The sequence below is a fragment of the Melanotaenia boesemani genome, chromosome 19 (assembly GCF_017639745.1).
Source record: "Melanotaenia boesemani isolate fMelBoe1 chromosome 19, fMelBoe1.pri, whole genome shotgun sequence".
Classification (NCBI taxonomy): domain Eukaryota; kingdom Metazoa; phylum Chordata; class Actinopteri; order Atheriniformes; family Melanotaeniidae; genus Melanotaenia; species Melanotaenia boesemani.
Window position 1 is genome coordinate 27,968,735 of NC_055700.1, and position 54,253 is coordinate 28,022,987.

Sequence of the window (54,253 nt, forward strand, 5' to 3'; positions counted from 1 at the left end):
ACTCTACACTCAGCCCACCAGGTCCACCTGTTCAACGTCCTGTTAACACAAATATCAGATTAGCCAACAACATGACAGCAATTCAATACATTTAGTCATGTAGACATGAAGTTGAAACTGAGCATCAGAGTGGGGATTAAAGTGACTTTGGTTGGTGGTCTGAGTGTTTCAGAAACTGCTGATCAAAATCAAAGTTTCAGACAACGAGTGAAATAATGATATAAATTAATGTTTTTTAATGATTTTTAACTTAGACCAGACTGCAATAATCAAACTATAAACAGTCTAGTTTACATCATGTTTATAGAAAATAAATGATTTATTGCATATTTAAGACCATAAAATGCTGTTAGATCATGACCAAGCATGCCAATTTAATGGTTTAAAAATTAATATTTTATATGTATAAACTGGTTGGATGCTGATCTAAAAATGGAAAAACGTAATACTTTTTAAAATGTTCATGGCTCATTTCTTTATGAGCACGTTTTATGCTGAAGGGTGGTTAAAAGGAATATTTTAAAGTGTGACTGAAGGTTAAAAAGACAAAAAAAAACAAAAACAAACAAACAAACAAAAACTACCACATCAGAATTTCTTTTCTGGAACTAATGTTTCTATTTTTATTCATTTAAATGTGTAAAACATCATATTTCCTGTGAAAATTAAGTGTTGACCATTGGAAAACAGTTTTGAGTTAACTTGATGGCAGTGGACAGATGGATTCATATCGACCCTCTGGCTCCATGTTGGATGAAAATAATGTGTATAAAAAAGGATATTCATGATTCATGTAGCAGAATAACAAGTCAACAGCTTTATTAATGTTCACGTCCAAAGTAAAAACATTACCAATACCCAAAGTAAGCAAACTTCAGCAGCTGTTTGATCAATCACAGAATCAGGAGGAGAGAGGGACTGTGGTTACACTTCCTGTTTGATTAATTAAACTAAATTAAAACGACTGGCTTCAGGATGTCTGAAACAACTCATCACAGCATGAAAACAGCTGCTGTGTTTCCAGACTGCCGTTCTGAGGGAATGTTGAGACACTTGTGAGAATAACGGCGGCAAACATGATGAAGAAAATTTCAATCCTGAGAATGTTGTTTGTTGTTTTGTGTTGAACCAGGACAACAAACGTACGAGTCTGGCAGCGTCATGAAAGTTCAACCCTTTCTCCTTTTGTTTTCATGATCAATGAGATTTAAAAAGTTTTCTAAGGTTTCAGTAAAAAAGCAGAAATACTGATAAAATCTAAAAAGCAGTTAAAAGTTTTTCTGTTATGATGGGAAACAACTTGATTTTCATTTTTAAACTGTCAGACATGAGACTGTAAAGAGGAAGGAGATTTTCGGGAGCGGAGTAAAAATCCGCATCCATCTTCTCACGCCGATCAAACCACAAGCTGTCACTCTCGTTTTTCTGTTTACTGACGCCAGACGTGGAGCTAAAATCCAACAGGTTCAGAAAACTCTACCAGACTCAGCTGGCTCTGTGTCGTCTATAGGAGACTGAAGATGGTTGCTTGGCAACAAGCGCAATACTTTCCACCTTCTTCACAACAGTTCAGATGTGTTCACACGGCTTCCAGGGCTGAGGGTGAAGAGTCTGTTCAGGTTCAAACTTGATGAGGATCAGTACTCGAAACATTTCATGATGGCGTCTCTGTCAAATCTGAAGTTCAGGAAGGTCTCGGAGGAAACAAGGAGGTCAAAGTCTTTGTCTTCAGCTGATAAGAGGTAGCTGGAACAGCTCGGGGCCAAATCTGTGGAGGGAAAAATAAAAAAAACAGATTTTAGTTTGGCCTGAAACTGTGTTAGAAACCATCATTCCCAGTTTTATGACTGTTGTTCCAGTTGATCTACTGGACTTTCCTCTGGGACACATTGATGATGGACGCTCAGTGCATCAATTCCTGCATCAACCAAGTCCAGACTTCAGTCTGCTGCTGCCACTGAGCTGCATTATTGTCTGGCACTGCAATAAGAAAGCTGGCAAATGAAATAAAATAACGACAAATAAATTAAAAAGCTGAAGTAAAATAAAAAATTAATTAAAAAACAAAGTAAAATAACATAAAAAGTAAAATAAAATAGAAGAAAAATAGAAGGCCAACAAATAAAATTAAAAATTAAAAATAAAGGAAAATAAAAATAAAAAGCAAATGAAGTAAATGAAACAAAAAAAGTAAAGATAAATAAAATATAAAAAAAACTTAAAGTAAAAAAAATAAACAATAAAAGAACAATAAAAAAGGTAAAGGAGCTTTAAAAAATTAAATTAAATTGAATAAAGTAAAGAAAAAAATCCAATAAAAATTAAATGATTAAAAAAAAGCTAAATAATAAAGTGAAATTAAATAAAAAGTCAAATAAAATTTAATGTAAGAAAAATTTTACGCTGTAGAATTGAGAAAAAAGGGACGTTTTACAGCTCACAAGGCTGAAGAGGCCCTTCGTGCTTTCTGAGTGTCCATGTACGCTGGTCGTCTCTCCACCGTTAACCAGTAGCACAAACTGCAGCTGCTAACAGGAAGTAAAAGACGTGATGTCAGGCCAGCGTCGGCCTCATTCACCGGCTTCCCTCCCAACCAGGGTCCTTCGCCTCCATCCTGCCAGCTTAGACTGGAAGAGTCACACTGATCTACAGCTAATACGCTTTATAACGAGACACATTCGTTCACATTAACATGTTAAACTCATCCAGAACAAACATCTGTATTTTAATCCTGAACGACTCGACTCCATCGTGTCGGGTTTCTGTTTGTTTTATGTCTCGTGGTTGTTGAACCTGCAGAATAGATCTGCATGTAAACACTTCAGCTTCGGCCTCTCTGATCTCAGCTCATCCAGCCTCAGGGATTTCTGTCCGTTCTTCAAACATCTCCATCTCCTCCAGGTTCTGCCACTGTTCAGCAGTCTTTAAGTCCAGCCACAGGTCTGGACTTGGACTCGGTCATTCCAACACATTTAACCCAGCCAGTGTTTCTTCATCAGGAGGATGACGAGGGCCGTTGTCCTGCTGGAAGGTGAACCTCCATCCCAGTCTAATCTCTGGAAGACTCTGAAAAGGTTTTCCTCCAGACCTCCATCCATCATTCCCTTCCTTCTGCTGTTGCATCCTTAGAGCTGTTTCAGACTCCAGGTCCTTTCAGATCAGGTGGATATAAACTGAGATCATGTGACGCTGCACACAGGTGCAGCTGATGTAACCGATCATGTGACTTCTACAGTCAGCTACTTACATGAAGATAAAATCTGACATTTCAGTTTTTAATGTTCATTTAACCCAAAACAAAGTCGAGCCAAAGACAGACCAAATAAAACCCGGTGATGTGTCCAAACCTGTTCTTGGGAGACAGACATGATCCCACTCAGCTAAAAAACCCTGAACAGTTCCTGAACAGAGCCCAGAGGGACCCGGTACCAACCTCTCTCAAAGATCTCATGGAGTCTTCTGGGCTGATGTCTTTTCTCATCTTTCTGCTGAAACACATGAAGAGTGGACCAATTTCAGTTCACAGATCTGCTTGTGGACATGCTCTACATCTGTAAAAAGTCCATCATGTGAAAACACGGGCTGCACGGTGGGCCAGAAATCCTGACCAGAGGCAGGTCAGGAACGCCGTCACAGTTCCTTCCTTCTTTTCTGAAACACATCTTCTCACCTGCTTGTCGCTGCTTCCTTTCTTCACACAGGGAGAGTCCTGGCTTCTCTTCCCGCTGCCTTTCAGGCTGGCTCTCTGCAGAGGAAAGACCAGGAGACAGAAGATGGCCATCAGTGGTCAATCAGCTGGTTTCTCATTTCACAGCTTCAGCAGAAAAAAAGTAACTTGAGATGAGATGAGATGGACAGATGTAAAAATGGATGGATGGAAGGAAACTTTAAGAATCTCCAGAAACATTCAGGTATGTTTTATGATGTCTTATTAGATCCAAACAGAGTGAACGCTGTGTTTTCCATTAATCTGGTGTCCCCTGAACACATCACTGTAACGTGTGAATTACAGCTCAGTCAAACGTTCTTCCTTCATGGTTTTCTCTTTCATACATGATTTTTTTCTCTGCATCTGAGTTCAATGAACAAGAGAAAAGTGTCTGAGCTGAAGTTTCTGCTTTCTGATCCAGAGCTGCTTCTACACAGTTCTTCATGTTCTTCATTCATTTACTTATTATTGTACCAAATTGTTTATTTACTTCTTTAGTAATTCATTTGTTCCAACCATGCAGCCTCTGATTTCTCCCTCTGTTCCAGTTTCTCTATCTTTAAACCCCCCTCCTGGAAAGATTAGACTCTGTCACCCTGCCCTCCAGCAGAACCCTGAACACCTGCTTGGTTTTTTCAGATCTTTTCCAACACCCTGGAATAAACTTCCCTGGAAAGGCTGAGTGGTGAATTCCCCCAGTACAGCTCCATAATGCCATGGCAGCAAATGAAAGTCCCTTTCTGAGTGCAACCGGACCAACAGGAGAACTGATGTTAGAAGATGGCGGGTGGATCACTCCAGGTTGGTGACACCACCTCCACCTCCCTGTTATCAGCATGATGTAAACAGTGCTGTCTGAACCTGGATTAGTGGAAAGAAATGATGTGATAGCAGGAAGAGGCTCTCCACCACACCGTTCTCCAGTTGTCCCACCTGGTTTGGGTCGTACTGGCCCAGGTATCCTGGAGTTTTCTGCTGCTTGTGTTTGGTCCAGCTCTCTGCAGGAAACACATCAGCACCTGTGACGTGGCGGGATTTAGACCTGAGAAAGACACAAAGTGGACATTCTCAGTGGAGGGATTCTGGGACATTACTGAGTCTCAGCTGGACATCCCGAGAGACGGCTGGTGTAGTCACTAAGGCTCTGTCAGGTGTTTTATTATTTTTCCTTCTTCTTTCCTTCTTTCTAAAGAACACATGTTGACATTCCTGGCAAGTCTTTATTTTCTCAACATGCAGACCATTCTCTTCTAAAACAGCTAAAGAAAAATAAGTAAAGGTGCTTTATGAAGTTTATAGGAGGTGATACACGGTATTTGGGCTCTTCCTGATAAAATATAAACATACTACCGAAGTGATGCTCAGCGTTATGAGGGTCCTCTCTTTAAATAAGTCTTCCACAGTTGAAAATATTATTCTACCCTCGTCTCAGTTACAATAGGAAACATCATGAAAGCAGAACAACACAAAGCAAAGACGTAATGCACAATACATCCTTTAACTCTGGGGTTTCAAACATGTGGCCCTGGGGCAAAACCCAGCCCACCAGAGGGTCCAGTCTGGTCCACAGGATGAATTTGGTAAAAGTGAAAATCATACAGAAGACATTAACCTCTTAACAGCTAATAAAACTGTAATCCGTTAATTAAACTTCACTTATTTTCTCAATAAATTTCAGGTTGTTCATAATATTTTCTAAAAGGATGGTTCCTTAAATGTAAACATCTGGATAATGTACTTGTTTGTACTAAAACATTATTTCTAGATTATTCTGCTGTTATTTTACTGGTCCGACCTGCTGGAGACCAGATTGTCCTGAATGTGGAACCTGAACTAAGAAACGTTTCACTCACCTGTTCTGTTGTTTCCAGTAACAAATGGGACAAAGATTGTTTCTACAAGTCAGGTCAACCAGCGACTACAGATTCTGGTGCCAAACGTTTTTCCTTATCCGTGGTTTATCCGTTTGGAGCATTTTCCAGCCGGTCTGTGTCCAGCAGGTTTGTTCCAGTGTACCCGGCGGGTCAGAAAGTAAAATGCCGTTCTCACCGAATGTTGTCTGCAGGTTTGGACGGAGTGTTCCTGTTGTTTGCCAAGTCCTCGTCGCTGTCCGGTGGTTCGCCTTTCAGACTGCTAATCCAGTCTCGTAGAGGTCTGTACAGGGAAGCAGGAAGTTTTCCATCAATATCTGACAGTTTCTAAAATTCATCTAAATGACCATTTTCCATGTCGAGAGGCAGCAGTTTGTCCTGGTAGCGTTAGGAACCATAAACAGATGAGTGAAATCCTGACAGTTAACTACATTTTATGGAGGGAAAATCAACTCAAAGTTATGGTACATGTGTAGGACATGGCCGGTAAACTCCTCTGTAACTCTGTTATGAACAGAAAACAAATGTACACACACACACACATTACAATCTGAACATTAATATTTTACACAAAATAGTTTTACCTTCAACCTCACACATGATTAGATGTTCAAAAAGACCCCAACACATAACATGAACCCTTAAAACTTTAAGACATTTTTTGTTATTTTTGTACACTTTTTCCTCATTTCCTGTTATTTATGCGACTATTTACCTGCTATCCTCACTAAACCAACTCCAATTTAGCTGGAAGGGTCTTCAATTATTACCATTATTTATCAAAAACTGATGTGATAAATAATGCTGTTATCATGGATCATTGTGGATTTACCAGATAGACTCTATGAATAAAACTACATTTAGTGGCTGGATTGTAAACTCCTGGATGGGACAGAAATGCCTGGAAAACTTCCGTAGATCAGCTAAAGGGTAAAATATCCATCACAGTTTACCCCACAGAGCTACACACCACCGCTCCTGAGACACTGGTGATGATGGAAGTGATGGTGCTCAGTCAGGTGGAGTTTTAAGGGTTAAATATATGTAGACAACTCGCCTGATACACATCGAGTTCAGATTTACTTTTAATCCTTAATGAGAGGAAATTCTTGACCATAGACACAGAAATAAGTTAGTTATTAAGGGAATGCAGGTTTCTATACACACACCTTATGAATGGGATGGCCATGAAGAATTTATTCGGGGCGAGTCCAAGTTTAGATTTTGGGGTCATGTCGTTCCTGTGACAGGGCAGTTTCTCAATAGGAAACCATTCAATATTCTACAAATAAAACAACAAATCATCAGAAACGACATCATCAACAGAAATCTAAGAGATCATAGTTGTAAACTGAATCCCTACCCGGATCTCCTTCCTTGTTTTAGGGTTGAACTTTGTATCTTTGGACACTCCTGGGATGATATAGAGCCGCACCAGCTGGTCGGTGATCTTCTGCTCGATGAACATGTCTTTGCAGATGCGATTCTTGATATCAAAGCCCGTCTCTTCCAGCACCTGAAGAATAATTCTGTCTGTATTCTCTGCTATTCACACAACACACTTACTGCCTTAAACTCAGCATTAAACATGAACTGCTGAGGAACTCACTTCACGAACTGCGCAGTCATAAGGAGCTTCATCCTCGTTCACTTTCCCCTTTGGAAAGCCCCAGCCCGATTTTGCAAGGTAGCCCTGAACAAGAAGTACCTAGAAGGAAAAGATGCACCAGTTAGCTGCACTATATGGAAGATGATCACATATAACAATCCACTGGATTGTAAACCTCCTGGATGGGATAGAAATGCCTGGAAAACTTCCGTAGATCACCTAAAGCAGATGTGTCAAACTCAAGGCCCGCGGGCCACATCTGGCCCATTAATTAATTTGGCCCGCATGATCATATCCAATTACTATTTCAGCTGGCCCGCTGATAGAGTGCACACACCACCATAATACTACACGTCCCAGAATTCACTGCGTAAGTACATCAGTCACGGGCCTGCGAGCATGTACAACCCTGAGTTAAAGGATGTATTGTGCACCGCGGCAGAGACAAGCATCTGGACAGGAAACTAAAGGCTGTTAATACGCCGCGAGAAGCCAGAACTTTTTTCTTGTTCTTGAGGCTGCGAGAAAAAAAAAAAAGATGTAATTTTGTTGTTGCGGACGTGGTTGGGGACATCTCTCTTGTCTCTTGCAGGAGAAGAAGAACATGGCAGCACAGCTTAGGTTGAAAAGCTGCATCTGAACAAACCACAAGACTTCTGGAACAAGGTCCTCTGGACATGTCTGATCACAAACACCTCATAGCAGCTGTCAGCACGGTGGTGGAGGGATGATGGTCTGGACACCTTGCAGGCATTGATGGACCATGAACTCCTCTGGATACCAAAGGTTTCTAGAATCAGATGTGAGTCCATCTGTCCAACAACTAAAGCTTGGCGGAAACTGTCTCATGCAGCAGGACAAAGATCCCAAACACAGCAGATCTATACCAGAACCAGGTGCTGACCTGATCCAGTCAAAGTCTGGAACCATCTGGACCTGCAACCTGGTTCAGTCTCTCCAGCTGCTTCTTCACCTGACTGCAGGAACCAGACCGGCTGGAGAGGGAGGAGGTCTCAGTGTGGTCCAGTCAGAGTCCAGAGTGACTAAACTGCTTTGGACCTTCAGATGCTGCAAACCTCAATGAGCTGAAGCAACGATGGGAAGAAGAGTGGAGCAGAATTCCTCCAACACCATGAGAAAAACTGAAAATATCATCCAAGAAACCAGGATTGCAGCTTCCTGCTGGAGGAGCTTCTAGAAGCTGCTGGATCCTGGAGAACCGGTTTTAGTTAAATATCATGTGTTGTTCATTCAAGGTCTAAGTCATTTTTAAGACTTACTGAAGACCAGATATTTCTAATATCCAGTACCTAAACTTTACGATTGAAAAAAAGTTATATTTATTTGCCAAATGACTGTATACAAGTTTAGTGAATGAAACGCAGTAACTCACATTTTCTAGTGATTCATCAAGAATGATAGCTCCGTAAGTAGGGACGCCCATCTTGTACTCCTTCCACTGCTCGAGGACTTTCTGCACATCCTCTCCATGGGGCAGCAGAAATGGACAATGTTGGAAGAGTTTGAAGAGTTGAGGAAAATAACACCTGCCAGGATTTATTTCTACTGACATGAAGTCAAACTAAATTTGGCCTCCTGCACTAAACATAAGAAATGCAGAGCTTCTGTAAGCTCGTTAACACAGGATCCACTGAATTTTTAAAGTAACAATGTCAGTTAAAGCTGATCTGCCATGTGTAAGGATATCTGCTTTGGCAAAGTCTCTTATTCCACAGTGCGGCGCTCCTGGAGTGTTCTGCATGCAGAAGTCCAGGTAGAACCAGTGGGCCAGCTCAATCTGGAAGCACACTCGGATAGCATTGTCCCTCTCCTCACTGGGGATGTGAAGGATGAACCGGCTGGAGACACAGAGAAAAGATCAGTGACAGATATGTCTTCTACTCTACTCTACTATTCTCCCTGTATGGTGTACTTTTCTGTTTGTATTTTCTGGTACTTTGTTGGTGTGAAGGCAAATCCAGGGGAAGCTTCCATTACTAATTCATCCTTTATTCATCACATTGTTTATGTCATCTTAGCATATGTACTAACCTTTTTTCCAGCCAAGACAAAAAACTGCTGTCTTATTTTAAGAGAATTAATTTATTTAGCCTTGATGTTTAATCATTAACAGTTTTTTTGTTTTTTTGCAAAGTACAAGCCTAATTCTAAAAAAGTAGTAAAATATTAATAAAAACCGAATTCAATGTGGCTTGTGGCTGCAGTAGCACCAGCTCCAAAAAGTTATCCCTGGGTAAAATAAAAATAAAAACAGAAAACTGATAATAATAATAATAATAATAATAATAATTTCCAAATCTCATCACACCATATTTCATATTCAGTAGAAGATAAACAACATCTCACATGATGGAACGGAGACGTTTCACCATGTGATGGAAAATATGAGCTGATAGTGAATCTGATGGAAAAAGTTGAAACAGGAGCAACAAAAGGCTGGAAAAGTACCTGGTACAAACCAGAAACACCTGGAGGAGCATTGGACAACTAACCAGGTTAACTGGCCACAGGTCAGTAACATGACTGGGTATAAAAGGAGCATTTCAGAGAGGCAGAGTCTCTCAGATGAAAAGATGGACAGAGCTTCACCAATCTGAGAGAAACTGGCTCTAAAACTGTGGAACCATTTCAGAAAAATGTTCCTCAGACTTTCAAGAGCCAACATCTACAGTGTAGAATATCATCAGAAGATTTAGAGAATCAGGAGGAATCTCTGTGTGCATGAGACAAGGCTGAATGTCAGAGCTGGATGGGCAGCTTCCACATCTGTGAAGCGCCATCAAAGCTAAAATAAAAAAGTAGGGTTTTAGAGCAACATCGGCTCCCATCAAGACATATTAGACTTCACTGTTGTTATGGGCTTCATGGATATCACACTTGTTAAACCAAACCATAATATCATGCAGACATTAAAAACCACTTCAAAACAAACAAAATATTTTCATATCCTCTGGCTGAACATTGCATGTGGTGTTCACTAAGACCTGGAAACAGAAAACTTCATATACAACTGCAGCCTGAACCACAACAACAACGGAGTTAGCTAGCTCTGGTCTTCAACCAACAAAAACTGGATCAAAGTTATATACATAATTAAATACATAGGTCACAAATTTACCTTAACATGTAGTAGCAGGTATTCAACATTAATAAATACCAATAAACCTCGTCATTACCTGCAGAGATCATCCAGGACGCTGGAGGGGATCTCCACTCTTTTTGTGTCCATGTTAGCTGAAAACATTTCGACTGTCCAAGAACCTCTAGATCTTCCACAACTACTGGGTGTAAAATGGGCCAAAAGAGCCGAAGTCTACACACGCATTTTAACTTTACATTAGCGACGTAAACCCAGCTCAACCTCCAACAATGACTGCTGCAGCTGCCAGACGTGAGACGCGCATGCGCGGATAAACCTTACGCATGCGCCGCAGAGAACTACCGCTTCCGTTAACCCTCGATAAACAAAAAAGAAATGTTTTTTTTTATTATTATTATTTTTATTTCAATTTAAGGAACATTAACAACAATAGTACATAAACAATGGACAAATATACATAATGAAAATTAATAAAGGCATAAAGGAGACAAAAAAGGGAAGAAGTAAATAAACAAGAATAAAATAAATAAAAAGAAACAAGTAAATACAGACAAGCATGCCAGGGGTCACAAGTAAAAGAAAGAATTAATTTGAATTAAAAATATTATTAAAGTGGGAGCACAACCTTATAGTTTTAATGGCTTTCATATTTTTAGAAGAGGACACTGAATTAAAGCACAATTCAAGTTTTCATAAAAACACAAAAGAGAGGTTTAATTTTGGAAAATTTACATTTGTGGATGTAGAATTTTGCAAGAATTATAATAAGATTAATCAAATAATATTCTTTGTCAAATGAATAGTCAATCTTGAAAAAACCAAAGCGCACATCATGCCAGGAGAGTTTAAAGTCAGAGAGGATATTATTTAAAATAAAATTACAGATATCCTGCCACAATTTGCGGGTATAAATACAATTCCAAAAACGATGGACAACGGTCTCAGCATGGGCGTCACAGAAGGCACAGTTTAAATCAAGATCATGGAATTTGAATTTGATGAAAAAGGATTTAACAGGGTAACATCGATGGAGAATTTTAAATGACACTTCTTTCACTTTGTTAACCACAAAGAATTTTTGAGGCAGGGACCATATTTTTTCCCAACATAAATTATTCACACGATTATTCCAGTAAGATATTCCAGGTGACATAGAGACAAGATTATTCTGGAAAAGAGCGCGGATCTTACGGTTATTCTTGCAATTAAAGCATATTTTACCAATCGGTGAGTCAATTACAGTTGTAAAAGGGACATCAGGGACAGAAACAGATATATTACTCTTAAATAACATAAGAACACCAGAGGGAATAGCATCGAAGACTATAGCAAACTGTTTAGGTGTTATAGGTATCCCATAGTGTTGAAGGAACTCCTGGTAATAAAATAAAACACCATTGCTGTTGAATAGTTGCTTTACCCAGATAATATTATTGTTAAACCATTCCTCAAAAAAAAAGGATCTCTTTCGGTAGAGTAGATCTTTGTTATTCCATATAGAGTAACGGTGCGGTGAGAAGTTGTGCTTGTATATCATAGACCATGCAAGTAATATTTGTTTATGAAAGTTGGAGAGGCGAACAGGAATTTTTTCTGTGTTATAGTTGCATATCAGGAGGAATTTTAAACCACCAACTTTAGAGAAAACATAGTTAGGGATACTATTCCATATTGAATTTGGTTTTCTTATGAATTGTTTAATCCAGTTAATCTTGAAGGTGTTGTTCAAAGACTCAAAGTCCAGAAAATTAAGGCCCCCATTCTCATATGAGTTTATGACGACAGATTTCTTTATGTAATGAGTTTTATTTTTCCATAAGAAGTTGAACAACATCGGATCTATACATTTGAGGATTTTACTCGGCTAAAGTTCAAAGCAATTCTAGCGTCCTGATCTTTAGTGATGGAGATTCCTAAATATGTTACTGTATTTTTGACAGGGATGTTCGATATTAAGCAAGTAGCTGAATCTTTTACGGCCATTAGCTCACATTTGTTTACATTTAAATGTAGTCCAGAGGCTTCAGAGAACACACTGATTATGTCTAGGGCACGAGATACCTGAGTAGAGTCTTTTAAAAATATGGTCGTATCATCTGCAAGCTGACTGATAATGATTTCTTTCTCTGCAATTGTGATGCCTTTCAGAGCGCTGGATTTTATATGAATAGCTAAGAGTTGGGTGACAAGAAGAAAGAGATATGGGGAGATGGGACAGCCTTGCCGAATTCCTCGTTTAATCTCAAAACGTGAGGTTGTGCCAGAACTCAGTTTAATAAAACAATTATTATTTGCATATGAGGTTCGGACAGCTTTGTTGAAGAAATGCCCAAAGCCAAATTTCTCCAAAGAGCTAAAAATAAACTGGTGTTCAACTGAATCAAAGGCTTTATAGAAATCTAAAAATAGAATATAACTGTTATCAGAAATTAGTTCAGAATGATCCAACAAGTCTAAAACCAATCTGATATTGTTAGCTATGTGTCTATTGCTCATGAATCCAGATTGGGACTCGTCTATGACAGAGTCCAAAACTAGTTTAAGCCTTTTCGCAAAAACAATTGCTAACACCTTATAATCATTGTTTAAAAGACAAATGGGGCGCCAATTATCAATAAGCAGTGCATCTTTTTTAGGTTTCGGAATAAGTGTTATTAAGCCCTGTGTTAATGTTGGAGGGAGCCGTTCATTCTCTATGCTTTCTGTGGAAACCTTCAACAAGAATGGGGCCAATTGATCCACAAAACCTCTGTAAAATTCAGAAGTAAAACCATCCACACCGGGAGACTTATTACATTTGAGGCTATTGATGGAGTCAATTATCTCCCTTAATGTTAAAGGAGCATCACATATATTTCTGTCTGCATCATTAATGTTATCCATCTCAACAGAATCTAAAAAGGCAGATGCATTTCTTTCACAGTAATGAGAGGTATATAACTTGCTATAGAAGTCAGAGCAATATGTAGCAATTAGTTTGGGGTTATCACATATTGTATTATTAATTTTAAGTTGCTGGATCGAGTTGGATTTGGAGTGAGATTTTTCCAATCTGAAAAAATAGGCAGAATTTTGTTCTCCTTCTTCCATCCATTTCAGCCTTGATCCAATAAAGGCACCTTTTGCTTTATGTATATATAAATTGTCAAGCTTATTTTGATATTTAGTAAGAGATTCTACAAAAAAGAAATGTTGGCTGCGTGCTACAAGTCTTACTGACAGGGAAATAATTCATATTCTGGTAAATAAAATAAAATCAAACCTTTAACTGTCGGCTTAATAGGAATATTTTAATCTTTGGAAGAATCTTGTTAAGGAAGATGAAAAGGACTTCAAGATGCATTTTTTAAATGAACCTCAATCAATCAATCGATCAATGGGGGGAAGGACATTGCTGGCTATTGGGGGTTTATTCTAGAAGGGTGGGTAAATATATATATATATATATATATATATATATATATATATATATATATATATATATATATATATATATAAAAAGATTAACTTATTTATTTTGGGCATGCCATTTGGAACAAAACAGCAACGTAGCTTGTCTACAGCTGTGGGTAGTCCTCCAGAATGTTCTCAAATGTCCTGCTATACTCTCCTGCTGTTATTTACTCAGGTTCTTAGTTTGTGGTGGTTTCTTAACTGTGTTGCTCATTGCACAGAAGCTCCATCTGTACCATGTGACTAATCAGGCTTACCAACCATCAAGTTAAACCAAATCAAAATTTTATTTATAGAGCAGTTTTCATGTACAAAGTGCTTTACATAATAAAAACAAATCATGCAAATAAAAAGTTTAAAAGCCTTCACACACCAAAGAATATAACAGAAAATAATAAACACACCTCATAATAGTTCACACACAATCGCACACAAACTCACACACATACAAACAAATCACATGAACTCCCATCCCTGTTACTGTCTCTGAACTGAATGTAATTATAAAAATAATAAATAAAAATTATAACCATCTATAATTTGCCTCACCTTTTAGGCCTCCATGAACAAGCTTCACCTCAACAGTTCGTATTTCACACACTGCAAGAAGTGGTTGTGATTTAATTTATGGTTCAAAAACTACATCACTTTCTCATAAAAAACTACTGACAGGGGGGAAGCCGGGACCTTTTCTCTGTTCTGACAACACTCATAATCTTTCAGATTCCACTCCTCCAAACAGTCTGAGGCTACAAGTTTGGTAAGAATGAGAATCTTTTACAGCGGTGGGCAGGAGGGCTTGGCTTAAGCTAAAGTGAAAGTAAAAGTAAAAATTGCAGAAAAGCACAGACTTAGTCTGACACGCAGCAGGACGGAGATTTTATTTAAGCTTTCTGTCTGCTTCTCAGAATAAGCTGTAACATGCTGCACTCTCTGAACCCCAGCCAGCAGCAGCCTGCAGGTTTCTGCTTCGAAAACACCCGCAGGTAAACCAACTGCATCTCATTACTGCTCTAGTTAATGGCTGAAGAGTGAATCAGCACTAATCTAAGTATCTGCTTCCCTGCCTTTGTCTGGTGCTCATTGGTCATTTTCAGGAATACAGTTTTAGAGTCCAGCTTGTCAGAGGTTGGCTACAAAGCTCCCGGTGCAAGAAAGACGGGTACCACCATCGCTGGGGTGGTGTACAAAGTAAGATACCCCAAAGAAGTCACAGAGGAACACTTCCAGCTGTCTTTGCTTGCTTGACTTAATGCAGTCTATTGTACATCAATATTCCACATACTATGTATAAAAGGTACTTTAAGTATCAGTGGTTTAATGACTGTACACAAAGGAGAGGTATCGAACTTCCTGGTTCAGCATGTGTTAGGAGAGAACCAGGAAGCAGTGTTTGGAAGTGTTTACAGTATATCTTTGGCATCAGCCAGGTGGGTTGAGTTTGTCCTTGTGTTGGTCTCAGGATGGAGTGATCCTCGGAGCAGATACCAGAGCTACTGATGACATGGTGGTGGCCGACAAAAACTGCATGAAGATTCATTACATCGCTCCAAAGATCTAGTAAGTATGCTCAGTTTCACTGCTGGACTGTGTCTGGAAATCTCTTCTTCGTGGGTTTTTATTTTCTCTACATGTTACATCTACATGTTTTAGTGTATCTGTGTGAGTGATTCCAAGAGGTTTTCTACTAAATATTGTCATAATTTACAATCCCAAGGACTATTTTTATTTACTATTTAACAAGGAGCTATTTTTTTACTCATAGAGGTGAAATGTGGCATGATGTTAATATTGGCACTATGTCCTTACATTTATGTGAACTGCTGATAAGGAGCTGTATAAATGTTATTCCATTTTTTAAATTGAAATTAAAGCAGCTCTAGTCCAATAAATATCTTGAAATGGTGCAAAGTTAAGTCATTAACTGGAGGAGGTTAAAAAAAAGAAAGCTTTCCCAAACCTGAAAATGAATGTATGTTTCAGAATCATAGAAAAAAGGCCATTTTCAGGTAACAAGAAATGGGTTAACAACTTAGAAGCTGTGGGGGGGGGGGGGGGGGGGGGGGGGGGGGGTCTTTGGAAGCCGAGCTGACAGGAGACGGGACCCCCCAGAGCAGAAAACAAGCCAAAGACCCTACAGATGGATGGCCTGAAACCCAGGGGTGGAAGGTGGAAGAGCTGGACAGCTCTGGCGAGCCATAGGATGGCTGAAGTGCAGCAGTCCCCTCACATATGTGAGCGGGAACGGATGGAGGCGAGCATCTTGGTGATAGGTCCGTCTTAGTATCCATTGTAGAAAGAATGAGACAAGGCTGATGAGAACCCATGCAAACGCACGTAGAAAGGCCACTGTGCCGACCCCTGCCCAGCCGAGGCTTGAACCAGTGACCTTGCTGGTTTCGAGTTGCTGGGGACTAGTAAACTACCTCCTCTGTGTTTTTTAGCTGCTGCGGAGCTGGCGTGGCTGCAGATGCAAACACAACCACGCAGATTATGGCATCCAACGTGGAGCTCCACATGCTAAACACCGGCCGACCCCCCCTCGTTGCCATGGTAACCAGACAGCTGAAACAGATGCTGTACAGGTAAGGTGAAGGAGTGTATTTTCATCGCAAAGGACAAAGTGAGTTTATCCCCTCACAGACTGACTGACTGGAAAACTTCAAAAGGAGCTGGGTCAGCACTCATAGCTTACTGACCCACATCATCGGATTATGACTCAGACCATCTTGTTCTTTGATATTTTAAGGTTTGTTAGGACATATGTCCCACCCCGGGTTACAGTAGAGTAGTGTAACGGGAAGAGCGTGTTGTGGTACGGGGAATTAGCTCAGTTTGCCGGATAAAGCTGCCACAAAGTTGACAAACTCACAGCGACACTGGTACTGAAGATTCCACAGTGCGTGCTCTTTAATAAAAGGACATTCGTCAACCATATAAAGCCCGGTTGGACAGCTACTGTCTCATCATACATAAATAAAACAGCGCCACACAACACGTCCGTCACAACAAATGGGAAAAAGAAAGGAAAAGAGCCGAGCTCCCTAAAATGTCCATCTGCAGTCCAAGCGTTCGCAAGACGATCTCCTGTCTTCTCGAAGTATCTTGATGACGTCATCATTAGAAGACGACCAAGAGAAGTCTTAAAGGTCCCATATTATACACTTTATTCCCAATCTGAGACCATTCATTAATATCTAAATGAAATATTTCCGCCATGGTATGGACAAATCGACCCTCAGTTTGAGTGCAGCGGCTTCTCTTCACCTCCCTCTTTTTAGCAGCTTCAGAAATGTGCCGTTTATGGTGGGCGGAACCCTGGTGGAGCAGCTCAGCTGTTGGCTCCGCTCATCGCATCGCCCGTCATGAGGTGATTGACAGGTTAGGCCTTAGCGGTTACTAGACGCTGATTACAGCGTAGTGAAGGATAAACAAACGCCGGAACACCGGAACCCATTCCTGAAGAAGTTTGAGCAAGAAGACTAACAGTACTGCTCTTACCTCTCCAGCTGTGTCACGGACAGTTGGTATTGAACCTGGCTTCAGCTTCAAACGGTTGGCGAAGCCTGCTTTCCATGCACCCATGTTGTGGAAACAGTCCTCTTTGAAATGCTGGCCACAGACATGCAAAACCTTTGGAAGTTTTCCGGGTACATTTCCTCCAAAAATAAAATTAATCCACTCAGTCCTCGTGGGTTCAGTGGATGGAAGTAAAAAAACGTTTTCGTGTTCATTTATGCAGCCACAAACAGAACAGTGCTTCTGTCGCTTAGCCATGTCCGCTAACGAGGGTTGCCGAAGAGGGAAAAACACTGGGCGCTAGGTGATTTTTAGAGGGCGGGCTTTGAGAGCCGGTAGACGGGTCCATCGCTCTGTGGGGAGTGGTTATTGTCCCTTATGACGTCATAACGTACACGCTTTCAAACAAGCTCATTTCAGCGCTTACTTCCCTAGAGGTGGAGCAGGGGGGAGAGAGAGCGCCTGAAAGAGTTTCACACTTACGGGTCTCCTACACATGCGGGGGGACCAGTATGACTGTTCCAAAACCATTAAAAAGTGAATTTTGCATAATATGGGACCTTTAAAGGGCCATTCCACAATTACAACTGTTACAGTAGGCAACTGTAGTGGGATTTGTAGTTTTGTGGAGCAATGAAGCGTCTACCTGGTGTCCTGTCTTCGTTTAAGAAATCAGGGGAACCCAGTAAGCTCAGTCAGGTCATTAAAACTTAAAACTGTGATAGTTAGAAGTTAATCATCATGTTCCCATGTGTGAGTAATCCATGACAACAATTTAGTAACGTGGCTGTGGATTGGTTTAGTTTCTAATGATCTTAAAACTGCTTTCAGCCAAAAGACATCTGATTATTTTGGTTTAGAAGAGCAGATCTAACATTAACAAGCTGCCATGATATGATACAAGCTACAAGTATGCTAACATCTCACACCAGCAACTATCTGCAGTGTCAGACATGGTGTATAAAACAAGAGAAAAGAACCACGTGGGGTCATGTAAGATCCTCCCTGCAGGTCCTGACACAGAAACACACTCAACAAACCCTAAAGGAGCTTTGTCTGTCGCTCACTCTCAGACTTCCCAACAAATCCCAAAAACTGCTGATAAAACCTTCCAGGATCAAGATGCCATCCAAACTGACTTGCTGAGAAATGAGTTGTTTTTATTTGAACTTCATTTGCTATCACAAAAGTGAAAAGGCCAAATGTATTCATAAAATATTATCTTAATAATAATATAGTTTTACATTTTTATTTTGCACATTTTGTCTGTTTGGCAAATAATTATATAATATATATTCTGTTTTTATTTATATTTAACACAGCATCCCAACTTTTTTACAGTTGTGGTTGTAGAGGAAAAGGTGAAAGGATCGTTAAATGATCAGTCAGCTGATATCACTTAAATTTAGGAGCAGAGAAGAAAACTGAAAGAGCCATTCAATAATTATTATGTACCATTTATTATCCTTATGTGGAACAAATTTCAACTCAATTTAGAGAAAAAACAATAACAAAACACATAGATTGGCTCTGCTGGAATCCAGAAAAAACAACTTCAGCAACTTGTTCTGAGTCTTTAATGTCGTTAGTTTCCTTTTCTGTCAAATGTGAAACACTGAATTAAAAAGTAGGATGTGATGCTGATGTCTCTTTCTCTTCATTAAAATGATTTTAGGTACCAGGGTCACATGGGTGCATCAGTGATTGTTGGTGGCGTGGATGTGACTGGTGCTCACTTGTACAGCGTTTATCCTCATGGCTCCTATGATAAACTTCCTTTTCTCACCATGGGTATGTGTGTCATTCGTTCTCATGTCAATATAAGTTTAATTTCTTAGAAAGAGTTTTTTTTTTTAAATGTGTAAATCAAATCTGTTTTTGCCCTTTTCGTATGGAGAGTGCGACTGGTCTGCATGTTTAGTTAACTGGTGGTGGACATGTGCAAGAAGCAGGTTAGCCTGTTTCACTGTTATGGTTGGTGGTGTAGGTATGTATCATGTAGTTCAATGTATTGAGAAACGAATGAAAAAATTTCAGAAAAAAACCTCAGTGAGATTATTGTTGGTTCAGATAAAAGCAGAAGAAGAAGGAAAGTCTTGGTCAGGAAAATGCATCATATCCAGAGATCAGCTGATGAGCAGCAGCAGGTATCAGAAGCTCCAGGTGAACCTTTCCATCAAGGTTTTCCAGTAGTTACAGGTGAACCTCTTCATCAGGATCCTCCTGAAGCTGCAGGTGTACATAAAACTGTATCTGGACTTCCATTAACCAATGTTTACACAGAGAAACATTTGCAGTGGCTCAGAAATACATGAAAACTCATTTTATACCAAGAGGTTTGAATAAGGAATGCGTAATACACTGGTGGGTCCAGGCGGACGGAGGTCTAGAGGGTCCAGATGGATGAAGGTCTAGAGCAGGGCTACTCAATTCGGTCCTGCGAGGGCCACAATCCAGCAGGTTTTCCATGTATTCCTGTACCAACACACCTGAGTCAAAAAATGAGTTATTGTGTAGAACCTGATTGGCTGTTAGAACCACCTAATTTGACTCAGGTGTGTTGGTCCCTCGTAGGACCGAATTGAGTAGCTCTGGTCTAGAGGGTCCAGATGGACGGAAGTCTGGATGGTGGGTGGATGGAGGTCTCTGTGGTCCAGATGAATGGAGTAGTTGAAACTCCCTGCTATGCATCCATCTTGTTTCATCTCACCACCGAATGTCCCATCATCCCCTGACCTTAACCCTACTGAGAACCTGTGGAGCATCCCTAAAAGGAAGATGAGGGTCGGGGGCAGTAGACCTCCAAACAGGAACTTTAGGAGGAAATTCTGGTCTTCTCAAAGAAATCCAGGCAGAAAATATCCAGGAGCTTCCAGTTTAATGTTGAGAGAGATGTTAACACGGAACTGGATCTGGAAACATGGTTTTATTTGCTTTTAGAAAAATTAAAACAGGAGTAATTAAAATGTAATTAAAAAAAATCAAACAGGTGAAGATTTTCAGTTCTTTACAACCTGTTCAATGTTTGGAAACTTTTGTTTTGTTCAATAAAATCCACATTATTATATAAGCTAATATCATTTTTGATGATAAAAGAATCGCATTCACTGACATTCTCAGTGATTATTTGGGAGAAATGAAGAAAAACAGCAGATATAGAATCATCTGGAACACAGTCTTCGGTGCATCCTGCAAACACATCCTGTTACTGTGGGGGTCTAATCTGAGTCTATAGCAGAAGCCTAATGAGATGTTTAAAACGCATCAGTAGAAAGTTCTCTAGCATTATTAGACATTTCTTGCATATATTAATATTAATGATTTGATATTATAGTATTTTCATGAATTTGACTGGAATATTGTCATTTCAGGTTAACAGATAAGAAACTTTATTACCTTAAAAAAACCGGATATTTAGGCTGAAACCACATTGTGTTAACTGTAGATGTGCACTTTACTCCTGAGCTTTAGAGTTAGAAAACACAAGCTAAAAGACAGCAGAAACATCAGGGAACTGGATGTTGTCCTGATGGTCAACAGCTTGGAGACATTTCTGTCCACTTGGACATGTTGGCTGGGTCTAGATAACAAATCTGATTCAGTGGGTCTGGATGTTTGTGGTGCTGCCAGAACTAAAATCAACCAACCAGAGTCTGGCATACGCTTTCAGGTTCTCCATGTGTTTAGATAGCATGCTACGGATTTTGGCTTCAGTAATTCTGGTGTCAGTTTGTAAATTCAGCCGTTACATTTAACATGTATAAATTGCTTGGTTTTAGGTTCTGGAGCTGCCGCTGCTGTTTCTGTATTTGAGGACAGATTCAAGCCAAACATGGAGGTAAAACCCACCATCTGCTTTTTTAAAGATCTTTACCATTTTTATGTTTAATAAATATCACACTTTGCTGTTGCTTGTGAATAAAGTTCCCGCTGAGGAGCTGATTAGTGTCTTATATTGTTCCTGAATCGACTTGAGTTACTCTCCCGGTTTGAGGGCGATGGCCCCCAGCGCTCCAGTTACCACTGACACCTCTGTTGCTTCCACTTTCCACGTCTTTTCCTCTGTCCTCTTCAGTAGTTTATCGACCATCTCCATGATTGATAATCCATCACCAGTTTACCAGTCTGGAGCTCCCTTTCCTTCCAGCTCCATCATTTTCCACCTATCTTTTCTCTCCATAGTGGTTCCTCCTCTTCCTCACTGGGTTTCTTTTGTATTCACTGGGCAGTTCATCAGATCTTTAGTTTTTTGTGTCCTGGATCATCTCTGCGATATATACATGTTGTAAAGGTATGGAAGGTATAACAGTGTCCTGAATAAAAGTCATAAGCTATATACTGAGCCATCAGTCTTTCCTAGTCACGGTAGATGTATTAACCAGGCAGTTGCTTTGATTAGATTTCAAGAATTAAAGGCTGAAACAATCTTCCTTCTACCACAACATTAGCAGCTCTTCACTTCCTTTCTTTGCCTCTAAAATGACTCTGGAGGATGGACCTCATGTCTTTTCTTGTGTTTGAAGGTGGAAGAAGCAAAGCAGCTGGTACGGGATGCCATTGCTGCAGGGATTTTCTGTGACTTGGGTTCAGGCAGCAACGTGGATTTATGTGTCATCACCGAAGCTGGAGTGGAGTTATTGAGAGGTTACGACAAGCCCACGACGAAGGGGAAAAGGTGAGAAGTTACAAGTACCTGCCCCTATAAATGTACAGTCAAGGAAAAAAAATTCTGTTTTGTCTTGTAAACATGATATGACCAAGATTCTGAGTGTTCATCAGAACAACCTGGTCCTGCACCAGCTCCACACTCAGCGGTACTCATGGAGGGTCCATAGGAAACCATCCAAACAGTCTACATGTGCTTGGTGGACTTGAAAATCTTTATCTGTCAGTACACATCACATGGAAACATACCCAAGTTCATCCCCTGCTTTTGACCCATCACCAGTTATAATTACCAGGAGCATTGGGTAGCCCCGGGTTGGGGCCTTGCCTAGGGCCCATTGTGGTTTACCTTCCTTGCTAGTAAAGGGTGTAGAACATGGATGGATGGATTTAATTTTAAAAGTAAAACCTAACAGGTTTCTCCTTCTTCTTTGTGTTTTTCCAGAGAGGGACAGTACAAGTACAAGCCCGGCACCACCGCCGTCCTGACCAGCACTGAGACCCGTCTCTCTCTGGACGTGGTGGATGAATCTGTTCAGACGATGGACACTCAGTGATAAACCAAATGTTCTCCCTGGAATGTTTCCCAAGCATTCAACGAGATGAACATACTGATAAAAAGTTGGGAAATCATTGTTACTAACACAATGATTGTTTGATGATCATTTAAATTTCATTGCACCTGGATTTTATATCTTTTTCTGGATAAACGGCAGCAGCATAATCATAGCTTTGATTTTACAAACTATTAAAACAAATTCTTAAAATAACTTTTCGTCATTTTTGGATTTACCCTATTTACACCCTGCAGTCAAGAACAAACACCAAACCTGATGTCTGGACATTTATTGTGGTCTATTTTTGCAGTGGAGGTCAAGAAGTATGAAACTCCAGCCTTTCCACTGACCTGAAAGCTGAGTTATTTCATATATTCTCTAAACAAGACAAGTTTATGACTAATTTAATAAGTAGAGGTGAGCTCCTCTCGCACACTCACCACCAGTTAACCCAACATCATGTAGGTAAGATACCAGCTGAGGCAGAAATGATCCGATGCAGACATCTAGAGAGGTACTGACGCTGATCCACTCCTGTTCTCTCCTTAAATCTGCTATGATCCACCCAGTAATGAAGAAAAGTTCAGGGAAAGGCCTTAATGATGATCTTAACTTTCTGTAGCCCCGAGCATCAAAAAAAAGTTTTTAAAGACTTTTTCCTCACATCAGCTGAATGCATGCAGTGGTATCATTATGCACAGAATGAGTAAAAAAAACAATTAGGCTTGGATAATTTTTTTATTTTTAACCTATGGTTTATCACAATTTGCACAGGCATATTAACATTCACAATGTTCCTGACCCTGGATTTATATTCCATAGGGTCTTACCTATCCATTGAGACCAAGGTTATGTATATTGACCTAAAAATTACAGAGTTATTGTTGATTTAATTTGGGTAGGTCTGTTCAGGCGAACTACACCTCCAAAAACCCTCGGGTTCAAGAGGTTAAGTAATATATTGTGGTCGACTGTATCAAATGCAGCACTGAGGTCCAGTAAGACTAAGACTGACATTTTTCCATCGTCTGTATTCAAACATATGTTATTAATGACTTTGGTCAGAGCATCTCGGTGCTGTGGTGCTGTCTAAAGTTGCAAAGTGGGTGGTTCTACCTTAGAACCAGTGACAAGGACCTGAGTCAGATGGGATACAAACTGGTCAAAGGAAATTTGACTTTCTGTAAGATTTAAGATTAAATGACGATGGTTTAAATATATATTTAGGTAAGCAAACAAATTCCTGTTATTGTGGAAACTATGGGATAAGCTTTGTGCCACTAGGGAACGAATCTGAATTCTTTATATTTGAATTTGAATCATTCAATTTGAATCTGAATATGCCTGTTTGAATAATTGCTTTAAAAAACTGAATCCAACTGAATCCAAATTACCATATTTCATAATTCATTTTCATAGTTCAGTTTCAGTTCTCTCCATTCAAATTCAAATCTGAAATTCAAATTCAGATCTGAAATACAAATTCAGATCTGAAATACAAATTCAGATCTGAAATACAAATTCAGATCTCAAATTCAAATTCAGATCTCAAATTCAAACTTTTGTGCCACACATCTGGGACCTGACATGAGGCAAAACTAGTCGATCGCAGATGGAGTAACGTCAGTTTTGTGCAGGGGAGGGTGGCGGAGGGGAGAGAGAGAGAGACGCTAAGATCCAGGCCAGCCACTCTCGCTACAATGGCACTTGCCGTTTCTGTAGCGGTAGTTACCGTTTCCTCAACGGTCTCAGCGGTTTGCTGTGGGCTGGTTGCAGACTTTTCACATTAGTGGTAACTCCTAATACAAGAAAAATATGTGTAGGTTTGCACAGATTAATCTGCACCTCAAGTGACGTACATACACCATGTAAGCTATAAAGGACCAGCTTTTTTTTGCATTGGTTTGGAAACATTTTAGTAATATCGCTTATTGATAAAAAAAAAAAAAAAGAACGACACGTTTATTGTTAACACATAAAATATACTACATATATATGTGTATGTGTATGTATATATATGTATAGTATCTTTATGAAATGTCACGATCAACGGATACGTGATCTTACTTGCTTGCTGAGACAGAAAGACAGTCGACGACCTATTTAAAATTAAATGCAACATTTCATAAAGATACTGGCATGTCCACCGTGGTGTTTGAAGGACGGAGATTTAACGTTTGTGGACGCTGACCACTGCTGGTTGGGACGTTGCGGGACGACAGAATGTTGCTCCATTCTCGTTTCTCCTGGACTGACGGAGCCCAATAAGCCTGCAAGCTGCTTTCACAACGATGCGCCGTCACAGACGTGATCTGGCGTGTCTGCAGCCCGGCGAGTTTCTGTTGCCACGGTTACCAACTAGCGTTAAAACAACAATTTACAACAATAAGGCTATTTGACCGGAACTTCTTTTATAGGTGTCCATATGGACACCCTACAGCCAAATAAGAATCGAGTATTCACCCAGACCATTCATGTTTTCATCACACAAAACAACTAAATGATGTCCCAAATACAAAATGGACTTAATCTTCCAAGGTTGCGCCCTCCTCTGGCATATGAAGGTCGCAGAAAGAAGTACAATGAAGGGGCTTGATTCAGCCTACATGATGGTTATTGCATTGATTATTTAATATCAAAATGGCACAGATCTGGAAAGTTACTATATATATATATACATACACATACACATATATATGTAGTATATTTTATGTGTTAACAATAAACGTGTCGTTATTTTTTTTTTTTTTTATCAATAAGCGATATTACTAAAATGTTTCCAAACCAATGCAAAAAAAAAAGCTGGCCCGTTATAGCCTACATGGTGTATGTACGTCACTTGAGGTGCAGATTAATCTGTGCAAACCTACACATATTTTTCTTGTATTAGGAGTTACCACTAATGTGAAAAGTCTGCAACCAGCCCACAGTGGCAAACCACTGAGACCGTTGAGGAAACTGTAACTACCACTACAGAAACGGCAAGTGCCATTGCAGCAACAGTAACTGCCGTTGTAGCGAGTGGCTGGCCTGGATCTTAACGTTTCTCCATTTCTCTCTCTCTCTCTCTCTCTCTCTCTCTCTCTCCCAGCCGCCACCCTCCCCTCATCCTCCCCCTGCTTGTAGCTGTTGGGAACAACTGCACGTTATTCCATCTGCGATCGACTAGTTTTGCCTCACGTCAGGTCCCGGATGTGTGGCACAAAAGTTTGAATTTCAGATCTGAATTTGAATTTCAGATCTGAATTTGTATTTCAGATCTGAATTTGTATTTCAGATCTGAATTTGAATGGAGAGAACTGAAACTGAACTATGAAAATGAATTAGGGAATGAATTTTTTCAAATACAAAAGTTTCAACTTTACCAATATACACATTCAAAAAACAAAGATTCAATATCAAATATGGTGATTTGGATTCAGTTTTTTAAAGCAATTATTCAAACAGGCATAATCAGATTCAAATTGAATGATTCAAATTCAAATATAAAGAATTCAGATTCGCTCCCCAGTGGCACAAAGTTTATCCCATAGGAAACAGTGTAATAGGCAGAATTAGCATCGTTAGCATACGTGGTAACGATGCTAATTCGTCGTCACGACTGTGTTAGACCGTTGCAAGGGAGCTGGAGCTGCAGCTGCTCCTGGTCCATCACAGAACCAACACAGAGAGACAAACATTCAATCAGATCAGTGAGAATTTAGACTCAAATCAGCTTAACATGCATGTCTTTTTGACTGTGGGAGGAAGCCTGGAGGGAACTCATGCATACACGGGGAGAACATGCAAACTCCCCCGAGAAGCCTACTTGTTAATATATAAGAATTATAAAAATAAGATATATTAAGTATGTAAATTAAAGGTCCCATATTATGCAAAATTCACTTTTTAATGGTTTTGGAACAGTCATACTGGTCCCCCCGCATGTGTAGGAGACCCGTAAGTGTGAAACTCTTTCAGGCGCTCTCTCTCCCCCCTGCTCCACCTCTAGGGAAGTAAGCGCTGAAATGAGCTTGTTTGAAAGCGTGTACGTTATGACATCATAAGGGACAATAACCACTCCCCACAAAGCGATGGACCCGTCTACCGGCTCTCAAAGCCCGCCCTCTAAAAATCACCTAGCGCCCAGTGTTTTTCCCTCTTCGGCAACCCTCGTTAGCGGACATGGCTAAGCGACAGAAGCACTGTTCTGTTTGTGGCTGCATAAATGAACACGAAAACGTTTTTTTACTTCCATCCACTGAACCCACGAGGACTGAGTGGATTAATTTTATTTTTGGAGGAAATGTACCCGGAAAACTTCCAAAGGTTTTGCATGTCTGTGGCCAGCATTTCAAAGAGGACTGTTTCCACAACATGGGTGCATGGAAAGCAGGCTTCGCCAACCGTTTGAAGCTGAAGCCAGGTTCAATACCAACTGTCCGTGACACAGCTGGAGAGGTAAGAGCTGGCAGTTATTTTATCGTTTCGGCCTTATTAGTCTGATAGCTTGAAAATATATTAACCTGTCAATCACCTCATGACGGGCGATGCGATGGGCGGAGCCAACAGCTGAGCTGCTCCACCAGGGTTCCGCCCACCATAAACGGCACATTTCTGAAGCTCCTAAAAAGAGGGAGGTGAAGAGAAGCCGCTGCACTCAAACTGAGGGTCGATTTGTCCATACCATGGCGGAAATATTTCATTTAGATATTAATGAATGGTCTCAGATTGGGAATAAAGTGTATAATATGGGACCTTTAATAAATTATAATGATTTTGTTGAGTGTGTTTGTAGTCTACTGGGAGAATCACAGACCTAGACGTTCCTTTAAGCTTTGGGTGCAGCAGTCTGTCTCTGAAGAAACTCTGCAGGGCTGTCAGTGTTCGCAGGGGCTTTGTTTTGTCGAGATAATGAAATAAATTATCCCATTATCATGAGAAAACAGTCCTCTTTCTTTGGAGATAACAAGAAAATTAACTTGTTATCTCGAGATCATGATTAAAAAAATAATAATAGCCAAAAATGCCCGTTTTCAGCTTTTGTATTCAATTAATGGAGTCCCAAGATAATTTCAGGTTGTCACCAGATCACTGGAAAAAAAAAAAAAGCCTGCATTTATCAAATAAATTCAGAATTTTTATTGGGGCCATCAATACAAATGCAAACACCAACATATGGGGTCAGTAAGAAGGAACGAGGGGAGTCATGGCTCGGAAAGTTGGAGAACCACTAGTGGACTGGGATCTGGTGACTGTGGAGGCCATGGCAGCACAGTTAATCCACAGACATGTTCAAGAAAGCAGTTGGAGATGATTTTAACTTTGTGACATGGTGCATTATTCCTCAGTGAGGATGAATTACAGTCGCTGTGCTACACTCAGCAGGTTACAGTTTGTTATTGCTGCAACAGCTGCAACAGTTGCAACAGAAATTCTCTTTCTGACTAAAATGACTAATGTCTTTAAAACGTGTTGAGAATTGAGACTTTTGCTGAAGCTCTTACAGAGCTTAAATTCTGTAAATGATACAACCAACTCCAGAAAAGTTGGGGCTGTGTAAAATGTAAATACAAACTGAGATTTGCAAATCTCATGAACCATATCTTATTCCCAGATGAATATATGAGTTGGAACAGGATGTTTATCACGATGTAGCACTCCCCTTAATTTTAACAAGTAACATAAAACAACAAATAATCACACATTCATACAGGGGGCAGGATACTTTAGACTGTTTTTATATAACAAAACGATTACTTAAAAGTGCAATTAACCGCGTTTCTATCTTTGTGCTGAGTTAACAGGGTCGGTTCTTCTTTGTGGTGGTTTTTCCAGTCAGTCCCCAGCATGGACTCACCAGCTTGAGTCGCATATTTATGTAAATTCAGTGGCTGCAGTGTGAGCGATTTACTGTAACGCGAGAGGCGGAGACATACCGGAAAGAGCAGTACACTGAGACCTCGGATATGGCTCACGCCTCTTGACTGACAGTTTTGCTGACCAATCAAGACACGGTTTACTAAGCCCTGATGCAGACACGTAAACCAGCAGAAGCCGGACATACTGTGAGCAGAAGCGACCGAGAGCCATCCGGATGGTGTGAGATCGGCTGAAAGGCCGCAGCTTCGCAACATTTTCTAACACTAATTTTACTTAACTGGAAGTGGGTGGTTCTACCTAAGAACCAGTGACAAGGACCTGAGTCAGACGGAATACAAACTGGTCAAAGGAAATTTGACTTTCTGTAAAATTGAAGATTAAATGACGATGGTTTAAATATATATTTAGGTAAGTAAACAAATTCTTGTTATTGTGGAAACAGTGTAATAGGCAGAATTAGCGCTGCTGTCGGGCAAAAACCTCCTATCTCCAAAAGTATCATTCTTCAAAAAATGAAAAAAACTGTATGGTTTTGTAATAACTGGACATAATGTCATCCAACTTTGTATTGTGTTTTAATCATATATCTTTGGTTAAATATTTGTAAAACAACAGACAGACATAAAGGGTGACCAATAGTACTGATTTATATGGGGCGCCAAGTGTAAAAATTCAGTATAAAAGTTGTAGCCGACACATTTTCATTATTTATCTCACTTTTCTCACATTTAGCACATTTTTCCTACATTTTCCTACATTTAACATAACTTTTAACCACATGTATAATGGTCAAATAGAACATCTAAATTTTAAATCTAAATCTAAATGCTATATGTTAAATCTAAATGCTATATGTTATATCTAAATGTTAAATCTTATATTTAAATCTTAAATGATAAATCTATATGTTGAATCTTAAATCTAAAAGTTAAATCTTATATATAAATGTTAAATCTAAATCTAATTGTTTAAATCTAAATCTAAATGTTATGTTAAATCTAATTGTTTAAATCTAAATCTAAATGTTATATGTTAAATCTAAATGTTAAATCTAAATCTAAATGTTTAAATCTAAATCTAAATGTTATATGTTATATCTAAATGTTAAATCTTATATCTAAATGTTAAATCTTATATCTAAATCTAAATGTTTAACCTAAATGTTTCGAATATATGCTAATTAACCCCGCCCCTTTTAACCTCAACCAATACGCTAGTAGGGAAACACTCGCTCACACACACACACACACACACATGTCTTTACTGTGAATGTCTTTCTGCATTTACGAGCTGCACTTCAAAGTACACTTCCAACCAACCACTCACACCATTAATGGTAAGATGCATATATTTATTTTTAACTTTCTAAACAACATTTTGCGGACATTTCAAGTCTTTTGTTGATCTTTAGACCATGATGTGGAAAAGAAAAATTCCTAGAAGACCAGCCTAAGCTAATCTGGTCTGGGAATGACAATGACTGATGCTTCTGGAGAAAAAGGCAAACATCTTGTTTTTATATGTTTTGACTTTGGCTCAAGTAGCCTGATGAAGCCCCATTTCGTCAAGGGATAGATGGCAGAGGAGCCTACTGAAAAAGAGAAAACAAAGATTTCTCTTAATGGACTGAGTACAGGTAGTGGCTTTTAAATAATACACACACAAACTTTGGACATTACAACATTTACTCAGTTAAGGATTAGGAAATGCATTCTTGGTTCACTTCACTTTTCTTTGTGATGTGACGGCAGTGATAGCGATAAATTTGCCCTGGACGTTAGCTACAGAGCTCTACGTAGCTAGCTAACAGTAAAAGTCCGCAAAATGTTGTTTAGAAAGTTAAAAATAAATATATGCATCTTACCAATAATGGTGTGAGTGGTTGGTTGGAAGCGTACTTTGAAGTGCAGCTCGTAAATACAGAAAGACATTCACAGTAAAGACGTGTGTGTGTGTGTGTGTGTGTGTGTGTGTGTGTGCGAGCGAGTGTTTCCCTACTAGCGTATTGGTTGAGGTTAAAAGGGGCGGGGTTAATTAGCATATATTCGAAACATTTAGGTTAAACATTTAGATTTAGATATAAGATTTAACGTTTAGAGATAAGATTTAACATTTAGATTTAGATTTAAACATTTAGATTTAACATATAACATTTAGATTTAGATTTAAACATTTAGATTTAGATTTAAACATTTAGATTTAGATTTAAACATTTAGATTTAACATATAACATTTATATTTAGATTTAAACAGTTAGATTTAGATTTAACATTTAGATATAAGATTTAACATTTAGATATAAGATTTAACATTTAGATATAACATATAACATTTAGATTTAGATTTAAACATTTAGATTTAACATAACATTTAGATTTAGATTTAAACAGTTAGATTTAGATTTAACATTTAGATATAAGATTTAACTTTTAGATTTAAGATTCAACATATAGATTTATCATTTAAGATTTAAATATAAGATTTAACATTTAGATATAACATATAACATTTAGATTTAACATATAGCATTTAGATTTAGATTTAAAATTTAGATGTTCTATTTGACCATTATACATGTGGTTAAAAGTTATGTTAAATGTAGGAAAATGTAGGAAAAATGTGCTAAATGTGAGAAAAGTGAGATAAATAATGAAAATGTGTCAGCTACAACTTTTATACTGAATTTTTACACTTGGCGCCCCATAGATTTATGAAGGAAAACAAAAATCACGAATTTTGGACATAGGAGGTTTTGGCGCAACAGCAGCGATACGTGGTAACGATGCTAATTCGTCGTCACGATTACTTTACATCTTTTTCGATTGTCTTGCCAATACTAGCTAACACTGTTTTATTTATTATAGTGTAAATGTCTTATAAATGTTAGAACTGAGTTGGACGTGAGTTTTATACTTAAAATTATACTGTTATTATACAAACATGACGGAGACTGCTTGTGTTGCGTCTATGTTCGGACTGCAAGACTTGTGTGTCTGTTGTCCTTTTTGACCGACTGCTTCTCTTCCCATGCAGTCTCCACCATGGTGTCCGTCAGGCTGCTCCTACTGTCTGGGTTTGCTTGCCTCGCCACTGCCTTCACCGCTGCGGACGGTCAGTAAAATTTCTAAACAAATGAAGGATGTCATGGTACATAAGCATGCAGTCATGTGGAAAAGAAAGTTCAGCCTCTGTTTTCAGCTCTTACACATCTAAACATAATCTAAAACCGTGACTTAGTCCTTTAAATCAAGTTTAGTCTCAAAATAAAATTTAGTTTAATAATATAACCTCAAATCAACAACAAAAACTTTTCAAATAATTTATTTAACATTAACAAATATGAGGTGTAAGAGTAGTCTGCAATCGAAGAAAAAAAATAATTGCGGAGGAATTTTGGGCCTGTTGTCTTTGCCGCGATAGTTTATAGAATTAATTTATGTTCTGCTTATTTACTTTTCTAACCCGAAGTCCACTCGGTGACAGCAGGTGTCCGTATCATCATCCTCCCACCACCGTGCTGACAGGTGGTTTGAGGTGTTTGTGCTGATTTGCTGTGTTTGGTTTTTTGTGCATTCTGACCAAACTTTGGTCTGGTCTGTCCAAAGGATATTAGGCCTCATTCATCAACATTTATTTTGAACAAATTTGTTCTTGAGTCCTACGATTATATACATCTTCGTATCTTGGATTTGTATTTAAGTCAGAAGAAATCCTACGTACACTCGTACAAACACTGTTTGTGTTGTTTTCTGGTATTCAGTTCCTTAAAATACAATAATAAAAGTACAGTCGTTAAGTTAATGACTCCCAGGTTAAATCCCCATCATCTGCAGCTCCAAGGGGGGCACAAGCCAGTCCCTGAGGGCCAGTCCCAAGCCCAGATAAATGTGGAGGGTTGCGTCAGGAAGGGCATCCGGCATAAAACATGTGCCAAATGTACATGCAAATACATCCTACAACTTCCACACCAGGTCAGATGGAAGCGGATGATTTGCTGTGGCGACCCCTGTGGGGAAGTTAAAATAACTTCTGGTCATTTACAAAGTATTTTGTTATTTTTAAATACACAAAACTTTAGAGATATTCAAAATGTAGGTGAAATTTAAATGTAAAAGTTGATGCTAAATGTAGGATATTTACCTAGTCATGTGATGACAATCCCTTCGTCTACAAGTATTTATTAGAAAGAAAATCCACCAGTGTTGGGTATACCCAACATAAAATATCAACATGTCAGCAACTTGTCCTGTGTTAGGTGTGGTCTGGGTTTTTATTTATTTATTTATTTTTTCGCAGTTAATCATCATGTTGTGCAATAAATACGTAAACGCTGTGTATATGTGTGTTAAAGTTTAAAGAAAGTCAAATTAAGTCCATCTGTAAAGGTTACAGTGGATTTTAGGTTCATTCTGACATATGAAAAGATAAATATCCCTAACTTTTTTTTTAGTTGTGTAAATGGCGGATATTGAAGATCATGTCCTAATGTTATATTTTTTGAGGTAAAATTAAACCATTTTTATTCATTTGATTAATTTGGAAGCAAGTTGCAGTTAAGACAGGATTTACTTCTATTTGTGTTCTTCCTAAAATCATCAGTGTAGTAGACTGAACATACGTGTGCATTGAAACATTCTCACCAGATCCTTTTCCTCAACTTAGGGCTGCTCGATTATGGGAAAAATGATAATCACGATTATTTTGATTGAAATTGAGATCTCGATTATTTCACACGATTATAGATAAGAGGTGGGGGGGGGGGACATTTGAAGTGTTTAGTTTACTGTGGTAATACCGACTTCTTTCCACCAGGTCCCCATAGCTATTGTTTGTCTCAGACCAGCAGCTTTGTTCCGCCTGGTGTGATCTGGAAAAAAATAGTCTGGAGACATTTCGTTTTCATGTTGAAATCCGCGTCAATAAAATGTAGCGCGACATTTCTATACGGCTCTGGTGCGGCTTTACCACAGGTCCGTAGCGGTGGCGAAACATCGGACTGTCACCACGTCTTTCACAACACCCTCCCTACACTCATCATACAGGGAAGAAAGAGACAGTCCACTAACATGGTGGTGAGATGGCAGTGATGCCGTTTGTCCAAAGTGTTGATGAGTTTCTTAAATCCCGGATTGTTCACTGTGTTAACTGAGAAAAAAGTTCTGTTTATAACGTTTGTCTCTCTGTGACTCTGGGAGCTGGTGGATTATTTAGTTGCGACTTACAAAAATTGGACATTTTTCTATTTTTTTGTGTTGCGTCGCAAGCCCCCGTGTGCACGTCTGCTTGCACGAACGCAACATTTTACATGCACGACTGTCGCCTGTCGCTTGGCTGGAGGAGGGCAGCGATTTTCGCTTCCTCGTGCAAGTTTACATAGAAAATGATGGAGAAGGAGCAAAGCCGCCTCCCGTGTGTCCAGGTGTCTGCAACTCGTTCTGAATAAAACTAAAGTGGCAGTGGGAGGAGTCTGCAGCAGTAGGAGGAGTCTGCAGCAGTGGGACAAGTCTGCAGCAAAGCACTGCAATGACAGCTGCGCTCGATTTGAAAACAGCACAAATCCAAGGACAAAAAATAATCGGACCATTTCATTTTTATGATCGTTCAAAACCCAGATCGTAATTGCGATTAAAATTTGATTAATTGCCCAGCCCTAATAAACAGTGTGAACAGGGACCTTGGAGGAAGTCTGGACTAACTTGTCAGCACATGCTCTGAGAAAACAGAACAGCTGCTACAGTAACTCATGGAAATGATCTTTGCTGATGTGTTGGTTGAATTTGAAGATTAAAGGCTTTTTTTCTCCATGTTTTTGTGTTAAGCTTCAGGACATGTCAGCCACCTGGTGGTTACTCCACAGAGTCCAGTGCTGGAGATCGGGACAAACTTCACAGCTACGTGCACGATCGTTGACACAGATGAAATCACTGTGGATGATCTCTACTGGCGGCTGTCTAATACTAACATACCTGAGGAACACTACAAGAAGATCAACAGAACACTTAGTGTCACTTTCCCCGTCAGAAGTGAAAAAGCTGAATGGTTGATATGTCAACTAAAGAGGCCCCACCAGGTCATCTGGTATGAAGGCAAATTCATTCAAGGAATATGGCTTAGAACCGGCTGTAAGTCTAACCTAAAACTTTAACACCGAATTAAATGGTCATTTTTATTTAGATATTTGACTTCAGGCAAGTTTTGAAGCAGGATGCTGGCCAGATGATGTTTTTGACTTTTTTATTAAAAATAAAAAAGACTGTACAGTAGAAGTAGTTAAACAAAAATGAGTTTACATGTGTTGGAGACAAAAGTTAAGAAGATGTCTGTGTGTTTGTCCTTATGTCAGATCGTCCAGGGAAGCCGGAGAATCTGTCGTGTAAAGCATTTCAGGAGAAGTCCTCCATCTCTCCAATCATCACTTGTGAATGGGAGGTCACCGGACGTCAAACCAAAGACGTTCCTACAACATACATGCTGATAGCTACATATGGCAAGTGAGTATACCTCTGCAGGGTTTCGCATCGTAGATTCTGGAAACGTATCTGCTTTGGTTCATTGCAGCATCATGAAGTTACTTCAGGAAAAGATGCGATTTGCGATAAAACTGTTGAAAGTTGCGATGACAAAATGATCTGCGATAAATCAAATTAGGGATGCACCGATATGAAAATTTTGGCCGATACCGATATCCGATATTAATATTGGTGTTATGGCCGATAACCGATATTTGCCGATGTCGATATTTATATATAGGTCTAACTATATATATATATATATATATATATATATATATATATATATAGACCTACATATATATATATATATATTTTCATATATTAAATATTTTTTTTTTAAGTTTTAAGATTATCAAATCTGTACAAAGTAAAAATGATGCAAACTGTTTTTTTTCCTCCACCAGACTTTCCCATGAAAACATGGAACAAAAACAAAGCAACACAAGCGGGAACACACACGTTTATCTTTGTTTTTCTTCTTCATCTGATCACACGCTTGTTCCTGGAAAGTGGGGAATCTTTACAATTACTTAATCATAGTATTTAATAGCACAATTAGTTGTTAAATCAAGTAATAGTGACATCCGTAATTCGGGTAGGGTACCCTACCAGAGGCTAATCCCTCCCAACAACACAGCCTTCAGCTTTCAAATCCCTCCACCATGTTCACATGCTGATCGGTGGAGGAGATATCAGATATCAGTTTAATATTAAAACCACACAGAATAAAGAGATGGTTGTGACACCGGAGCAGCTGAAGCATTAAAAGTTAAAAAGAGCATAGAGAGTGATGAGCAGGAACCACATCAGGTCGGTGTAGCTGTGTTTAGCTCATGCATGAGATTATTGGATTGAATATCATTCTATCAACACAGGGATAATTTAAAGCGTAGGCAGTGTATGTATGCACCACTGTGTAACATTTGATGTGTTTTTAAATGTCTTGTTCACAGTGATAAGAAGAGTACCTCAACACCAAACACCAAAGCCCAACTGTCTCTGAGCACCTTCCCCGATTTTATGTTGCTGGACATTTGGGTGGAAGCGCGTAATGATCTGGGGATGGTTTCATCTGAGCTTCTGAAAATCGAATCTAACTGCATTGGTGAGTAAAACTATTGAGTATGAATAGTAATCAGCAGTACAGCCGTTTGCTTGTGCTTTCAACTGACTCAGTGGACCAAAGTGTGACATGCCAACCCTTCATCGGTGCTGACTGCCTGCTTCATGTGTTGCAGTGAAACCAAACCCTCCATCAGAAGTGAAAGTCATTTCAGAGAAGGAGTTTCCTTCCTCTCTTCTCATAAACTGGACCCATTCTCTTAATGTTTACTCGATTACTTGTCAAATTCGATACTGCACAAGTGGATCTCACATGTGGACCTACGTAAGTATGTCTGAGACCCACTGGGTCACAAATCCCCCAGTTTTCTCACACTTTATTTAGCATGTACATGTAGTCTGTTTGTAAACATATGTGTTATTTTTACATTACAAAAGCTGCCAAAGCCCAGCAACCTTTAACATTTAATCCTTCAGCTGCCGGTTAAATTTGTTGTAATGCTTCAGCATTTATTTGAGTATTTAAAGTGAAAAAAACCTGAAAAAGAGGGACGGAGATGATATTGATAAGAGATGTTATTGAAATCAGTGCCGTTATGAATTCTGCCTATTAATCTGGTTCTTTATCAATTCTCCTTGATTCTGACCCATTTTTTTATGAGGAATCAAATATGTAACTCAGATTTATGCTGTCAGAAGAAACTGTCTATTTAATATCTTGATAAGTGTCAACTCCACACAAACTATGTAAAGAGAATTATCCAGGTCAATAACATCTTTAAACTCATCTGGATGCCAAAACTACAGATCTGGTCTTAAAAAGGGAAAATAATGCCATAGAGAGAATACTAACAACGATATGATGTGAATTAGAATAGTGCCTCCTCATGCCAATTGTTCCTGTTTGTAAACTTTTATTTACTTGTTTTTCTTTTTTTTTTTTTTTTTTTATATATTTTAAAAATTGTGAGAGAAGTGGATCTGTTTTCAAATTGTAGATTGCATTTCTTCAATAAAAAGTAAATATTAAAAAAAAAAAAAAAGGGAAAATAATACATCACTTAATATAAATACTGTAGATGTTTGATGAAGTCAACCAAGAATGCAGTAAAACAAACACTGACCCTGTATTTGAAGTACTGCCACGTTAACCAGAAACAGATTCACCAGGTGAATCCTGGAACAGGACCAGGATGCATAACTCCAGTAACTGGCTCCTGAATGCTTCTCATAACAGTGTTTCCCCTACAGTTATATTGGAGTGGAACCCGTCTGCCTTTAGACCTTTCCATTAGCACAGGTTTATACTTTGTTTTATTAAACAACTAAACAGTATGATGCCGTTTTTGTTTTAATTATACTGCTACACGTCCTTTCTCCTTTTCTCTCTGTATTGAGACCGATACATACACAGAAACATTGTGATGATACGCCCCTGCCCACCACGACTGTCTCAGCACTTCACTCTTAGAATGGATTTCTTGTAGCCGCGCTTTGGTTTGTGGAGCCACGATCTGGTTAGTGTAGCTGAGTGCAGGATCGCTTAGCCGCTCTCTGGATCGGGTAGCCACGCTCTGGATCGGGTAGCCGCTCTCTGGATCGGGTAGCTGCGCTCCGGATCGGGTAGCCGCGCTCCGGATCGGGTAGCCATGCTCCGGATCGGGTGGCCGCTCTCTGGATCGGGTAGCCGTTCTCCGGATCGGGTAGCCGCGCTCCGGATTGGGTAGCAGTGCTCTGGATCGCGTAGCCGCGCTCCGGATCGGGTAGCCGCTCTCTGGATCGCGTAGCTGCGCTTTGGTTTGTGCAGCCACGATCTGGTTAGTGTAGCTGAGTGCAGGATCGCGTAGCCGCTCTCTGGATCAGGTAGCCGCGCTCTGGATCGGGTAGCCGCGCTCCGGATCGGGTAGCCACGCTCTGGATCGGGTAGCCGCGCTCTGGATCGGGTAGCCACGCTCTGGATCGGGTAGCCGCGCTTTGGTTTGTGGAGCCACGATCTGGTTAGTGTAGCTGAGTGCAGGATCGCTTAGCCGCTCTCTGGATCGGGTAGCCACGCTCTGGATCGGGTAGCCGCTCTCTGGATCGGGTAGCTGCGCTCCGGATCGGGTAGCCGCGCTCCGGATCGGGTAGCCATGCTCCGGATCGGGTGGCCGCTCTCTGGATCGGGTAGCCGTTCTCCGGATCGGGTAGCCGCGCTCCGGATTGGGTAGCAGTGCTCTGGATCGCGTAGCCGCGCTCCGGATCGGGTAGCCGCTCTCTGGATCGCGTAGCTGCGCTTTGGTTTGTGCAGCCACGATCTGGTTAGTGTAGCTGAGTGCAGGATCGCGTAGCCGCTCTCTGGATCAGGTAGCCGCGCTCTGGATCGGGTAGCTGTGCTCCGGATCGGGTAGCCGCTCTCTGGATTGCGTAGCCGCGCTTTGGTTTGTGCAGCCACGATCTGGTTAGTGTAGCTGAGTGCAGGATCGCGTAGCCGCTCTCTGGATCAGGTAGCCGCGCTCTGGATTGGGTAGCTGCGCTCTGGATCGGGTAGCCGCATTCCGGATCGGGTAGCCACGCTCTGGATCGGGTAGCCGCGCTCCGGATCGGGTAGCCGCTCTCTGGATCGCGTAGCCGCACTTTGGTTTGTGGAGCCACAATCTGGTTAGTGTAGCTGAGTGCAGGATCGCGTAGCCGCTCTCTGGATCAGGTAGCTGTGCTCCGGATCGGGTAGCCGCGCTCCGGATCGGGTAGCCGCGCTCCGGATCGGGTAGACGCGCTCTGGATAGGGTAGCCACTCTCTGGATTGCCTTTTCCGGGAATAAACAGACCCACATGTCAGACATTGTTTATTTCTAGTCAGGGAGCTGGCCAGCACCTGTCGGCATGCATGTAGGTATTGATAAGCTCAGTGGCACATGATTCTGATTTTTGATTCTCATCCCTCCTGAAAAAGGCAGGCAAGTTTTTCAGTACCAGCTCCGCACAGAATTATCCAGCCTCATCATTTAATCCATCCACAAGTTCAGACCTTGACCGTGATATTCAGTTCATCCCTTCTTTGTGTTTTCCCTCCTTTGGTCAGTGTGTTTTCTGTCTGGTTTTGTAAGCAGGGCTTAAAGTATTTTGGCACCGTGCCGGCTCTCCGGCTTTTCACTATGATTCAAGAAAAAAAAAAAAACTATGGTTATAGTGGTTGAGACTCTGAATTGACTCTGAATTGTAGAATATAAAACAATAAACAGTGTTAAAGTCGGAAATTACAAATATATTCATCTTGGAAAATAAGCAGAACTTACTGCTGCATGTTTTCAGTGTTCAGCAAATAGTGACAATATACCACACTTCGTTTTTCTCCGCCAAGTTAACCTGTAGCATGAACGTTATCTCCGAGTGGTCTTGAACGCAGCATCCAAGTTGACGGTTGTTTTACCAAAATCAGATTTTAAAAAAATGGAGCGTACATTCATGTAACCAGGGAAAGACGTCCTAATTGACAACGGCCTTAGAACCAAATGGCGCTGGGTATGGATAGAAGAAGGGGTGGAGGCGACAAGCTGCTGCCAGAAACTAAGAGAGCCAGGTAGGCCTACCTGTTTCTGTGTTGTGCTTAAAGAAGCTGGTGTCTGCAACTAGTGGCAAAAAAGTTCTTACACCACGAAGGAGAACCCAGCAGCAGTTTGCGCTCCAACATACAAGTTGTTTGCCGGGAGCAACAGCCACAGCTGACGTAGCGGCCCCGGTGACTGATCCATGTTAAAAAGGAGAGCAGAGGAGTCAAATCCCAACCAAAAAAGAAAGGAGAAATAAAACAGGAAAAAAGTGTCAATGAGCTGTGGGGATTGCACTGTAGGCTTCAATTTAGTAGTTCTCAGTTTCTGAAGTAAACTGTATTTATTTTCTATTCATTTAGAATAGAAATACTTTATTAATCCCTTTGGAGAGCCCTCAGGGAAATTTGGGAAATTCATATACAGTTTAATCAGGTCTTGGAGCACTTTAACCTTTTTGTTGCTGTTGTTGTTAAAGGTCCCATATTATGCAAAATTCACTTTTTAATGGTTTTGGAACAGTCATACTGGTCCCCCCGCATGTGTAGGAGACCCGTAAGTGTGAAACTCTTTCAGGCGCTCTCTCTCCCCCCTGCTCCACCTCTAGGGAAGTAAGCGCTGAAATGAGCTTGTTTGAAAGCGTGTACGTTATGACGTCATAAGGGACAATAACCACTCCCCACAGAGCGATGGACCCGTCTACCGGCTCTCAAAGCCCGCCCTCTAAAAATCACCTAGCGCCCAGTGTTTTTCCCTCTTCGGCAACCCTCGTTAGCGGACATGGCTAAGCGACAGAAGCACTGTTCTGTTTGTGGCTGCATAAATGAACACGAAAACGTTTTTTTACTTCCATCCACTGAACCCACGAGGACTGAGTGGATTAATTTTATTTTTGGAGGAAATGTACCCGGAAAACTTCCAAAGGTTTTGCATGTCTGTGGCCAGCATTTCAAAGAGGACTGTTTCCACAACATGGGGGCATGGAAAGCAGGCTTCGCCAACCGTTTGAAGCTGAAGCCAGGTTCAATACCAACTGTCCGTGACACAGCTGGAGAGGTAAGAGCAGTACTGTTTGTCTTCTTGCTCGAACTTCTTCAGGAATGGGTTCCGGTGTTTGTTTATCCTTCACTACGCTGTAATCAGCGTCTAGTAACCGCTAAGGCCTAACCTGTCAATCACCTCATGACGGGCGATGCGATGGGCGGAGCCAACAGCTGAGCTGCTCCACCAGGGTTCCGCCCACCATAAACGGCACATTTCTGAAGCTGCTAAAAAGAGGGAGGTGAAGAGAAGCCGCTGCACTCAAACTGAGGGTCGATTTGTCCATACCATGGCGGAAATATTTCATTTAGATATTAATGAATGGTCTCAGATTGGGAATAAAGTGTATAATATGGGACCTTTAATTGAACTGACTTGTAGTTTAGTGTATTAAATTGCATTTGTTTATTTTGTATTTTCTATAATCGAATTTGATATCGTTTGTTTTGAAAAAAAAAAAAAACGATGGAAATGTTGCAATTTAAAATTACATACAGTTCACTTTTGCTCTCTTTTTTTATATATAAATGGCCCTTTACTAATTACATGATTGCTTAATGAATAAATTAAATGAATTAGTCTGACTGAGTTTCACATGTCCTCATAACATTATTGCCTTTACTTTCTAAAATTCCCATTTAAACTGCAGGTCATCTTGTGCCAAGCACAAAGCCAAAAAGCTGTTTGCCTGTAGTGTGTATGCATCAGATCCACTGCACCTCCGCTCCCCGCAAAAAAGTTCAGGCTCAGGATGTTTTTTACTTTAAAACCTGTGTATGAGAGTCACAGATCGATGTGGTTTATATTTTACAGGTTCCTCTTGCAGACATTGTCTCTCCTATAAAGTCCTTCAGACTCCAGGACCTCCACCCTTACACAGATTATGTCATTCAGCTACGCGGCAAAATGAATGGGAACGACTGCGGGTACTGGAGCAACTGGAGCACCAATATGACCAAAAGAACCCCAGAAGATAGTGAGTATTATGGCCAGTGTTTCAGATAAATAAAAGGATTTATTTATTTATGTATTGCATGTTGATTCCCTCTTGGGGAACTTTGTGAAGCGCATTCATTAAAATAATGCTGAGATTGTTCCATAGCAATGAAATTTCCCGTGCTGCATTTTGACAGTGTGAGATGTTTATCTCACTCTGGGACAAGATTTCAGGACTGTTGCTGGCATGTTCATGACAAAATAAGTGTGTGTGTGTGTCTGCGTGTTTGTATCATTAGATAATTAGGCTACATGCACACACACATTTTGTCATGAACATGCCAGTAGCAGTCCAAACTATCCATATCAGAGCATGTTTCCCTTTTTTAAAAATATTTTTTCTCCCAGTGGGCTGCAATCCTGAACATTCCTCTGTTGTTTGTTGGCAAGAAATGAAAAATATTGATATTATGTCTTTCTCTGTCTACTTTTACCACACACAGACACACTCCTGGAAAATATTTTTCACCTCAACCATCCTGACTGACTTCACATCAAAGTCATTTTAGTTTCAACAAGTTTGCAGCCATGACACAAGGAATCTTATTTGTTGTAAAAGATCACTCGGGTTCCTGCAGAGAAAAGAGAAATTTACAAGCAAAATTTGTTTCCACTTTGATTTAATTTAATGTGTCTATAGCAAACAAATCTGCTAGTTTTCAGGCCCAAAATGCCTGAAGTACTGCAATGAATTAATCTTATTTATTTGTTATAGTAATAATCATTAAAGTCTAATTTGTTTTATTATAATGTATTTTTTAAAGAAAAGCCACCAGTGGTAAATGCAATCAAAGCCGGCATCTAAAGGGTTAATGAATTAACTCATGATACAACATTTTCATGAAAAAATATTTTATAAGTGAAACAGACATTCTTTCATGTTTTTATTGGAGTTTAAAGTTCAAACTACGAATCTTGTGGTTGTCGGTGCCAACGTGACTTTTCTTTAACAGGATATGAGGGATAAGCCGTGACCTCAGTCAAAAACACCAACTTGTGCAGCGTCATTGCGTGATGTTCTGTACAACAGCAGACATTTAATAAATGCAGATTCACAGTCGTGACCTGGTCAGCCTGCACGTTTGTCCAATAAAGATCGCTCTCTTTGTTCTTTTTTCAAGTACCATCAAGTAAACCGGATTTATGGAGCACCATTGTTGAGAGTGGCCCAAATAAACGACAAGTGAAGTTGATTGCGAAGGTAAATTTCCACATAAAACAGTTCAACTTGAAATCAGAAGGACACTCATGTTACAGTGCTGGTTTGAATGAAACCTCAAAAAAGCCATTTTGAAAGTCATTCATGTGGAATTACAGACAGCTCTTAAATTATCCGGTGAGTTAAGCCCCAAAACCAGCAATCACTTTGTCATGTGAGCTGGATCCTTTACTTCAAAAATAAAAGGTTCACCCTTTAGAAAAAGTCTACACCTTTTTCTATCCACACCAGTCGTGTTCCAGGATTGGAATACCTGTTGACTTAACTGTATCTATTCTAGATAACATAGAAAGGACAGTATGCTGGAAATGTAATCATTGCCCTCACAAAATGATGCATCACGTGCATTCATAGACTCTGCTATAAAAGCATACGTAAGATGTGTTTGATAGCTTTTGAAGGAACCCCTTTACGTCCACATAGTGTATCTGTTTGCCTGGGGGTGTTGTACTTCTTAAATGGACAGATAACATACTTTGTGTTTATATTTTTCTGTCAGGATCCTCAAAGAGCGAATGGGAATATAAGAGGATTTGACATATCCATTCTATACCACAAGCATGGAAATCCTGAACTGGAGAGTATCCCAGTCAACAGGTCCGAGGAAGACAGCCGCTCCAGTCACAGAAGAGTCAATGAACTTAAAGAGATCTCCCTGGCTGACAATGAGTCTGTATTAGTTGCTGTCACTGCAAATAATTCTGTGGGGACATCTCCTAAGGCGTACTTGGGCATCCCTGCTAAATCAAACAGTAGGTATTCATGGTGACTGTAAGGTGCTATGATCTTAACCAGTGGATGTAATATCTGGTGCATAAACATTTAGTCATTGACACGTAGCATTTGGAAGGCTCAAAGTGTAAACAAAGAAGCATAAACACAGTAACATAAACCCACCATCCACTGTCAGGTTCACCTGTTCGTTTTATTGTAGACATAAATATCTAATCAGCCAATCGCATGGCAGCAACTCGGTGCACCTTGTGAATCCATGGCACTGAAGAATTAAAGCAGTTTGTAAGGACAAAGGGGTCCAACCCGGTGCTATCAAAGTGGGCCTGATAAGGTGGACTATGAGTGTAGATAATAGTTATTAGGAGCGTTTACTAGCTAGTGGACTGCAGAAAAGTGAGACGAGAGTAACCCCTCATTTCCACCGGGTGCACCGCGGCCTTCGCAGCTATTCACGGCCATTTTAGTCAACAGTTTGAACCACGTAAACGTCATCAACTTGTCAGGGAATCTGTATTTTTTTCATTTATCATGAATGAAAAGACTTTTATCCTGGAAGTGGAGAATCTCAAGATTCAAAAGATTCTCCACTTCTGTGATTTCTTGATCTGGCGGATCCAGCTAGGCGGACTGCACTTGCAGGCGCTCCACACCTGACACGGTCTCGGTGTGGATTGACGCTCCACGAAGGTCGGAACAAAACCGCAGGAAATGAGGGGTTAGGAATGAGAAATGGTGTTTATGGTTGCTAACTGAAGGTCCTGCCCTGGTCTACTAGTGCTTTCCAGGTGTCTCTAAGGTCGTCTTCCGATGGAATTTTTCTCGGAAATGAGGAAGTGACCTTGTTTTTCTGATCGGAGAACTCGTAACTTACAGAGAATCCCGAGATTCCCTGTAGATCATTGCTGTCTGCTTAACTTCTTATATGTTTTGTCCATTCGGTTTCCTGTAGGGCTGGGCCATTAATCAATAAAATCGATAAATCGAATAACTGCAGTGAGAAATTCTGCTCTCTACGAAGAAGACAACTTCAGCCCACAAACCCTCGTTAAGAGACAACCTACATCAGGGGAATTTTTCCGTAGTGGATCCCGTAGGATAAGGATCAGGTGGAAAGAGGTCACGGATGCAGTTGTGTTGCATCTCTCTATGCAAGATATGAGGCCGTTTATCGGTCATTTATTCATATAAAATATGTTTTTAGTAAGTTTAATATGTTAGAAAGAAAAGGAAAAAAAATCTATTAAAATTGGATATCGGTTTTGGTTTGAAAAAATCTGAGGTTTTATTTTTAGGTGATAAGACCCAGCCCTAGTTTCTAGTGTAAATACCAGCGACCTGCTGTTATTGATAATTACGTTGTAAAGGTGGAGTTGTTACTAAATGTTGTGGCAATATGTGGTCAATCAGCTGTTTTATTAAAACTGGCTGGTGTTCTTATAGTGTAATTTTTTACAATTGGTTTATCATTTTCTAGTTTTATATTTATTTATAATTGTAGATACTCACAAACTTTCTGTTTCGGAGGCATCCATTTTTGCAGAATTGATGCAGCAGGAACCCCAAACAAGAGTTTTGGTTGGTGATGACGCCATTTATTCACAGAAATAAGACATCTGGAGCGCACTCTGTTTTTCTGTCCATCGAATTTCTTCCCAAAGAAATCCGATAATTGAAGGAGCCTGTTCACATGACCATGACAGATATCTAGGAGTAATCAGATTACTGTAATCTAATTAACGCATCAATCACTCTGAAATGTGATATTCTGACAACCCTGGTTCATATTTGACAGATAATGATGGAATTTTTGGTTTGCATGTAAACATGCTCAAAGACCGGATGTTTTTTAAAAAAAAAAACGGAAGTTACGTCACTAAAAGGACGTACTCTGAAAGATCATAGACAAAAATGTAGATGAGGGCTTTTCAAATATTTCGTTGAAGAAGTGCATGTAGACACATCAGATCAGATTACTGCAATAATCTGATTACTCCCAGCTACTGGATTTGGGTGTGCATGTAAACGGGCTCAATGACAGTTATCTGATTATGAAAAATCAGATCAACACACTTGTTAATCTGTAAATGTGCTTATTATTGGATAAAGAATAATCAGATTTTGCTGTCTACATGATCACTTGACGTATCTGATAACTCCATCATTTATCAGAAGTTTGCCATTAATGATAATATATCTGTAGTTAGGATTACATGTATTTATATATATGTGGGTGTTTTACAGGGCCTACCCCAGTGAAGGACCTGAAGGTCTGGTCTCATGAGGGTCAGTTGTACCTGGAGTGGAAACTGGCAAATAACACGACTGTATCAGAATATGTGATCGAGTGGATCAAGGATGATGGAACAATGTGGCCAAACTGGCAGAGAGAAGCTGGATCAGTCCGACAAACTACAATTAAAGGTGATTTCTTTCTTCTGAGGAATTAGGAAACACTTAAATTTGGAATTCAATCCGACTCCTAATAAGTTGGGAGGCTGTATAAAATGTAAATAAAACCAGAATATAGTGATTTCCTAATCTAATCATCCCATATTTGATTCCAAACAGAACATAAATTATTCCCATTTGATGGGAAATATGAGCTGATAGTAAATCTGATCTGAACAGGAGCAGTTAAATGTGGACAGTAATCTGTTTCTGTCTGTTTGGTTTTAACTCTTTAGTTGGACATTTCCTATTGTCAGTCTTTACAGACTAACATTTAATACTAAACTAACTTTTAACGTGTGATTATGTTAAATCCAGGAGAGCTGGAGCGTTTTGTTTGCTACAACGTGTCCGTGTATCCCATACGCTCCCGATGGGTCAGGAAACCAGCTCGACTACAAGCCTTTCTGGAAGAAGGAGGTAAGAGATCTTCCTCAGCGACTCTGTTTAACTGTCCATTGTCTGGTTTTAAAAAAAATAAATAAATAAACAATTATTATTGTTATTTGCAATTTCTATTGTAGTGTTGTTTTCCAATTACAAACACCACTCTGTTAAAGAACTAATTCTCATGTTTGTATCATGTATAAAAAATTTCTGCAGCGTTTAACCAGAGTTGTTTGTTGGTGAGATTATTATTTTTTAATGTAACACCTTTAAAAGTTCACTCTCCCAAATTCTTACAAGTTTTTATCAATATTTTTTAATGGAATAATTGCATTGAATTTCCACAACAGAATGACACTAAAAGTACCAGTAATATTTTTTTTATTATTATTTTTTATTTATTGGAAAAGGATACAAATAACAAAACAATACAGTATTCTTCTAAAAGTTCTATCTAAATCCCTTTCAGTTTTTATACTTTTTTTGTACATACATTTAATCATAAAATAAAACATATGAACTAGGGTGCCTACAGTTTTTCCATTTTCCACTGGACAAGAAAAAGAGAGAAGAAAGAAGGAAAATAAAAACATGGGTTGTGCCATAAATGGAGAGAGGAGCTACTCTGGAGGAGTCACGCAAAGTTCACTTGGTGGGGGGATATATAGGTGATCCATTTGTTCCAAATTTGGTAAAACTTATCCTTCTGAGTTCTGAGAGAGTATGTCATTTTTTCCATTTTAAAAATTTCAAGCGTCGTTCCATACCAATCCTCTAATGTTGGCGGGGCTGGGTTTAACCACCTTCTCGTGATTTTTTTTTTTTACTGGCAGCTAGAAGAGCCTGCAGCAGCTTTGTGTCTGTCCTCCCCTCCAGAGTTGTTACATGACCATGGTATAGATTTACAAAGTCAAAAGTTATTTGTGCCCTAAACACTGAATTCAGAGTTTTATGAATCTCACTCCAGTAACGGTACAGTCTAGGGCAGTCCCAAAACACATGGTAATGGTTAGCTTCCACTGAACCACATTGTCTCCAACACTCTGAAGTCACATTTCTGTATTTACCCTGAAGAGGAGTTTTAAAGAACCTGATATTTTTCCAGCAATGTTCTCTCCACTCCAGTGAATTAGTAGATGTCCACTGAAAGTCACAGATTTCCTCCCACTCTACCTCCCCTATGCTGATTCCTGCTTCACTTTCCCACTTTTTCTTTATATGTAGAGTGTCATCTTTTCTGGCATGAAGCAGAGCCTTGTATAACCTTGAAATACCTTTATTTATAGTTGAGCTATAGGCAAGTTTTAGGATTTTGAAGAAATTGGATTCATTTGATGTTAAATTTATACTTTTGCAATGTTTGTTAAAATAAGTTCGCATCTGGAGGAACCTGAAAAAGTCTCTGTTGCAAGTCATGTTTGGTTTGTAAGGACTGAAAACTCTGTAGTGTGTTTTTGTGTGTAAATGAGAGGTATGTCGTTAGTCCTTTACTTATCAAAGATTTAAATCTTCTGTCGTTTTTATTTGGTTGGAAGTCTGTGTCGTATGCGCACCACCTAAAGATTTTCAGCATATTACCAATTCCACATGTTTTGACCACTTTGTGCCATATTTCTAGAGTGTGGTTTATCCATGGATTCAGGCCTGTCAGTTGGTCTGCAAGCCCTTTATCTGCGATTGCAGCCTGTAATGGGAAATTAGAAGTCACCCCAAATTCCAACATCTTCCAATTAGCTACGTATTCTTGATTGCACCAGTGTAACAAGGGAATTAGTTGTGCAGCATAGTAGTAATATCTTAAGCATGGGAGTGTTGCTCCTCCACTTCTTTTTTTTAATTGCAAGACAGAAGCGGACTCTAGGTCTCTTTCCCTGCCATATGAAACCTGATATCCATTTATCCCATTCCCCAAGTTGGATTTCACTCACTTCCACTGGTAAGGTCCTAAATAAATATAATAATCTCGGGAGGATATTCATTTTTACTGCATTTATCCTTGAATTTAAGTTAAGGAAGGGGACAAGGTTCCATCTATGCAAATCAGGGAGAGATTGGGCAGCCCTGCCGTGTTCCGCTCTCCAGGATAAAACAGTCAGAGAGGCCCCCATTTATCTTTATACGGGCTCTTGGTTTATGGTACAGAGACTTTATTAATGATATAAAATTGTCTTTAAATCCAAATTTTTTCCAGTACTTTGTAGAGAAATAGCCATCTGACTGAGTCGAACGCCTTCTCGGCATCTAATCCCACAATCATAGACTTGGTTTTATCTTTTGCTGTTTGTCCTATTACATGTAGTGATCTCCTGATATTGTCTAGCGTTTGTCTTTGTTGAATAAAACCAGTTTGGTCTAAGTGTATCAGGTCAGGTAAAACCTTTTCTAATCTATGCGCTAGTATCGATGTGAACAATTTATAATCTAGGTTAAGGACGCTAATGGGTCTGTAGTTGCTGCAATCTTGTTTGTCTTTGCCCTCTTTAGGGATAACCGAAATAATTGCGTCTCTCCATGAGGGGGGGATTTCACCTTTTTGTATAATGCAGTTAAACGTGTTTAATAAAAGAGGGGAGAGTTCTTCCTTTAGGGCTCTATACCACTCTGCGGTATAACCATCAGCACCTGGAGACTTTCCCACCTTTAATTTAAAGATCGCCAATTGTAGTTCCCTGGTTGTTATTGGTTGCACTAATTTCTCACCTTGTGAGCTTGTCAGCACAGGTAGATCTAATGATTTTAGAAAGGTTTCAATCTGAGCCTCATTCGGCGCCTGAGGTTGTGAGTATAGAGCCTGATAGAATAGCTCAAAACTCTCCTGGATTTTCTCCAGTTTACTTTCCACAGCCCTGGTCTGTGGGTTTTTTATTTTGTAAATAGTATTTTCTACTCTCTGTTTACGTAATTTATATGCTAATAGTTTCGCTGATTTGCCGCCAATTTCATAATATTTTTGTTTCAAGAAGACTATTTTTTCTGAATGTCTTGGGTATAAATGTCGTCAATTTCACCTCGTATTTTCTTAATTTCTTCGTTTACCTTCAAATTTACTTTATTACTATCAATTAACTGTAGTCGGTTTAGTCTTCCCTGAAGGTCGGCCAATCGTTGTCCCTTTAGTTTCTTTAAATGAGAGGTTATCGATATAATTTTCCCCCTCATTACTGCTTTCAACGTGTCCCATAGAATTATCTGGGACACTTCACCTGAGTCGTTAAATTCTAGAAAGTCTTTAATTTCTTTCTTTAATCCCTCATTTATTTTTTTATCATTTAGTATGTTTGCATTTAGTTTCCATAATACCCTCCTAATTTTTTTTCCAAATTTATGGTTATAGAGATTGGGCTGTGGTCTGAAAGGTCCACAGTCTTAATATTACACTCTCTTATTCTAAACCTGTCAGAACTAAACATAAAGAAGTAATCTATTCTGGAATAGACAGAATGTGCATAAGAATAATGTGTATAATCTCTGCCTTTGGCATATAGCTCCCTCCAGACGTCTATTATGCCCAGCTCTGTCATTAAGGATTTCACCTTCTTAATTAATGGGGTTTCTTGTTGGGGCGTTCCTGATGCATCTAGGTTAGGGTTCAACCTGATATTGAAATCTCCGCCACAGATCACAACCCCTTGGGAATTTACCATTTGGTCAAATATTTGTCTATAAAGTTGCCAATTACTACCCGGGGGAATATAGACATTTATAAAAGTTATTTTGAATCCCTCTATCTTTCCTGTTATCTTTATAAATCGGCCCTCATCGTCCTGTAGTTCTGAGATATGTTCGTAATTAAGTGTGCTCGATATTAATATAGCGACCCCTCTCTTATGACCTAGTTTATAGGAGGATGAAAATACATGCTTGAAACCTCTCTTTTTCAATTTTGTGTGTTCAGCTTGACTCAAATGGGTTTCCTGGAGAAAGGCCACCTGAGCCCTTTCATTTTTTAATTTTGACAAGATCTTGCTCCTCTTGGTGGAATTCAAGACCCCATTTATATTGAATGAAATGATTTCAACCGGTTCCCCTTGCATGTTATTTTAACTTAATAACAATATGAGTTCATTCTCCTCTCCTGATAGACTGTAAGCAAATCCCTTTTAACGTGGTAACTGAACAATGATACCAAAACCACAACAAACAATAAGAACAAAAAACAATGACCATCTTTCCCAACCTCCAACCTCAAGGTCTCTTTACTGACCTGTTCCAAATTTGAGGGATAGCCTCTGCCCCCCAATGGGGGCTAGGGGGCCCTCTACCGTGAAGGCAGCCATAGAGGATTACTTTCCCCTTGTCATTCCTCTCCACTGTTTGACAAAAGTCTTTTATGATGAAATTATTAAATCCGGCTTATTATTTTTATTTATTTTTTTTTATAACCCCTAAGGCCAGTATAGGTATTTGACTCTGCAATGAAAATTTCAGTCTGTAATGTCTGCTTCTGGACGTCTAAATACTTGCAGCTTTTCCTTTAGTTCGTTGTTTTCCTGGCCCCGTTGTCCACCTGGTCCGCACTGGTTGCCACATTCCTCGCTGAATCCTCTCCATTAGCGATGACGGTTGCGTGATCACTTTCACCGGCAGGCCTCGCCTCGCAATGTCCGCCGTCGCCTCCTCCACCGTCTTGTAGGTCGTTGTCCCCTCTTCGTAGAAAACCCTCAAACGAGCTGGGTAGAGGGTCTGGAACCGTAGCTTGTTTTCTTTTAGTACTCTCCTGGCTTCAGCATATTCTCTTCTTTTGTTTAATATTCCCGGAGCGTAGTCATGATCAAGGCTGATCTTATTATTTTTGAGAATAAAGCCTTTCTTCTGCCATGCCAAGCGAATCACTTCTTCCTTCATTCTGAAGCTCAGGAATCTGACTAGGATGGATCTGGGTTGAGCATCAGGTGGGGGTTGCGGTGCAAGTGCCCGGTGGGCTCTTTCTATCTGCAGATCCTTCGTTGTGGGAATACCAAGGTTTTCTCTGCGTAGCTTCTCTATGAAAGGAATCAGTGCCTTCGGGCTCCCTTCTGCTCCTTCCGGAATGCCATATATCCTCACGTTTTCTCTCCTCGAACGGTTTTCTTGGTCTATTAACTTAAGCTGGAGTTGTTCTTGTATTTTTAGCATTTCGGCTAGCACCTCCTCAACACTTTGAACTTCTCCTCGTTCCCCACAATTCTTTCTTCTGCGTCGTCAAGTCTCGAGTTGGTCTTAGCAATCTCCTCCCTGATGTCTTCAAGTTTTTGGTTATCTTGCCTGAATTCCCGTAATTCTTGCCGGGTCCTCCTCCTCATTTGCCGTGTTCTCGGATTGATTAGCTACAGTGTTGCTAGCATTAGCCTCCTCGTGTTGCAGCACATAGCTGTTTTTAATTGTTACCAGAGCGGATTTCCTATTTTTTTTGCTTTGATGCCATCTTTTCCCCTTTCTAGAAGTTTAAAACCACTGATTTTACTTCTGTCATCTTGACTTTCGGGGTATTTTCTTGCTTTTGGTCGGGAGATTACGATCTATGCCACCATCCCTTGGTAACCCGGAAGCGGAACCCCACCAGTAATATTTTTAATCTATTTTTCTTGTCATTAGGTTGGAAACTATGGGCCTTTTTTTTTTCCATCATTTTCTACAAATATCTACATCGCATATAGAACAAAATCTGTTTTCCTCTTTTTGCTAAATATTTGTTTTTCTTTATTTTGAAACCTAAAAACAGAAATAAAAATGTGGTTCTTCAAAAATAACAACAAATGTCCTATAATAGATATTTATCAGAAATTAAAAATAGTCTTTTTTGAAAAGTCTTGTAACATCTGCGTCTCTAAAGGAGTTTCTAAACACATAAACAGGTTTAGCAGCAGTTTTCTCTTTAAACAGCAACAGTTAAAATATTTCTTCATATATACTTATAAAATCAAATATTTATGAGAAAGAAGGATGAAATGTTCAGGATTTACTAACTAAAAGGTAAAAAGTCAGCAGGATGAATTTAAAGCTGTGAAGCTGCTTCCTTCTAAACACAGAAGGAACAATATGTGATGAATATCAGCATCAGGTGAACAGACAGAAAGCAGGATTAGAATCTCACAGCTTCTAGATGGTGAGGAGAGAGAAATATTCACTATATGCACAATAACTTCCATCCATGCACCTTCACTGCTTCATTATCCAGGTTTCTGGCCTATAAATTCTCTAACTTTGTATTTTTAGCCTGACTGTTTAGCTGCACCTGCAGCCTCCGCTAATAGAAGTTAAGGGTTAACATCTCGTTTCCGGGTGTAACATCAGGTCTGTAGATGTAACTATAAACATGTGTGGTATCCACAGAAAGTCCAGAGTCTCAGCTACCAGCTCAGTAAAACCATTTCTATCACCAACAAACACAGTTAAGACAACAATAATTAAAAGACCAGGTACACAAAGTCTGAAAAATACATAAACACAGATGATGTCTCCCCATGAACACGAACAAACAACTCCGCTACTGAAAGCTATGAACAAGAATCACCGAACCAGAGGCCGAAGAAGACCCGATTTATGCTTTATGTTTGTAAAACAGTCATAAAATGTCTCACCTTTGCTGTCTTGCCTCAAAGCTTTGATCCACCAGGATAAAACTGCATTTAGTTAAAGAAATAAACAGAAACATAGTATGTTTCTGTTTATCTTTTGGCAGCAGTTTCTGGTCCAAAAGTAACTATTCTCTGCCCATCTGCATGGGTTTTGACAGACAAAGAGAAATGTTATTGTTATTAGAGAAAAGTTAGTGAACCAGCAGACACCAACGTGGCATTTAAGTATGGATACCCGTGCTAATTAATATCTAACTAGTAGGGATGTGCAATACCACTATTTTTCCTTTCGATCTGATACCAGGTAGCTAAGGCTAGAATCCTGATACCAATACCGATACCAATACTTTTAGCTGTCCAACTTGAAAAAAATGCGTTTTACAATAAAAACTTGTGATTATGAAAATGTATTTTATACCTCAGAATAAGAATTAAACAAGCTGCCAGATATCAAACTTTGTTTTTTCTTTAATCAGAGCATGCAACCAACAGGTCAACTGAAAATCTGTGCACATTTAGAAAAAAATCGCTCAAAATAGAGAAAATAAGAACAGCTCCTCTGACTTAGATATAATTCTTTTTGGACCAGACTGAGTGGTCTTCAGGTTAGAGCCTGACATAATTTGAACTCAAACCACAACAAAGTTCACATTCTAGATTGACATTTATTTTACATTTATATGTTTTTGTTTAGAAACAACAGAATGTTGACATGATCCCCTGTCAGGGACCAAGCAGTAAAGCAGCGAGGACACAGAAGGTAATTTCAAACCTGGGTTTTTATTGACCCAAAGATACAAAAAGAATGAATAAACTAGCCAGCCATTAAAAGAGGTAAACTAAATTTAACAATACTCAAAAGTGTAACTTAAACAAAATCATACTTAACTGAGGGAAAACTGACCTCCCACAATGACACAATGAGGGTAACTTATAGTGGTTTGGCCAAACCAAATAACACACACAGGGGAAAACAAAATGGAAGACAATAACTAGACAAAGACTCCAAACTAACTAAACTTGAAACCCCCCCCCCCATGATCCAGCAGCACATGGTAGAGCCTGACGAGCCGGCGCCCAGATTTAAAGCTCCTCAGCCCTTTGCCACGCCTTTCATGAATCAGGAAATGAAGCCCGCGCCACCACGGCAACTCAAAACAAGAAAACACATGTCAAGCACATAACCTTCCATTGTTGATATGTGTGCACTCCAAATCATCAATGAAAGGTAAAACAAATACAAATACTGTCTAATATTTATCTGCAAATTAATGTACACTGAAAATATGTGAACATTACCATTGTGGGGCTTAAGCCATCACATCCCCCTTCAGTCGGTTTCTTCTCTGGTTCACTAACTCTCCTGCCTTGGAAAATATCCTCTCTGAGGGTACAGATGAAGCAGT

At 39.7% G+C, this 54,253-nt stretch overlaps 3 protein-coding genes across 4 annotated transcripts; 2 read left to right on the forward strand and 1 right to left on the reverse strand.

Annotated features, from left to right (window-relative positions):
- Nucleotides 1-797: 797 nt before the first annotated feature.
- Nucleotides 798-10,627, reverse strand: dcp2 (decapping mRNA 2). Of its 2 annotated transcripts, none has more exons than XM_041970423.1 (11): nt 10,387-10,627; nt 8,897-9,048; nt 8,583-8,710; nt 7,190-7,288; nt 6,944-7,096; nt 6,750-6,862; nt 5,759-5,863; nt 4,643-4,751; nt 3,671-3,745; nt 3,434-3,485; nt 798-1,768 (listed from the first exon to the last, which is right to left on the reverse strand). In XM_041970423.1, the coding sequence occupies exons 1-11, from the start codon at nt 10,452-10,454 to the stop codon at nt 1,638-1,640; spliced, it is 1,185 nt and encodes a 394-aa protein (XP_041826357.1). In that variant the 5' UTR covers nt 10,455-10,627; the 3' UTR covers nt 798-1,637. The 2 variants fall into 2 exon arrangements, with proteins under 2 accessions (XP_041826357.1, XP_041826355.1); XM_041970421.1 differs by having other exon boundaries at nt 3,434-3,488; nt 10,387-10,626.
- Nucleotides 10,628-14,580: 3,953 nt separating this feature from the next.
- psmb10 (proteasome 20S subunit beta 10) lies at nt 14,581-22,711 on the forward strand. The gene is made up of 8 exons (XM_041970789.1): nt 14,581-14,749; nt 14,861-14,954; nt 15,226-15,323; nt 16,208-16,348; nt 18,958-19,073; nt 21,062-21,120; nt 21,806-21,957; nt 22,393-22,711. Exons 1-8 carry the CDS (start codon nt 14,685-14,687, stop codon nt 22,502-22,504), a joined length of 837 nt encoding a protein of 278 aa, XP_041826723.1. The 5' UTR covers nt 14,581-14,684; the 3' UTR covers nt 22,505-22,711.
- A 1,001-nt stretch (nt 22,712-23,712) lies between these two features.
- Nucleotides 23,713-50,190, forward strand: LOC121629811 (interleukin-6 receptor subunit beta-like). The gene is made up of 12 exons (XM_041969607.1): nt 23,713-23,731; nt 31,400-31,477; nt 34,186-34,488; nt 34,710-34,857; nt 35,832-35,983; nt 36,117-36,265; nt 41,319-41,481; nt 42,623-42,702; nt 43,220-43,472; nt 45,697-45,876; nt 46,222-46,323; nt 50,186-50,190. The coding sequence occupies exons 2-12, from the start codon at nt 31,408-31,410 to the stop codon at nt 50,188-50,190; spliced, it is 1,605 nt and encodes a 534-aa protein (XP_041825541.1). The 5' UTR covers nt 23,713-23,731; nt 31,400-31,407.
- Nucleotides 50,191-54,253: the final 4,063 nt, after the last annotated feature.

Coding starts and splice junctions, on each gene's coding strand:
- LOC121629811 (XM_041969607.1), top strand. CDS start 31,408: ATGGTGTCCGTCAGGCTGCTCCTACTGTCTGGGTTTGCTTGCCTCGCC. Junction 31,478..34,185: donor TGCCTTCACCGCTGCGGACG/GTCAGTAAAATT, acceptor TTTTGTGTTAAG/CTTCAGGACATGTCAGCCAC. Junction 36,266..41,318: donor GATCTCACATGTGGACCTAC/GTAAGTATGTCT, acceptor TATATTTTACAG/GTTCCTCTTGCAGACATTGT.
- dcp2 (XM_041970421.1), bottom strand. CDS start 10,454: ATGTTTTCAGCTAACATGGACACAAAAAGAGTGGAGATCCCCTCCAGC. Junction 3,746..4,642: donor GCCAGTACGACCCAAACCAG/GTGGGACAACTG, acceptor TTTCCTCTGCAG/AGAGCCAGCCTGAAAGGCAG. Junction 1,769..3,433: donor CCATGAGATCTTTGAGAGAG/GTTGGTACCGGG, acceptor TTCCCTCCACAG/ATTTGGCCCCGAGCTGTTCC.
- psmb10 (XM_041970789.1), top strand. CDS start 14,685: ATGCTGCACTCTCTGAACCCCAGCCAGCAGCAGCCTGCAGGTTTCTGC. Junction 16,349..18,957: donor CTGAAACAGATGCTGTACAG/GTAAGGTGAAGG, acceptor AAATGATTTTAG/GTACCAGGGTCACATGGGTG. Junction 21,121..21,805: donor GATTCAAGCCAAACATGGAG/GTAAAACCCACC, acceptor TTGTGTTTGAAG/GTGGAAGAAGCAAAGCAGCT.